The sequence below is a fragment of the Pistacia vera genome, unplaced genomic scaffold (genome assembly GCF_008641045.1).
Source record: "Pistacia vera cultivar Batoury unplaced genomic scaffold, PisVer_v2 Contig673, whole genome shotgun sequence".
NCBI lineage: Eukaryota > Viridiplantae > Streptophyta > Magnoliopsida > Sapindales > Anacardiaceae > Pistacia > Pistacia vera.
Window position 1 is genome coordinate 1,141,985 of NW_022196527.1, and position 56,972 is coordinate 1,198,956.

General features: G+C 34.7%; 2 protein-coding genes across 5 annotated transcripts; both read left to right on the forward strand.

Annotated features, from left to right (window-relative positions):
- The first annotated feature begins 3,450 nt into the window (after positions 1-3,450).
- On the forward strand, positions 3,451-6,379 carry LOC116113041. Of its 2 annotated transcripts, none has more exons than XM_031399182.1 (5): positions 3,451-3,846; positions 4,205-4,921; positions 5,514-5,720; positions 5,837-6,148; positions 6,313-6,379. In XM_031399182.1, the coding sequence occupies exons 1-5, from the start codon at positions 3,679-3,681 to the stop codon at positions 6,334-6,336; spliced, it is 1,428 nt and encodes a 475-aa protein (XP_031255042.1). In that variant the 5' UTR covers positions 3,451-3,678; the 3' UTR covers positions 6,337-6,379. The 2 variants fall into 2 exon arrangements, with proteins under 2 accessions (XP_031255042.1, XP_031255040.1); XM_031399180.1 differs by having other exon boundaries at positions 6,273-6,361.
- Positions 6,380-10,937: 4,558 nt separating this feature from the next.
- On the forward strand, positions 10,938-25,239 carry LOC116113040. 3 transcript variants are annotated; one of them, XM_031399179.1, is made up of 16 exons: positions 11,223-11,333; positions 11,692-11,708; positions 11,795-12,408; positions 13,010-13,216; positions 13,333-13,644; positions 16,150-16,274; positions 16,569-17,744; positions 18,394-18,535; positions 18,632-18,791; positions 18,985-19,148; positions 19,626-19,711; positions 21,365-21,464; positions 21,929-21,990; positions 23,329-23,488; positions 23,990-24,212; positions 24,344-24,594. In XM_031399179.1, the coding sequence occupies exons 3-15, from the start codon at positions 11,947-11,949 to the stop codon at positions 24,161-24,163; spliced, it is 3,330 nt and encodes a 1,109-aa protein (XP_031255039.1). In that variant the 5' UTR covers positions 11,223-11,333; positions 11,692-11,708; positions 11,795-11,946; the 3' UTR covers positions 24,164-24,212; positions 24,344-24,594. The 3 variants fall into 3 exon arrangements, with proteins under 3 accessions (XP_031255038.1, XP_031255037.1, XP_031255039.1); XM_031399178.1 differs by lacking the exon at positions 24,344-24,594 and adding an exon at positions 24,763-25,239 and having other exon boundaries at positions 10,938-11,333; positions 11,692-12,408; XM_031399177.1 differs by having other exon boundaries at positions 10,938-11,333; positions 11,692-12,408.
- The last annotated feature ends 31,733 nt before the right edge of the window (positions 25,240-56,972 follow it).

A 56,972-nucleotide genomic window follows, 5' to 3' on the forward strand; every position in this document is an offset into this window, starting at 1 on the left:
CAAATATTGAAGCTTGTTCTAAATCAAAGCTCTTCAACTGAGCACACTAGATCTTTTAGATTGCTTAGATCGTGCACTTAAATCATGATCTTCAGCTTCAGATTGCACATCCAGATCGCTCAAATCGCACGCATCAGATCTCTCAAATTGTGCAAATTAGACCTCTCGAATCATGCGCATCAAATCTCTCAGATCGTGCGTATCAAAGCTCTCAGACCACACACATCAATCCCTCAAATCGCGCACATCAGAGTTCTTAGATCGCGTGGCCACATCACTTAGATCGTGCGCATAAGATCTCTCAAATAGTGCACATTAGAGTTCTCAGATCGTGTGCATCGGACCACTCAGTTCGTACACGTCAAAGCTCTCAGATCGTACACGTTAGAGCTCTCAGATCGCACGTATCAGACCTCTCAAATCGTGTGGCCCGATTTCCTAGATCGTGCATATCAGATTTCTTAGATCACTTAGATTGTGTGCTCAGATCATTTTGATCTTCAGCTTTAGATTGCGCGTCCAGATCGCTAAAATCATGTGCATCAGAGCTTTCAAATCTCATGCATCAAAACTCTCGAATCACGCACATAAGAGCTTTCAGATCGTGCGGTCAGATTTCTTAGATCGTGCATATCATACATCTTTGGTCGCGCGTATCAAATCTCGCTCATCAGAGCTTTCAGATTGCACGTTAGATCAAGCCTCACACATTTTGATCAAACTGCTTATGTTCTCATATCAAGCTTTGTGCATTCTGATCGAATCCTTATGCTCTTAGATCAAGCCTCGTGCTTTCTGATCGAGCTCTTTGTGCTTTATGTTTTCTGATCGAACTCTTTATGCTCCCAGATTGCAAAGAGTTCTCAAGCTCTCAGATCACAAAGAGCTCTCGAGTTCTCAAATCAAAGCTCTTTGTGCTCTCAATTTGAGCTCATAAGCTCGCTCATTCTCTTGGATCACACGCCTTAGATTGTTCAGATCGCACCATCTAGATCAAACTCCTTATCTCAAGATCGTGTGCTTTGATTGTTCAGATCGCACGCCTCAAGCTCTTAGATCGAGCCCTTATTAGATCGTGATTAGCTTCTAGCTCTCAAATCGTGATCAAGTCTCAGCTCTGAGATTGCAAACAGCTTTAGATCGTGATCAATTCTTATATCTTAGATTGCGATCAACTACAATTCTAAGAAAAAACACATAGAAAACTTAAAATAGCCTCGAAACATGCCAAAACAGTGGATTCTGGCCCTGAAACGACCCTAACTGGGTATCACGTTATGACGACGTAGAGCTTGAAACAAGTTTTCCGTCGATATCTTACGAGCTCCAAAACTCTTCCTAGATCAAAAGTTATGGTTGTTTTAAATTGACATGTTCGTTTAAGGCCTTTGAACCATGCGTTTGGGCTTCTGATGCTCAACTCTCTCCAAGGAATTATCATTTGGATGTATCACTACAGTTATTAGGTCGCGATTAGCTCCCAGTTCTCAAATCGCGATCAACTCTCAGCTATCAGATCGCAATCCTAGTTTTCTACACCTGATCACACCAAGCATAGTTCGAGCTCTTCAGTTTGAGATTACAACCTATAGTGCGATAGCCATTCAGATCAACAGTTGAGTTTCTGAAGCGCAATTATGCACTCCAAAAACTGGGGGGCTTCTATTACGGATAAAAATACACTGACATTAGTCCCACTCATCAAAATGAGCTACTAGTCCCATCAATCAAAGTTTGGCAAGCACTTAAAGACAAAATAACATTAGTAATAATACTACACTTACAAACTCTTCTCACTAACTTTCTCTCATAAACGCAATGTGTCAGCTCGTAATTGGTCAGCTCACAATGGGTCATGCTTAACCAAATGCGAACTGACCAATTGTGAGCTGCCTCTTCAACATTTGTGAGAGAAAGTTGTGAGAAGTGTTTGTTAACTTATCTTTATTCTAACATTAGTTATCAAAACAAATCGACCTAAGCTGTTATTCAGAGCTTTTATATTAATTCTATCCCATTTTAAGATAAGGATTAGGGAAGGGTCCCAACAACTTGCAAAAATACTTATTATATTGAGCTCAAAGGAGCATATGAATCTCTTATATCATATGAGAGTTGGGCATACATATATCATCTCAATACCATAATCAACACTCATAATCATTTCACATATAATTTCTAAGAATCTCTTAGCACTTTGCACGTGCGAAGTCGTTGGTGTCAAAATCAAGCATCAACAAGATTGAAGTTTGATTGAGTGTATCAAATTATCTGCCAAAATTCTTTATTCTAATAGGATTTAAAAATAAAAAAATAGATTGCAACATATTTTCAAAATTATAAATGCTTAATAATTTGATAAGATATCTTCCAATGTATAAAGGGTGGAAACGGAAAATTAATTAGAGAATTAATCTTGAATATTATATAAGAAATTATAAATTTATATTCAATTTTAAAATCTAAAAATATGTAAATTTCATCTCGTTTTTATCTTTCAAAAGTTCACTAGATTTATACAAGTTTGCACACGAATAAATTCTGTTTATTCTTGCTGATATGAAATTCGCACCAACCTGAGAAAACTGATTGACCTTGATAGAATTGGAACTGATGTGTGCATGACTTAATGATAAACCAACAATGGATGTAAATATGCGTGATAATGCAAATGACACAAAGTATTTTTAATGTGATCCGACAAGTTAAAACTTGAGCCTACGTCCACTATTATCTTATTGCTTTTGAGTGATTACAAGAACAATATAATATGCCTTGAATAATTTGCTAATCCCTATCTAATCGTTGGAGGGTTTTATATACAAGTTTGAGATAAAGGAAAGAGAGAGAATATCGAGATAGCAATCGAATTTAAATTGCAACTTAGATATTTCAGTGATTGAACGCTAAGATCATGCTGTCATAGGTGTTAATCTTATCTCTTACTAAAAATCAGATATTTGAGCTTATCTCTAGTTTGTAGAACAACTGACAAAGCTGGTTGCGACTAGCTTGTGCTAGGTCAAGCTATCCCTCTCGACAAGCTTATGTTGGGTTGGACCAATGCTGAGTCGAATTGATTTTGGGTTGAATTATATCCTTGTGGGCTTCTGACTTCTACGAACTTAATGGAAAAATCAAACACAACAATTCTGATTGAATGTAAATATAATTATTTTACGTCTCATTTAATAAATTTTGAAAAGGTTATAAATTTACTAATTGGGAATTTGGGATTTTAATAGATAAAAGATAGGGCAATAACATCACTCGCAAGTCCAACCCATATATATACGCACCTGACGAAAATACCCCTCAAATAAACATTGATTTTAATTATAGATATTTGCGACAAAGTTTGAAAACTCGATTTTGATTTTGGCGGAAATGATCTCTAATTAAATTTAAATGAGAAAATAAAATAAAAAAGCACTCACTGAAATAAAATAACTACTCAAATTTAGAGCACACGTCATTGCCGTCAGTCCCTCCTCTCGCCGGCAGGTCACCATTTCTTCGAACCGCGTCGTAATCGTTCCTCGACTTCCGGAATTCAACAAATCCGGCGTGTATGTGTAATTTGGTTACGTTGTTTAGGGCATGGGTGATTTCAACAGTTGAATTTTTTTGTTTCGTGTTTTAAAGTAGTTGAATTGAGTTTGCAAATCAAAGGAAAGAATGGCTGTAGATACAAATTTTACAGGGTTTTTATTAGAGAAAGTTAAAGTGGAGGATCCATGGCTTCCTCCTAGAACTTGGGAATCCATCCCTTCCCAAAGTGGAACCTTTCTCTCTTCTTCTTCTTCTCAGAACCATCAGCTTCTCGCAGATACTTCCACAGTCTCCGTGAGTACTACTTTCTACTTTCTAAATTTTCAATTTTCCATTTAATAGACTTCGTTTTAAGAATTGGTTCAAATAGGTGCTGATTCAGTGGTTTAATTACCTATTCTAGCAACTTCAGAAGAGGTTTCTGACAAATTTTAGAGAAATTTATGATGATTTAAAGGGTGTCTTAATTAGAGATTCTTGAAATTTACCATAATTCTTTTTTATAATTATCACGACTGTAAATGCATTGTAATGGTAATATGATTGGCGTGGAGTTTAGACACCTGTAGGACAAGAATTACTACTGTCTTGTTGTGTTGTAACTGTATTTCTTTTCTGTATTATAATCATAAACATGAACTTTATGCTCCAGGAGGCAAGTTTGGTGAGGTTAGCTCTCAATGCACTGCAAGGTGTACAATCTTCTCTTGTTAGCATTGAGAAGCTCACTGCTGCATTCTCTTCTGATCCTGCAGATAGGAGCTTCCATCGAATTCCTAGTTTATGGAATCGGTCTTCTAGTACTCATGCTTTAAGTAAAATTCTCAAGTCCATTGGTTGCTCAGGTTTCTTGGTTTTTCTTCTTTGTGAGTTTGTAGATTATTTCAGAAATTCGGATGAAAGTTTGATGAGAAAGAAACCAGAAAAATCTGAATTATATGAAAAGAAAAATGATTGTGACAAGGAGGTGAAAGAGAAAGAGCAGCCTCGTTATAGTCTTGTCAATCAGGCATTTGCTGTTGCGGTGGAAAAGGTTTTAGAAGGGTACATATGTGCACTGGACACTTTGTATGCATCTGTAGGTTTAAGGCACGCATCAAAGAGTGTTGATTTGCCTTTGCATACATCTTCTGAAGAAGGATGCCTCACAAGTGTTGTGCATTCCAAAATCACGCTATTGGAGGTGTACCTGCACACAAAAGAATTAAGGACTCAAATTGAAGCTCTTGGAAATATATGCAACCTACTTGAGATAGCCATTTGCTTCTCTGAATCTTCTTTTGAGGATCTAAACGCTAAAGCAATCTTGGAATTTCACAGTTTTTGCAGAGGTGGAGATCTGCTTACTTATCTGTATACACAGCTACAGGTCAGCTTAAAAATATATAATTGTTCCTTTTCTTCTTTTTCATCTTCTAATCCTTTATATTCAGATGCTAAACTTAGTGTTGTAAGCTCAGATTTCATTTCAATATAATTCCCCTCTTATACTTACTGACCCTGTTTTAGAGTAGTGCTAAGAACACTCTTTTTCTCGCTCCTCATTTTCATTATGGCATGTGTATAAAAGACAAAAAATTGAAAAATAAATGATTACAATCCTTTTCCTTTTATTTTTCTTTTGTACGTCTGTCAAATGGAGAGAGAGAGTAAAAAAGAGAATGCTTTTAGCATTTCTCCTTTGCTTTGAATATCCCTTGACATGGTAATGCACTATCACATAGTAATTACTATGGTTGAGTTATGCTACTGTCTGAAGTGAAAGGACACAGACAGGACTATAAATTGGTGCATTTGTTTCTTGTTTGGACCTTCAGAGCCATTTCAATTTATGCTGGTCTTATTAAACATTTCAAGTTATCTGGCAATTCTCTTGATTGCTTGTAATTCAGATGTACTATTAATAATTGAATAAAATCTCTTCTGGTTCTGCAATCAAATTTCTAGCAATCCTCTTGCAGGTTGCTGATCCAGCACATCGTTCTCTACTGAAGTTTCTCTTGCTTCGGTCATTTGAACCGTATTTTGGTTTTATAAGATCGTGGATATTCAAAGCTGAGATCAATGATCCTTTTAAGGAGTTCATGGTAGAATATGTTGACAATTTACCGCATGATACACATGTTAAAGCAGACTTTGCTATCGACTTCCACTTGGCAACTTTTAGGGTAATGTATTTTGTGGTATTTTTAGGCAATAGATTCAGAGATTGATCTCGATTATTTCATACTTATAATATTCTTTTTTGATATTGATCCTTATTGTCGGCGACCCTTCACTTCAGGAGCAAGACGGAGTTTCCGTTCCTTGTTTTTTGAAGCAATTTCTTATTCCACTTGTCAGGGCTGGCCAGCAGCTTCAAGTATTAATGAAATTGCTTGAATTGTGTAATAGTGTTTTTCCTGGGGACCATACTTATATGGATTTTCTTCCCTGTTGGAGTGGTTTCTCCAGCGATCATCCATTTTATGCTTCTTCAATAACTTTCAACAAAGGACATATAGAAACCATGGTAATTGCAAGAAATGATTACTACAAAAAGATGCTGGAAAAGCTTGAAAATCTTTGGACAAGATTAGAATTTAGCTATCAACAGGTAACACATTGTTGTATTATTATTTTTTCTTCTTTTCAAATAAATTAGTGTGTATAAATATATAGATTATATATTTTTTGATTAATTTGTCTTATAATATTTGCAACTTGCCATGAGTGATCAGCCAATATTTGGTACCCCTGCCCCTTTCCCTTGCCCTGTAGCCACCTTCCTGCTCATGCTCATAGATTGATTAGAGGTCAAGAGTGTGATCCAGTGCAAATTACGGACGTCCATATCAATTGAGATGGCAATTGTGCAGTGTTGCTGTCTTGCTGACTGTTCAAGTTCTCCTTCTGCCTCTGGCTTTATTGTGTAGGCTAAATAGTGGAGGGATATACATCTTTAGACATAGGGGCAAACAGCCCTTCATAGAGGATTGCAGTCCTTTCGTACTAATATAAGGGGCAAGCAAAATCTACTGCTATCAAGTTTCTAGATTCTCAGTTGTTGCATGCAGTGTAACCATAAAAACAATAATGAGTATTGCCTTTTATTCGAGTTCTAGTTATGATAAAGCTGTAATCCTCCTGCTTTTGACCATGTGAATAAGTAAACTTGGTGCTCTAGCTGATTTTTTTTCTTTGTTTTATACAACAAATTATGATCTAGACCTCAGTTGTTGTTACTCACCATACAATGATGCATGGAATTGGAATGCTAATTTCAAAAGGAATTCGAATGATAGGGAAATTCAAGATTTTTCAAGCTTGTTAGGTTTGCTTGAAAATGTGATCATTAATGAGTTGAGGGAGGATAAACAAGTTTGCAAGTTTGATTCATTGGGTTGTTACACAGTCATGTCCTATTTTGTGAGATTATGTAAATAGAGTCCAGATGAGGATTTCAAACAATTCAAAATAATATGGCTGGCAAAAGTTCCCCCCAAAGTTCAAGCTTTTGCTTGGACCTTGGCTCATGGGGAACTAAACAGAGTAGATATTGTTCAAGTTAAATATCCTTAAATGAATGTCTACCCTTCTTGGAGTGTTATGTGTCAGAAAAATGAAGAAACATCTGATCACTTTCCTCCATTGCTCAGAGACATCTTTTTTTTTGGCTAAACTTTGCATTGAAATGAAACTTGTGTGGGTTACTCTGATAGATTGCCCTTCTTTTCTTATGGACGATGTTTCAGCTTATGGTAAAGTAAAGAAAGGAAAGGCTCTTTGAAATGTGCAGCTCTTGCTCTTTAGTCGATGATTTGGTGTGAAAGAGAACAACCAAATCTTTGAAGGGGAAAGGAGAAGATGATAGTTTTCTGTTGTTGAAAACCAGGTTTTTTGCTGCCCATTGGGTGTCTATTGCAAAAGATGTACACGATAGCTCATTTTTCTTCATTCATCATAACTGGCTAGGGGTTTTGAGTTGATGTGTTCTAGCGGCTTTATGGGCTGGTGTTATCTTTCTCTCTTTTGGTAACCATCAGCTTCTCGCAGATACTTCCACAGTCTCCGTGAGTACTACTTTCTACTTTCTAAATTTTCAATTTTCCATTTAATAGACTCGTTTAAGAATTGGTTCAAATGGTGCTGATTCAGTGGTTTAATTACCTATTCTAGCCTTCAGAGAGGTTTCTGACAAATTTAGAGAAATTTATGATATTTAAGGGTGTCTTAATTAGAGATTCTTGAAATTTACCATATTCTTTTTTATAATTATCACGACTGTAAATGCATTGTAATGGTAATATGATTGGCGTGGAGTTTAGACACCTGTAGGACGAATTACTACTGTCTTGTTGTGTGTAACTGTATTTCTTTTCTGTATTATAATCATAACATGAACTTTTAGCTCCAGGAGGCAAGTTTGGTGGGTTCCTCTCAATGCACTGCAAGGTGTACAATCTTCTCTTGTTAGCATTGAGAAGCTCACTGCTGCATTCTCTTCTGATCCTGCGGATAGGAGCTTCCATCGAATTCCTAGTTTATGGAATCGGTCTTCTAGTACTCATGCTTTAAGTAAAATTCTCAAGTCCATTGGTTCTCAGGTTTTCTGGTTTTTCTTCTTTGTGAGTTTGTAGATTATTTCAGAAATTCGGATGAAAGTTTGTGAGAAAGAAACCAGAAAAATCTGAATTATATGAAAAGAAAAATGATTGTGCAAGGAGGTGAAGAGAAAGAGCAGCCTCGTATAAGTCTTGTCAATCAGCATTTGCTGTTGCGTGGAAAAGGTTTTAGAAGGGTACATATGTGCACTGGACACTTTGTATGCATCTGTAGGTTTAGGCACGCATCAAAGAGTGTTGATTTGCCTTTGCATACATCTTCTGAAGATGCCTCCCAAGTGTTGTGCATTCCAAAATCACGCTATTGGAGGTGTACCTGCACACAAAAGAATTAAGGACTCAAATTGAAGCTCTTGGAAATTATGCAACCTACTTGAGATAGCCATTTGCTTCTCTGAATCTTCTTTTGAGGATCTAAACGCTAAAGCAATCTTGGAATTTCACAGTTTTTGCAGAGGTGGAGATCTCTTCCTTATCTGTATACACAGCTACAGGTCACTTAAAAATATATAATTGTTCCTTGTGTCTTTTCTTCTTTTCATCTTCTAATCCTTTATATTCAGATGCTAAACTTAGTTTTGTAAGCTCAGATTTCATTTCAATATAATTCCCCTCTTATACTTACTGCCCTGTTTTAGAGTAGTGCTAATACCTAGTTTTCTACACCTGATCACACCAAGCATAGTTCGAGCTCTTCAGTTTGAGATTACAACCTATAGTGCGATAGCCATTCAGATCAACAGTTGAGTTTCTGAAGCGTAATTATGCACTCCAAAAACTGGGGGGCTTCTATTACGGATAAAATACACTGACATTAGTCCCACTAATCAAAATGAGCTACCAGTCCCATCAATCAAAGTTTGGCAAGCACTTAAAGACAAAATAACATTAGCAATAATACTATACTTACAAACTCTTCTCACTAACTTTCTCTCACAAACGTAATGTGTCAGCTCGTAATTGGTCAGCTCACAATGGGTCATGCCTAACCAAATGCGAACTGACCAATTGCGAGCTGCCTCATCAACATTTGTGAGAGAAAGTTGTGAGAAGTGTTTGTCAACTTATCTTTATTCTAACATTAGTTGTCAAAACAAACCGACCTAAGCTGTTATTCAGAGCTTTTATATCAATTCTATCCCATTTTAAGATAAGGATTAGGGAGGGGTCCCAACAACTTGCAAAAACACTTATTACATTGAACTCAAAGGTATAAATAGACACCCCTCTTCATGGAAAAGGAGGTTGAGCATATGAGAGTTGGGCATAAATTTGAGCTTCAACCATTATTTTTCTCTATAAACAAAGCATTACCCAATCTTTATACGCCTTTCAATCGATATCAAAAAAATAATTAGAGAATAATAAAATAACAGTAGATATAGGATTTGCTTCAAACGTCCGAACTACTATAAAAAATCTCTTTTGTCAATATTTTATTTATGTTTCTTCAAATATATATCATCTCAATACCATAATCAACACTCATAATTATTTCACATGTAATTTTTAAGAATCTCTTGGTACTTTGTATGTGCGAAGTCGTTGGTGTCAAAATCAAGCATCAATAATATTGAAGTTTGATTGATTGTATCAAATTATCTGCCAAAATTCTTTATTCTAATAGGATTTAAAAATAAAAAAATAGATTGCAACATATTTTCAAAATTATAAATGCTTAATAATTTGATAAGATATCTTCCAATGTATAAAGGGCGGAAACGGAAAATTAATTGGAGAATTAATCTTGAATATTATATAAGAAATTATAAATTTATATTCAATTTTAAAATCTAAAAATATGTAAATTTCATCTCATTTTTATCTTTCAAAAGTTCACTAGATTTATACAAGTTTGCACACGAATAAATTCTGTTTATTCTTGTTGATATGAAATTCGCACCAACCTGAGAGAACTGATTGACCTTGATGGAATTGGAACTGATGTGTGCATGACTTAATGATAAACCAACAATGGATGTAAATATGCGTGATAATGCAAATGACACAAAGTATTTTTAATGTGATCCGACAAGTTAAAACTTGAGCCTACGTCCACTATTATCTTATTGCTTTTGAGTGATTACAAGAACAATATAATATGCCTTGAATAATTTGCTAATCCCTATCTAATCGTTGGAGGGTTTTATATACAAGTTTGAGATAAAGGAAAGAGAGAGAATATCGAGATAGCAATCGAATTTAAATTGCAACTTAGATATTTCAGTGATTGAACGCTAAGATCATGCTGTCATAGGTGTTAATCTTATCTCTTACTAAAAATCAGATATTTGAGCTTATCTCTAGTTTGTAGAACAACTGACAAAGCTGGTTGCGACTAGCTTGTGCTAGGTCAAGCTATCCCTCTCGACAAGCTTATGTTGGGTTGGACCAATGCTGAGTCGAATTGATTTTGGGTTGAATTATATCCTTGTGGGCTTCTGACTTCTACGAACTTAATGGAAAAATCAAACACAACAATTCTGATTGAATGTAAATATAATTATTTTACGTCTCATTTAATAAATTTTGAAAAGGTTATAAATTTACTAATTGGGAATTTGGGATTTTAATAGATAAAAGATAGGGCAATAACATCACTCGCAAGTCCAACCCATATATATACGCACCTGACGAAAATACCCCTCAAATAAACATTGATTTTAATTATAGATATTTGCGACAAAGTTTGAAAACTCGATTTTGATTTTGGCGGAAATGATCTCTAATTAAATTTAAATGAGAAAATAAAATAAAAAAGCACTCACTGAAATAAAATAACTACTCAAATTTAGAGCACACGTCATTGCCGTCAGTCCCTCCTCTCGCCGGCAGGTCACCATTTCTTCGAACCGCGTCGTAATCGTTCCTCGACTTCCGGAATTCAACAAATCCGGCGTGTATGTGTAATTTGGTTACGTTGTTTAGGGCATGGGTGATTTCAACAGTTGAATTTTTTTGTTTCGTGTTTTAAAGTAGTTGAATTGAGTTTGCAAATCAAAGGAAAGAATGGCTGTAGATACAAATTTTACAGGGTTTTTATTAGAGAAAGTTAAAGTGGAGGATCCATGGCTTCCTCCTAGAACTTGGGAATCCATCCCTTCCCAAAGTGGAACCTTTCTCTCTTCTTCTTCTTCTCAGAACCATCAGCTTCTCGCAGATACTTCCACAGTCTCCGTGAGTACTACTTTCTACTTTCTAAATTTTCAATTTTCCATTTAATAGACTTCGTTTTAAGAATTGGTTCAAATAGGTGCTGATTCAGTGGTTTAATTACCTATTCTAGCAACTTCAGAAGAGGTTTCTGACAAATTTTAGAGAAATTTATGATGATTTAAAGGGTGTCTTAATTAGAGATTCTTGAAATTTACCATATTTCTTTTTTATAATTATCACGACTGTAAATGCATTGTAATGGTAATATGATTGGCGTGGAGTTTAGACACCTGTAGGACAAGAATTACTACTGTCTTGTTGTGTTGTAACTGTATTTCTTTTCTGTATTATAATCATAAACATGAACTTTATGCTCCAGGAGGCAAGTTTGGTGAGGTTAGCTCTCAATGCACTGCAAGGTGTACAATCTTCTCTTGTTAGCATTGAGAAGCTCACTGCTGCATTCTCTTCTGATCCTGCAGATAGGAGCTTCCATCGAATTCCTAGTTTATGGAATCGGTCTTCTAGTACTCATGCTTTAAGTAAAATTCTCAAGTCCATTGGTTGCTCAGGTTTCTTGGTTTTTCTTCTTTGTGAGTTTGTAGATTATTTCAGAAATTCGGATGAAAGTTTGATGAGAAAGAAACCAGAAAAATCTGAATTATATGAAAAGAAAAATGATTGTGACAAGGAGGTGAAAGAGAAAGAGCAGCCTCGTTATAGTCTTGTCAATCAGGCATTTGCTGTTGCGGTGGAAAAGGTTTTAGAAGGGTACATATGTGCACTGGACACTTTGTATGCATCTGTAGGTTTAAGGCACGCATCAAAGAGTGTTGATTTGCCTTTGCATACATCTTCTGAAGAAGGATGCCTCACAAGTGTTGTGCATTCCAAAATCACGCTATTGGAGGTGTACCTGCACACAAAAGAATTAAGGACTCAAATTGAAGCTCTTGGAAATATATGCAACCTACTTGAGATAGCCATTTGCTTCTCTGAATCTTCTTTTGAGGATCTAAACGCTAAAGCAATCTTGGAATTTCACAGTTTTTGCAGAGGTGGAGATCTGCTTACTTATCTGTATACACAGCTACAGGTCAGCTTAAAAATATATAATTGTTCCTTGTGTTCCTTTTCTTCTTTTTCATCTTCTAATCCTTTATATTCAGATGCTAAACTTAGTTTTGTAAGCTCAGATTTCATTTCAATATAATTCCCCTCTTATACTTACTGACCCTGTTTTAGAGTAGTGCTAAGAACACTCTTTTTCTCGCTCCTCATTTTCATTATGGCATGTGTATAAAAGACAAAAAATTGAAAAATAAATGATTACAATCCTTTTCCTTTTATTTTTCTTTTGTACGTCTGTCAAATGGAGAGAGAGAGTAAAAAAGAGAATGCTTTTAGCATTTCTCCTTTGCTTTGAATATCCCTTGACATGGTAATGCACTATCACATAGTAATTACTATGGTTGAGTTATGCTACTGTCTGAAGTGAAAGGACACAGACAGGACTATAAATTGGTGCATTTGTTTCTTGTTTGGACCTTCAGAGCCATTTCAATTTATGCTGGTCTTATTAAACATTTCAAGTTATCTGGCAATTCTCTTGATTGCTTGTAATTCAGATGTACTATTAATAATTGAATAAAATCTCTTCTGGTTCTGCAATCAAATTTCTAGCAATCCTCTTGCAGGTTGCTGATCCAGCACATCGTTCTCTACTGAAGTTTCTCTTGCTTCGGTCATTTGAACCGTATTTTGGTTTTATAAGATCGTGGATATTCAAAGCTGAGATCAATGATCCTTTTAAGGAGTTCATGGTAGAATATGTTGACAATTTACCGCATGATACACATGTTAAAGCAGACTTTGCTATCGACTTCCACTTGGCAACTTTTAGGGTAATGTATTTTGTGGTATTTTTAGGCAATAGATTCAGAGATTGATCTCGATTATTTCATACTTATAATATTCTTTTTTGATATTGATCCTTATTGTCGGCGACCCTTCACTTCAGGAGCAAGACGGAGTTTCCGTTCCTTGTTTTTTGAAGCAATTTCTTATTCCACTTGTCAGGGCTGGCCAGCAGCTTCAAGTATTAATGAAATTGCTTGAATTGTGTAATAGTGTTTTTCCTGGGGACCATACTTATATGGATTTTCTTCCCTGTTGGAGTGGTTTCTCCAGCGATCATCCATTTTATGCTTCTTCAATAACTTTCAACAAAGGACATATAGAAACCATGGTAATTGCAAGAAATGATTACTACAAAAAGATGCTGGAAAAGCTTGAAAATCTTTGGACAAGATTAGAATTTAGCTATCAACAGGTAACACATTGTTGTATTATTATTTTTTCTTCTTTTCAAATAAATTAGTGTGTATAAATATATAGATTATATATTTTTTGATTAATTTGTCTTATAATATTTGCAACTTGCCATGAGTGATCAGCCAATATTTGGTACCCCTGCCCCTTTCCCTTGCCCTGTAGCCACCTTCCTGCTCATGCTCATAGATTGATTAGAGGTCAAGAGTGTGATCCAGTGCAAATTACGGACGTCCATATCAATTGAGATGGCAATTGTGCAGTGTTGCTGTCTTGCTGACTGTTCAAGTTCTCCTTCTGCCTCTGGCTTTATTGTGTAGGCTAAATAGTGGAGGGATATACATCTTTAGACATAGGGGCAAACAGCCCTTCATAGAGGATTGCAGTCCTTTCGTACTAATATAAGGGGCAAGCAAAATCTACTGCTATCAAGTTTCTAGATTCTCAGTTGTTGCATGCAGTGTAACCATAAAAACAATAATGAGTATTGCCTTTTATTCGAGTTCTAGTTATGATAAAGCTGTAATCCTCCTGCTTTTGACCATGTGAATAAGTAAACTTGGTGCTCTAGCTGATTTTTTTTCTTTGTTTTATACAACAAATTATGATCTAGACCTCAGTTGTTGTTACTCACCATACAATGATGCATGGAATTGGAATGCTAATTTCAAAAGGAATTCGAATGATAGGGAAATTCAAGATTTTTCAAGCTTGTTAGGTTTGCTTGAAAATGTGATCATTAATGAGTTGAGGGAGGATAAACAAGTTTGCAAGTTTGATTCATTGGGTTGTTACACAGTCATGTCCTATTTTGTGAGATTATGTAAATAGAGTCCAGATGAGGATTTCAAACAATTCAAAATAATATGGCTGGCAAAAGTTCCCCCCAAAGTTCAAGCTTTTGCTTGGACCTTGGCTCATGGGGAACTAAACAGAGTAGATATTGTTCAAGTTAAATATCCTTAAATGAATGTCTACCCTTCTTGGAGTGTTATGTGTCAGAAAAATGAAGAAACATCTGATCACTTTCCTCCATTGCTCAGAGACATCTTTTTTTTTGGCTAAACTTTGCATTGAAATGAAACTTGTGTGGGTTACTCTGATAGATTGCCCTTCTTTTCTTATGGAGGATGTTTCAGCTTATGGTAAAGTAAAGAAGGGAAAGGCTCTTTGAAATGTGCAGCTCTTGTTCTTTAGTGGATGATTTGGTGTGAAAGAGAACAACCAAATCTTTGAAGGGGAAAGGAGAAGATGATAGTTTTCTGTTGTTGAAAACCAGGTTTTTTGCTGCCCATTGGGTGTCTATTGCAAAAGATGTACACGATACCTCATTTTTCTTCATTCATCATAACTGGCTAGGGGTTTTGAGTTGATGTGTTCTAGCGGCTTTATGGGCTGGTGTTATCTTTCTCTCTTTTGGATGTTCATATTGCATCCATAACACAGTGTTTTTTTCTTTATTTTTTTTTTTTTTTGATTGAGCACTCTTGTAGTGTACACCTGGTCCACCAACTTTTTTTCCGAGTTTCAATATACTTGGTGTTTCCTTAAAAAAGAAAAAAACAATTATATAAGGATGTGTGTGATCTTCATTATTTGGAAATCCAGGCTGGCATGAATATAGGATTATTTTGCCTTCTGTTAAGTTTTCTGTTGAATATGATGTTGGTTAGGGTATTATAACGCATAAAATATCAAATAGCTCAGTAGGAATAAGTCACCATGCCATTTATTCCTTATGAATTGAGATAAAATTTATTGCTCAACGTCCGTGACATTGTTTGACTACTCAAAACATTGAAGAAACTTTAATTGCAATTTTATAACTTGCCAATTTATTCTCCATTTTTTCAAAACCTTCTGCTTTCCCTTTCACATCTTGACAACACTAAAATTGTATAGTGTTTGCCTGGAGCAGCCTGTAAGCCGTTTGTTCATGACTTATGGACAAAATACTAGAATTTTAGTTTTCAACAAAAGTAACTAATATTTTTAAATACTTTTTAACTATGAGTTTGTTATCATATTTTCTATTGCTTAAGTTACAACATATGTACGCCTTTATACCTGTCCCAACAGACTTTTGTGAGGGGAAACAAGCTACTGATTGGGTGCTTGTTACTCCTTTCCCCATTTCTTATGGCCTACAGAGAAAATGCTTATTTGTTATAGTGGTTCCCTTAGTTTCTTTTCATTAGATGTCATTTTTCAAAGGCCATTTACATGTAGAATTAAGTCACATGTGGGGTATATGGAGAATTAGAAGGAAATAGGTGCTTTTGCATCTTGTCTTCAGATTTTGGATAGTCAAACCTTTTGAAAGGTGTCGTGGTTCTAAAGAGCTAACTCTTTGTGGTTTATTCTCTGTAATAAGGGTTCAAGAAAGATTGGTTGCGTAAATATAGTCATGACACTGTCAGCAAGTAACCAGACATGCTAGTTCATTTACAGTGCTGCTTTATTATTTCTGTTTTCCTTGTTTTACACAAAGATTTTCACTTTTCAGGTTGCTCCATGCAGCAATACACCTATTTTAGTCGGTAGTGGAAGGAGCCTAGAAACTTCTGTTTCATTTGAGATGAATGACAGGATGAGTGTCCCTTTTGTGGCTGATGAAAGTGGCTCAAATGTGTAATCACTCTCTCTCTTTCTCTTCATGGGTGCCTGAGTGACTGATAATGTGTGGATTTCTCAATAGTGCACTTGGGTGCATTGCACGTGCATGTAAACAGCATTTAACTATGTGAAATTTTTTTGTTATATTCTACTATTCAACATCACAAGGGGCGGACAAGAATTTAAGACGTTATTTTGTAAATATGTGGTTGCATCATGTCCTTCTCTTTTTTTTTTTTTTTTTTTTTTTTTTTTTTTTTTTTTTTTTTTTTTTTTTTTAATGATTTGTTAGGTTTCTCTACATCTCAGGACTCTCGCTGATAAAGATTTTGATGACACCCATACGAAAGATGAGTTCTTTTATGCTGGAGATACATCTGGGTCATCTGAATGTTCATCTTTAAGTGATTCCGAAGGGCTGATTGAGTCTGAGCAGCTAACTGGACGTCCTAATAGTTTATTTGGGTTTGAACAAAAATACTTTTCTGCTTTAAGCTTCTCCATGAGTACCCCTATGGGTAATCCATTGCGAAAGCCTCTTCAAAGTGAAAAATCTTGCAATGTGAAAAGGGTTTCTTCTGAAATTTCCAAAATAAATGGTGCCCTTGGTCATTTTGTGCTCTCTCAGAACAAGGGAATGATTACAAGTGGCACATCTGAGCCACCGGAGTCTGGGGAGCTAAACTTGTCATTTAGAGATGTTCATTATACTGATAGCCAACCTAATAACTGTTGGCCACTTGGTAGCCTTATGAAAAATCCTTTTTGTGTTGAGGGAGGGTACAGACACCCTGAGTTGCACCCATTGGACTCTGGCCTGAAGGTTTATAATGCAAATATGGGTGTTCCTAAGGAAGGTCTGTCATGTTATAATAAACTAACTGGCATGAACAATGCTTCAATAGAAGAGACCTTAGGTGAAGATCAACTTGGAAAAGGTTGTGCAACTTCAAATTTTGCTTTGGAGGAGTGGAAGCTTAATTACAATTGCAATATTTTCAGTATCAATCCTATGTTGACCAGAAATGCTTTCTTTCACTTACCAAGCAAGACTGCAGAGAGATTTACCACAGACCCTGTACATTCATTACCCTTTTTTGACTTTTCTTCTGTTGAAGATCCTTGTAAGGTATGTTTGGAAAAGTTGGCTGCTGGTTCCTCACCTGAAATATTTGAGAATTCAAGTGTGTCTGCAGTTAGTGTTGAGAGGGATCAGCATAGTCAGCAACAGTATGCTGTAGATGAAATCCCTACTGATAAGACCAAAATGTCTTGTGCTCATCCACATTTGGACTCGGAGAATCACAGCAAAGATGTTTCTGGAAAAAATGTTTCTGGTAGAAATAGTTGGGAGACTTTGCTTTTCAGTTCTTGCAAGATTGACAATAATATTGTTGGAGATCACTTGCAGAGTTTCTTGGCCATCTTTGAGATACCACTTGACTTTATTATTGACAAATGCTTACTGCAGGAAATCCAGCTTCAGTATCCTTTTCTCTATGCAAGGTTTATTCTGACTGTCTTCCTTTTTTTCACTTCTTATTTTAGTTGTTAATATTAGTGGCCCAATGAGTTGTAAGGTTTTCTCAGGGTCTTGCCCAAGATATATTCTTGTCCCCAACAAATTTTTATTTCTGCCAGTATAAATTTCGATTAATGCTATAGTCACCGGGAGTAGTGCACTGAATGACGTGGCGCAATCCTGACCGTCGATTAATATTCAGTTATAATTAATAGAAGGTCAGGATTTTGCCACGTCATTCGGTGCACTACTACCGGTGTCTCTATTATTTTCCATAAATTTCACTAGAGTAATATGTCATCAGAAATTCAGTTATGTAAGTAGTATTTGAAACATAAAAACCTGTTTGAACATAAGCTGTTGGGACTTGAGGTTTATATACATTAGTACTTTGTATAAACTTTCATAAGTTTTGGTTGACTCTACTCCTCCCCAAACAAAAAAGAAGAGGACAAAATTTGCGGATTTTTAATATTGTATTGTAAGCCGGTTTTTCTTTGAGAAGTTCTTTCGATTGTTTGAATAGTGGTTGCAAATATCATACCCGGTCATGGTGACTTTATTGAAGAGCAATCAATGTACCATTTGTACTTCTCCTCAATGAAATGTCAGATATAATTATATTAGCAAGTTGACAATCAAGTTGCTGGAAGAAGGGTTTGATTTGCATGAACATTTGTTGGCATTGCGCCGGTACCATTTCATGGAATTAGCAGACTGGGCTGATCTGTTTATCATGTCCCTTTGGAATCATGTATTTCTATCTAGCAATCACTCAATTCATTTAAATTATTTAAATATCTGACAGTAGTTCCTTCTGATTCCTTGCTTTCTTTTACTTGAAATACAGAAGTGGTCTGTGGGAGAGTCTGATCATAGAGTATCAGAAATTCAAGGATTCCTTGAATCGTCAGTTCAGAGGTCTTCTTGTGAACGAGACCATAATAAGAACAGGTTATTTGTATACATTAAAGGAGATGGAACCCTGCCTCTTTCAAAATATGCATCTGGTACATTTTTTATTTTAAATGTTTGGCACTTATCTGTCTTCCTGTTCATTTTTGTTAAGCTAGAATTTGGCATTCTTGTTTCTTTTTTCTTTTTCACTTTCTTTTTCTTCTTCTTCTTCTTCATTTTTATTTTTATTTTTTAAATATGGCTTATATCCTTTTTTTCTAACGTTGCCTTTGTTAATCATTGCAGGAGTTCATTCATTTGATTTTTTAGGTTTGGGTTACCAAGTGGATTGGCCAGTCAGTATCGTTTTGACTCCTCGTGCGCTGAAAATATATGCTGATATATTTAGTTTTCTTATACAATTAAAACTTGCTGTTTTCTCATTGAATGATGTATGGAGCTCATTGAAGGTATGATCTGCTGGTACCGACATTCTTCATATTTAGCATAGCACCTGATGTTAATATTTCTTACTTAGGAATAGAAAATCAAAGGGGTTGGCACCACTTGTGCAGGTTCTTACTAGATGGCACTACAAGATGGATTTTTTTTTTTAATTTTTAAACTGCTTTTAATTACTCTTCCAAGTGTTATAATGTATGTGTCACATGTGATTTCTCTATTTAAATAAACATTTCTTAAGGATTGCTTATGTATCTTTATGGTCCAACTATAATAGAATTTTGTCATTGTACATTCATATATCTCCATTTAAAACTCATTATGAATTTTTTCCCCATATTTTTGGTTGCCTTCTACATTGTGGATTTGTTTAGTTTCTGTTGCTTGATACTTGGGCTATTAAAATACTGTTTTGAAGCTTATTTTGTTCAACCTAATCGAAAATGTAAGTTTGACCATTCTAAGTTAATTAATGTTCTGTGCAGGATTTAGTGCATTTAATTAATCAGAATTGTTCCTCCACGCAACACAAAAGGGAAGTGGGTCATTTTAATATACTGGTTAAGTTGAGGTAAACGAACCAATTATTCCTCTTATCTGCATCTTTCACATTAATTTTATTTTTGTTTTAATAAGATACTAAAAATTTATTAAAAAAAAAATTTGAATACTAAGAACAGAACTAAAAATCCACAAACTATTATTTTTTTTTCTCTGCTGGCATTAAGTGCTTCTCATTTAAGTTTTCTGGTCTTTCAATATGATATGCTAAAGTTTCCCCCCAAAATCTCTTTATATGCACTCTGAATCAAGGAAAAAATAATATAGGAGAAGTAATACAAAGAAAGTACCAAAAATTGTGTCTTGCCCTTATGGTGTGTGGTGTGTTCAATCATATCTTCCTTTCTACATCTTTGCTTCTCATGGCTAGATTGTGCAAAGAAGCCAAAACAGCTTGGGTCAGTCCATGTACATGTGATGCAGTTCTGGTCGAACATATTCTTGCTTTTGGCAGTGGAAAAATTGCCTAGATTCAGTTGAAGTGTGTAACATTAGCTCTCTTTTGATAATATGGTAATAAAGAGAAACCATAATGTTGGAGTGGAAAACAAAGGAAAATAGTGGCAGTTTCTGGGATAAGATCCGGTTGTATGTGTCATATATTGGCTTCAGTTTGAATGAATGTTCACAATTCTTCTTTCTATATTTATCTTAATCAGGAACTTGGATAATTTTGTATTTGTGGTTTTCTTTTTGATTATAGAGGGATCCGTATATATTGTGAACCATGGATAAATCATTTTGAGCTTTGTATAGGATGGATAATCCATTGTAGAATTTGTCTTCAACATGGTCTGGTGGTCCATATATTACGTTTGCTTTAATTTTCATTGTTATGATCTCTCTCTCCACTGGGTTCTATGTCTGGAGGAAAGTCTCAAAGGCCATTGGCATTTGGGAACTGGAAATGCTGACATCGGATTTGACTAACTTGATTTTCCAAAGCTTTTGGATTGCTGTCTGCATCTGATTCTTTGTACTGTTATGTGGTCCTACTTTAACAGGTGCATTTTTGGAAAATAATAACAGTTAAAGGAAATCTTGTTGAGAATGCAGCCGCCAATTAGAGTATTAAGCAAAATATGAAAAAGAATAATTCAAGGCACAAGATTTTATGTGGTTCGGCTTATAACCTACCTTCATGGGAAAAGACAGCAGAGAAATTCCACTAATAACAAAAGAGATTACAGAATAAATCCTAATCCCTTAGGAAACCCAAACCCCCCAGTACACCCAAAGCCTTGTATAAAACAATAGAAGAAAATAGAGACAATCTTCTAGCTTTGGGTCCCTATGCTAATTGGCTATTTTGTGTGTGTATTCTCAATGAACTCTACACACCTATTTATAGATGTGAAAAACTGAATCCTAAAAGGAAAGGTAAACTAAACCTAGTAGGGTAAGCAAACCAAATTTAGGAATATTAAATCACAAACCTAATTGAATACAATAGAGTTCTTTTTCCAATAGAGAAAAGTTAAATTCCTTAAACTAGAAGGAATAGGTGACTTGCAATTTAAGTCACACTACAACAAATATGTTGTCATTATTTCAAGAATTCCTACTTTACCCGGGGTTTCATTTGAGTTAAACTTATATGATTTATGAAATTTCCATTTCCAATCACGTAATTCCAACATTTATTATTTCTTTGATTGAGCAGGCACCAGATCAATCATTTTGTATCTACATTACAACAATATGTGCACTCGCAGTTATCACATGTTTCATGGTGCAAGTTTCTTCATTCCCTTAACCATAAGGTTTGAATCACCTTTATTATATTTTAGTTTATTTTTATATATAATTTATTTATCTGTTTTGCATGTAAATTTAAAAAGTAGCCTGTCTTTTTTTTTTTTTTAAAAAATTGTTTCATATACCTCTTTTCTTCTCTGTAGTTGTATTGTCATATCCTAGCACGGTCGTGTTCATTGTGAAACTTAATTATTTAACATTTGAATTGCTTTGCCTTTTGACGTGACGAGTTTTTCCATTGTTGTAAACTTTATAATTTTTGTTTATGTCGATGGGAATGAACATCTATAGAAGGATGACATGCCACTGGTAAACGAATTTTGTATTTTATCTTGTCATTCAGTGCATCTTGATTAATTTGTCTTTAATCTTTTTCTTTTCTCTTTTCCATCTTTGATTAATGTTCTTTTGAAAGATAAAACTGTTTCTTCAGTTTAGTTGATCTTAAAATTGCCTGTGGTTATTGTAGGTAAAAGACATGATGGATCTTGAGTCAGTGCATATGGCATATCTATCTGAGTCGTTAGACATGTAAGTTTATGTTTTATTTTTGTTCAAAGTCTGAGACATCTTATATTTATGTATATATTACAGATTTAGGATATACTTGTGTTGAGAACTAAAGATTCCTGTCTGGATCTTGACACCCCTCAGACCCAAGTTTTTAATTTACAAGTTACCTGTTTGAAATGTTTTCAGGTTTTGAATGATTATTGGATTATTATTTGGATCATTTTAATGATCCATATAGAGATATGATGTTGAAGCTTCTTTTATATGCTTTATAGTTAGTAAAATATGATAGTCGCTACTCCTACATTCTTCATAATGAGGCCCCAGTGAGGTTACAAATATCAAACATCATTATAAGATCCCAGTGAGGTTGAGAATATCGAAAATCGTTGCCTTTGCTCTTAGATTTCTTTTAAGAAATTTCACTCTATGCTTTTATTTTGTTAGTGCCTTTAATAAATTGAAGCTTATGAAAGAGCCAATCTAGTGGCATGCATTTGGTGAGGGGTATTTATGTAATCAGCTCTATATTTTTCAATCTTTGATATAAACATTGACCTCTTCATGCAACAGTTAGGAAACTGGTACCATTTGAGTGGAAGATGATGACCACAACAAAGTTCATCCAAGTTTATCTGATATGGAACCTTCTCAAACGTGATAAATGGATTGATAATATGATTTAATAGTTGCTGTTTGTTGTCGATTCAGTTTTTTTTTCACTGTTTATAGTATTCAGATTGTAATTACTCAAGTCAAGGCTTGTAATCAGAGTGATGGTAACATATTGATGAAGAGGAACATAAATAAGTGATATTATGAATACAATAAGTCCACTCTTTTGTACTTCCTCACGAACCATAGTATCTTGCTAGAAATATTCATTAAGATGTATCTAATCCTGCCACACCAGAAATTTTTTGTTGAACATGCTTGAGTAGGACATTAATGTCACTGAAAATGATTATATTGGAATTTTGAACTGCAAAACTTCGTGTTTTCAGTGTTTGTATATGTGCACACTGAGGCAAAAAGAAGAAAAACAAAAGAAGCAGTTACAGATATATCCTCTTGTTGGTCTCCTTTTTGAGTATGTAAGACATGTTTTAGATGCACATTGGTATTTCTGGTGTAAGGGTGACTACGTAACTATATAAAATTTCAGGTGAACTTGGAAACGGAGGTGATACAGTATGTATTCTTAAGGACATTAATTCCTGATAACCCCCTCCGTTCTTGTGTTTCGTGTTTCAGTGACTTCACCTTGGTTTTTTCTTTTATTACTTTGCTTAGATAGGCCAATTTCTTCTTTTATTATTTCATCTTGATTCTTACAAGGAAATGTAACTTTTGCAGATGTTTTCTCTCTGATGAAGCACAGTTTATTGCCAGTATCATAGAAGGCATTTTACAGTGTGCACTAGACTTTCGGTCTTGTCTTACCAGAGGAGTATGGGATATCACCCACGATCAAGGGGATTTACTGGGAAATATATCTAGAATCAATATATCCCAGGTGATTCTTGCATCTTTTTATCTATTTTGCTTAAACAACTTACTTTGCATTCCATTCGAGTGGGCACTAAGATCAAGATTACTTTGCATTCCATTTGAGTGGGCACTAATAGCAAGAGAGGACTTATAGTTCATAGATATGGACATGGGGACTGTGCTTTTGGTGGTTTAAGATCTCAGGCTTGACACCTCTGAATATCAAAGTTAGATGCACCTTCTATGATTTTTGTTTTTTTTTTTTTTTTTTGGAAGTGACATTATATCAGGTATTTGATTGTCTTTGAGTATTCAAAAAGTTACAGATAGAATTATCGGTGCACATTCTGTAGAAGTATTTCCCATTATTTAGTGTAAAGAAATGGTAGACAGGTAGAGCTGCTTTCTGTTATATTGTTTCGTATCTGGTTTATTGCTGGAACGTTAAATGATTCTTATTTGTCAGGATTTTCTATACCAGATTATATTTAGCCAACTGAACTGCATTTTGTTTTTCCTTTTACAGGTTCATGCCATAAAGCAAAAGTTCAATAAAAACCTAAAAGAATTGCATCTGTGTTATCTCAAATCTCCTAAACATGTGGAGTTTGGCCTTTCCCCTTTTTGGGGATATCTCAACTACAATGAGTATTACACGGATGTTGGCAATGAAATTGGTCGCCATGCCTTCTCGGTCTAAGACTCTATTTGAGGCTAATTGTAACAGCGTGAGGATTGGAATCCTATTGGTAAGAATTGGTTTGGGAAAGATCAATCGTAAAATAACTAAATTCGTAAAATCGTCATTCTTTTCTGCCATACTTGACAGACTTCTCTATTGAATTGATTCTATTGCTAATTATAATGAGATGTCACGTAGGATTGAGCACGGGTAGTGGGTAGGACCGGAACCTGCAGGTAGAACCAGAATCGGAATCGGAACCTACCCGAAACCGACACTGTGCTGTTCCTGTTCCAGTTTCGGTTCCGGTTCCTACAGGTTTCAGAATCGGAATCGGAACCTAGGAAAAAGAACCTGAAGCGAGTATCCAGCTTGGAACCTGTTTGTGTTTTGGTTTTAATTGATAAATTTTATGTGAATTGTGATGAATTGTTTGAATTCAAGTGTTGCCTAGAGATTAGAGGATTTATGAGTCACATTTGACATAAATGAATGAGTAATCAAAAGTTCAAAACTACTAAATATAGGTTTTCTTAATTTGTTAGGGGTGTATTTATAAACTTTTAAGGTGTTTTTATCATTTTTTAAACTAATGGGGGGTACTTGATTTTTTACAGGGTACCTGGGTAAGGAATCGAAACCTGCATTTCAGGTCTCGGTTTTGGTTCCTTTTTTTGGGAGCCTGCACTGTACGCTTTCGGTTTTGATTCCCCTAAAAAATGCAGGGTATTCGAAACTGTTCACCCTTAGAGATGTGGACGTTGAGTTTTAACCATACTCTGGTGGGAAATGAGAGAGGATCTTTTTTTAGGGATTTGGTGTGCCTAGTTATTTGACATGGAATTATTAGAGTTGTGTTTTAGTAGCCAAAGATAATAGGGTTATTTTGTGCAGAACAGAAAATAGAGGGTTTTATTTGATATTATGATTTGGATATAGGCTAAAATTACATGAGCTGTACATGGTTGCATTGTTGCAACCGTGTATTTTTTATTTTATCTACTTGGTTAAAGGTGTTGATACTTTTCTGTATTCGTAAGGATAAATTGGAGAAAGCAGATTCTAAATTTGATATGTTGAGTTGAGGTTTTTCTTTGTTGGGATTAAAATATGAACCTTCAAAATGGATGATAATTCCAATTTAACTCAAATGAAACAATGCCAAAGAGTACTTGATATAATAACAAAAATCCTTTTGAGGTTTTGGAATAATAGAAGTCTTTTTTTTTTTAATTAATGAATTATTAGTGAGCCATTAAAATTAAAATTGATATGAGTTAATAAATATTATCAAATTGTCTCCCTAGCATTTATTTTAACATCTAAAATGACAAAAAATTTCTGTTATGTCTAAAACTTAAGGGGGATTTTGTTATTATATCATACCTCAGGGGGATTAGTGTTATTAACTTGATGTTTGGTAATTAGAAACATGGTTTTATAGATCTAGATGACTTTTAAGTACAATTAGATTTATTAAAAATTCACCTTATATATGAAATTTATATAACATGTTGGGGGTCAATTTGTGATTAAGAAAATATTATAAATTAATTAACTAAAACTGAAAATTCAAAATTACAACAAAAAACCAAGATAAGGATCAGACTGTATAAGTCTTTAGAGTAACTTTGTTGAAGACAGAAAACTCCCCTTTTCTTTGATCCACTTGATGGAGTTTAATCAGCAACTCTTCCTTTGAGTGTATTGTAGGAGTTTCACCGTCTAAAGATAGGATAATTTCGGAAAGAAAGGTTGTGAAAATAAACAATCTAATAAATTGTAAAGATTTTATTAAAAATATAAAAAAATCAACAAGGTAAACAATGGAAAATTAGTTTTTCAAAGAAAGAAAATACAAAAAAAATAGCCTCCAAAAAAGAGAGTTTCCGATATGTGCACCATTTTGTGAAAAGTACAAAAAATAATAATAATAAAAAGATGAAAGAAAACATGATTTTCTCTCTTTCGATTGCTCAAAATAAGAATAATTTCTCTCTAAAAAAAAATTCTCTTTTATTTATTTTCAAGAACAAGAGGCCAATTATTTTGGTGAAAATTTAATAGAATTGAATTATGTTCAATGAGTGTATTGTGAATGATAATGGAAAGCTTATGAGAAATTCTCTTGTATAATCATAACACTAATTTTAATTTTCAAAGTTTTAAGGTGTTGTCAAAAGTCTCAAATAACTATAAAATATTGTGAGTTAATCTAATTGGCTTCAATGAAAATAACAAAGGCAACAATAGTAAAAATGTACTAGACTATAAGTAGATTTGTTTTCACCTCTGAAGACTTAGAAAATATGATTGTTTTATAGCAAGATATTTATTAATTGTTTGGTTTTACCTCTTAAAACTGAAAATAAGTTATATTCCTCTTAATGAAAAAGAAAAAAAAAAATCACCTATTTATTTGCCTTAGATGAGTTTTCCTAAAATATCTTGGATAAAGTTCACTATTTTTTATATATAATAATGTATTGAGTAGGTATTGTTATTCTCTAAATATTACTTTAATAATTTTCGCAATTTTTTATATATAATTCTCATAATTTATTTATTAAGAATGAATTTTGTAAGCTAAAGATAACCGAGAATTTAATTATTTGCAAAATTAAAACATTTTCATTGTATTTTATAAAATTTAATGATTAGTAATACAAGTTATAAATTTATATCATACTTGATATTGATAAAGACATTTACGTAAAAATACCAATTTTCAAATATTTAAAATTTAGAAATTCAAACACTTAATACTTATAATTAGAAATTCAAACATTAAAAGCAAACATACCTTAAATATTCCATTTCAATAATGTTACTCTTTACAAAACTTATCCCAAATTTCATATCCTAAATGATGTGTCATCATATGTGGCATTGACATGTAGCTAAGTGATGATGCATTGACACATTATTTGGGATATGAAATTTGGGATTAGTAGTTGGGATGAGTAGTATTACTCATTTGATTTAGTCTTATTCAGTCAAAGTTAATCAAGAGTTAGCACTATATAGTTACCAGACAAATTATCAACCGATAACTAAGTCTAGTATAGTCAAGCATGATCTAACATATTTTAATCAACTTGAATGCTAAACTATCCAGTCTAATATGGTTTAATCCTATTCTAGCGTTATATATTACAAAATTTATTCTTTGTTGTTTTATTAAAGATATAACTAATAAAATGTTTGATTTACGAGCTAATCAATGATGAGATATCATGTAAAGAGTTATAAGATTGGGTTATGAATCTAACATTATTGCATACAAATATCTAAATCCAAATAAGCATTGTTGATTTTTTTATTTTACTTTTTGTCCACGCTACAACTCACCAAAATTTCTAAAACATTTACTTTCATAATACATGTGTAAATGAACTCGTATTGTCCAGTATCAGTTGAGGTTGATGGATAATAGACTTCTTGGACTTAATTAAATCTCCTTTTATATTTCCTCATTTGACCTCGCTTAGTAGAAGTTGTACGGAACTTTTAGGTCTTATTGCACTTCCCTGACAAAAACAAACGTCGACCTAAGGAATTTGCTTTTGCGGTGAAAAACCCTAAACCAAAAAAAATCCTATAAATACACTAATTTTCTGCAATCTAATGGGCTATTAGTGCTATTGCGCAAAGAATTTTTTTCTTTGAAGGTGAACGTAAAGATCACATCTTAAAAAGAGAGTCTTATGAGTTGTTTATATATAGAAGAGAAAATCACCTTCTCGACTCCATAATATAATATATGATCTAGACGTATATAATTAATATTATCTCTTTCAATCGAGGTTTTCTTTTAGCTATTAGAAAGTTAGCAATATCAAGGGTATTGTTTTGGCTTTATTTGTTTAATAGGCTGTTGTCCTGATGCATGTTGGGTGAACAGCCAGTAGATGCTAGGGCCCGTTAACATCAAACTGCTCATAAAAATAATATAGATGTTTTTTTCTATCTAATAATTCGGCTAAGCATATTAAGAGTGCTTTATGACACCACTGTCGTAAGAAGCCAAATCACAAAGGTCTAATTAATCACTTTTGAAATTGACATAGTTAAATCATAGTATTTTATTATTAATGCTAAGTATATAAAGATGAATTCAAAGTAACTGACATGACGATTAATATATTAGAGAAGTAAATCTTTTACCAGTTCAATCTATTTAATATAGTATTAACAAACCATTGAGAACATCAAATCCACAATTTTGGTACTAGCTCAGATTGCAAAACCACCTAATACCACAAGTCACTTGGGGGTGTTTGTCTAAGCTTATAAGCTGATCAAACTTGCTTATAAGCTCTAAAATTAAGCTGACCTATTTGTTTATAATTTTTTTGAGCTTATAAGTTGAGCTTATAAACTAAAAAAAATAAGTTGGGGGGAGGTACCTTTTTTTTTTTAGCTTTGCTTATAAGCTAATTTGACCAAGTATATCATTATCCTTATTTAATTTTAAAATTCCATATTATGTCATTGTTTAATGTAGTAGCTTTTTTAGTAATTTTATAATAAAATGTACTTATAAGCCACATTTTACCAAACATGTCAATTACTTATCAGTCACTTATAAGTACTTTAACCAAACACGTAATTGCTTAAAATTTCAAATGCTTATAAGTTAATTTTAGCTTATAAGCAATTGTTGCTTATAAGCTAATTTTCATAAGCTCAGACAAACACCCACTTATCCCTCAAAGAAAAGTTAGAATAAAAAAATATATCCATATTAAAGGAAACCAAAAGTTTGACAATGTTTTTCTCTTGATTTTTTAGCAAAAGAACCAGCCAATATTGCAGTTGGAAAAGTAGATCAAAAACTGGAAAACAAAGGCGGAGGTGTAAGTAATTTCTTAAAGATTGTAAACATAAACAATCAAACAAACATAGATCTTATAACTTCATGATTTTCACAAACAAAATAATTAAACAATTATTGTAAGAAAACATACCTGATCTTAAAGCCATGATAATAAACTTTTGAGATAAAAACTGATTTCTCCTCTCTTAACTCTTTTACATATAACGCTAAAATTTATGGGGAAAAACGTTAACTCTTATGGGTAGAGGGAGGACCGATTTATATATAGAATAACAATTAATCTGATACATCCATCAAGTATCCATCAAATGGCTAGGATTCATTATTCAATAACCACATGTAACAGTAAAATTTATTTGCACATGTAAGTGATAAAAAATTATTGCACATGTAACCTACAAATTTAAAACAACTAATAACTGCCAACATTTGAATTAAATTCAAATTAGTGGACAACTAATGAGCCACTTCCAACAGTCTCCCACTTGGCTCATCTGATAAACCAACATAAGTGGTTAATGATATAACATCAATCATGCAATAACAATAAAACCTTGCTTTATGCCCATCATAATCGATCACCTTAGCATAATAAACTACTAACTGTGAGTCATGACGGTCATATGTTGTTTATGTAACATATTTCCTTCCATACACTACTACAAATAGTAACTCATCATACTCGGTCTATAAGTTATATAAACATAATGGTCCACGATTATGTCTTAAAAGACTATCCTATTTTCTATGTCAATTATGTATATATATCAGAAACACAAATTATTGAGCTCAGAGTGTCAAATGCATCAATTATTACTATCTACATGTTCTTTAAATGTCTTTGGTTGCAATCCTTTAGTTAAGGGATCTGCAATCATGATATCTATCCTAATATGTTCAATAGACACTTGTTGTTTCTGAACTTCCTCCTTAACGGCAAAATACTTTAATTCCATATGTTTAGCACCTCTTGAGTATTTGTCGTTCTTGGAGAAGAAAACTGCTGTAGAATTATCACAGCAAATTTTGAGCGGCTTGATAATGGTGTTGACAACCTTAAGTCCTGAAATAAAGTTACGCAGCCATAATGCATGAATTTTAGCCTCAAAACATGCCACAAACTCTGCTTCCATAGTTGATGAAGCGATAACAGTTTGCTTAGCACTTTTCCATGAGACTACTCCTCCAGCTAATAGGAACAAATAACAAAAGTAGATTTTCTGCAATCAAGGCATCCAGCAAAATCTGAATTTGAATATCTGATTATTTCTAAACGATCAAATTTTCCCTATGTGAGCATATAATCCTTCGTTCCGTGCAGATATCTTAAAACTTTCTTCGCAGCTTTCCAATGATCAATTCTCGGATTACTTTGATACTTGCCTAACATACCGATAGCAAATTGATGTATGGTCTAGTACAGGTTTGTGCATACATCAAATTGCCAAAAACCGAAGCATATTGAATTGATTCCATTTTCTTTCGTTCTATATTGTTCTTTGGGCATTGCATGAGACTTAATTTATCCCTTTTTTTGTATAGGGACAATGCTTGCTAAACATGATTCCATGTGAAACCTCTCTAAAATTCTCTCAATATATCCTTTTTGAGACAATCCCAACAATCCTTGTGATCTATCTCGGAACATTTCAATTCTTATCACATAGGATCCTCTCCCATGTCTTTCATTTCAAAATTCTTTGAGAGAAAATTCTTGGTTTCATATAATATGCCCAAATCATTCACAAAATATCATCAACATATAAGACTAAAAATACAAACTTACTCCTACTGATCTTTTGGTATATACACCGATCAACAATGTTTTCCTTAAATCCAAAAGATGTTATGGTATCATTAAACTTAAGATACCATTGTCGAGAAGCCTGTTTAAGTCCATATATTGACTTCTTAAGCTTACACACCATATGACATTTTCCTTCAACTGAGAAGCCTTCAGGTTGGTCCATATAAACTTATTCCTCCCAAGATTTCCATTAAGAAAGGCTGTTTTCACATCCATTTGGTGTAACTCTAAATCATAATGAGCCACCAACGCCATAATAATTCTTGAAGAGTAATTTTCAGAAACTAGGGAAAACGTCTTCTTATTGTCAATGCCTTCATTTTAAGTATAACCCTTGGCAACAAGTTTGACTTTATATCGTTCTATGTTGCCATTTGAGTCGCGTTTGATCTTAAAATCCCATTTACAACCAACTCTTTTTGAACCTTTAGGCAACTCATCGAGATTCCAAACTTTATTTTGTTCCATGGATTTCAACTCTTCCTTCATAGCATCAATCCACTTATCAGACTCATTACAATTTATGGCTTGTGAAAATGAAACCGGATCCTTATTAATTCCAATGTCAAAATCTGACTCTTGCAAGTAAATCACACAATCATCTGAAAGTGTAGGTCTTCTTTGTCTTTGAGACCTTCTCAATGATGATTCTTGTGATACTTCTTCATTAGACCTTAATGGATTAGGTTCTTCATGGAATGATTCTTGATTTAATTGTTGTTCATTATTGTTGAAAGGTTCTACAATAAGAATAACATCCGAAGTAAATTTAGGTAAGGAAGTGTCCACCCTTATCTCTCTGATATCTATATTCTGTTGTTCATCAGTCCCACTAATCTTATCATTTTCAAGAAATTTTGCATTACTGGTTTCCACAATTATGCAACTATGATTATGACAGTAAAACTTATACCCTTTGGATTTCTTTGGATAACCAATAAAGTAACCACTGATTGTTCGAGAATCCAATTTCTTTTCATGTGGGTTATAGATTCTTACTTTCGCCGGGCAACTCCAAACATGCAAGTGCCTTAAATTAGATTTCCTTCCAGTCTGTNGTCTCGTGTCGAACCAAAACCGTAACGACAACATTTTTATTATAAAGTCTTTATTTGTTTTAATTTCACTATTTCATTATTTGCATTTTGTCTATTTAGTTTCATTAATCCATTGCCAATTTCATTTCCGCTACTTAAAATACATTAGGTTGTTAGTCTTACTCCCTGTGGATTCGATCCTACTTACCGCTACTACGGTATTTAGGTTTAATTTTTAGACTGTGACGATCGGTCTAACAGTTGGTCCATATAAACTTCCTCCTCAAGATTTCCATTAAGAAATGTTGTTTTCACATCCATTTGGTGTAACTCTAAATCATAATGAGCCACCAATGCCATAATAATTCTTAAGGAGTCCTTTTTAGAAACCGGGGAAAAAGTCTTTTTATAATCAATGCCTTCTTTCTGAGCATAAACCTTGGCAACAAGTCTAACTTTATATCGTTCTATGTTGCCATTTGAATCGCGTTTGGTCTTAAAAACCCATTTACAACCAACTCTTTTCGAACCTTCAGGCAACTCAATGAGATCCCAAACTTTATTTTGTTCCATGGATTTCAACTCTTCATTCATAGCATCAATCCATTTATTAGACTCATTACAATTTACGGCTTGTGAAAATGAAACCGAATCCTTATTGATTCCAATGTCAAAATCTGATTCTTGTAAGTAAATCACATAATCATCTGAAATTGTAGGTTTTCTTTGTCTTTGAGACCTTCTTAATGATGATTCTTGTGATACTTCTTCATTAGACCTTAATGGATTAGGTTCTTCATGGAATGATTCTTAATTTAATTGGTGTTCATTATTGTTGAAACGTTATATAATAGGAACAACATCCGGAGTAGATTTAGGTAAGGGAGTGTCCACCCTTATCTCTTTGACATCTATCTTTTGTTGTTCATCACTCCCACTAATCTCATCATTTTCAAGAAATTTTGCATTATCGGTTTCCACAATTTTGCAACTATGGTTAGGACAATAAAACCTATACCCTTTAGATTTCTTTGGATAACTAATAAAGTATCCATTGATTGTTCAATAATCTAATTTCTTTTCATGTGGGTTATAGATTCTTACTTCCGCTGGGCAACCCTAAACATGCAAGTGCCTTAAACTAGGTTTCCTTCTAGTCCACAACTCAAAAGGAGTTTTGGGAACCGCTTTACTAGGAACCCTATTCAATAAGTACACGACGGTTTTTAGAGCATGCATCCACAATGATAAGGGTAATGAGGAGTTACTCATCATACTTCTAACCATATCCATTAGTGTTCTATTACACCTTTCTGTTACACCATTTTGTTGAGGTGTATTTGACATAGTGTATTGAGCACATATGCCCTGCTTTTCAAGAAATTTTGCAAATGGACCTAGACACTGTCCTAATTCATTATACTTCCCGTAGTATTCACCACCTCTATTAGAACGTATGATTTTCACCTTTATATCTTGTTGCCTTTCAACCTCATTAATATATATCTCAATGGCATTAACTACTTGAGACTTTTCATGCAACAAGTAAAGATAACCATAACGTGAAAAATCATCAATAAATGTGATGAAATACTTTGCTCCACTAAAGGTTGGAGCTTCAAAAGGTCCGCATATATCGGTGTGCATAATTTCAGGAAGTTGTGAACTTCTTGTGGCTCCTTTCTTATTGTGTCTGGTTTGCTTTCAATTAATGCAATCCACGCATGTTCCAAGATCAGTAAAATCTAGATTTGGAAGAATCTCATTCTTTACTAATCTTTCTATTCATTCTTTGGATATGTGACTCAAACATCTATGCCACAAGAAAGATGAATTTTCATTTAATCTACCACGCTTAATTCCAGAATTACGATGTACTGTGAATAGGGATTTAGCAAAAATACGATCAAAATTCATTTTATATAAACCATCACTAAGAATACTAGATCCAATGAAAATAGTATTCTTATACAAACTAAAACAACGTTCTCCAAACCTAACAATAAAACCATAAATGTCCAATTTTGAAAGAGAAACTAAATTACGAGAAATAAAAGGAACATTAAGGGTTTCTAATAGATCTAGGTGATGGTCGGTATCCAAGATCAAGCGATAAGTCCCTATTCCTTCGACCAAAGCCTTCATTCGATTCCCTATAAACACAAAGTTCTCATTTGGACTTGTGGTCTAGATCGTAAGGAATCCCTACATTGTATTACAAATATGAGTGGTAGCACCAAAATCAAGCCACCAAGTATTATAAGGAACTTCAGTCAAATTTGATTCGAAACATACTAAAACACTTGGCTTACCTTTCTTTTCAAACCAAGCCCTACGTTTGTGGCAGTCTTTCTAATAGTGCCCAAGTTTCTTGCAAAAATGGCATCTATCGGCCTTGTGTTCCTTCTTTTGATTTTTAGAATCATCCTTAAACTCATCCTTTTTCGATCCTTTCTTCTTGATTCTTTTTGTTTTCTTTTTACCAGCTTCATGCTTCACAAGGTTAAGTGAATTACCTCCTTGATTCTTCAACCTTAATTCCTCCTGTACTAATTTACTAGACAATTCATTTAAACTCCACTTATCTTTAATAGTGTTGTAGATTACTTGAAATGTCCTATACTCAGGAGGCAATGAGTGAAGAATAAAGTGAATTAAAAAATCATCATCAATGATCATACCTAACCTCCTTAATTTTGTCGCTATGTTTGTCATTTCAATAAGATGATCATGCATACTTTGAGAGCCGTCATACTTCATGGCTGTCAAGACATCAGCGTTGCAAACAAAGATTTATTTGCAGAACGAAATCTATCTTCCACAAAACTAAGATATTCTTTAGCATTGTCAGTTTGTGGAAGATTGTCTTTAATGTTGCCAGCTATTGTCATCTGCATAAACATTAGACAAAGTTTATTTGCCTTATACCATGATTTGTGATAGAATTTCTCTTCATCAGTGCCGGTATCAGTAATATCAGCAGGTTTATGTTCATCAAGAGCCATGTCCAAATCTAAAACTCCCAAATTGAAATGAACTTGCTCCTTCCATTCTGAGAAATTTAATCCGTTAAACATGACAACGAATGATGCTTGAGAATGTAAAGAAAGAGGAACTGAAACTGCAATTAAATACTCACCATTAGCTTAAATAAAAACATATCCAGAAAATATAATAGTAAGATATATCAAAGTTCACGTTTGGGTAGATACAAGGACATATCATCATTCAACATGCCTATTTTTCTTTATAGGTGATTACATATATTTTTAATTAATTATATTTACTATCTTTGGATATGTAAATAAAATCAATGAAAAATATCAACTCACCTCTTTATATTCCTTATGCATAGAAACTGACTTACATTTGGGTGTGTCTAAATTTCTTATGGATAAGGAATCTTAAAAATTTTAGGCATCAAAAGAACAACTTGAAAATTTTCATATTTCAAATTTAACAACATGCTAGTTCGGCCACTTTGATGACTTACAAACTATCATAATATCAAACATAAGTCAACTCTCATAATTAAAATATTTACTTGAATAATTTATTAAACATTAGAATAAATTATCTGCAATATTCTATGGAGTTAAATATTTTAATAAATCATCATTGTTCTTTCACTCATGGTGGTGATAAAATATTAATAAGTATTTTTAACGCCCAAGAAACAAAGACAGAGAAAATTAAATTCGTCCTTTATTGCAATATGAAATTGCACTATTATGCTTCAAATACATATAGGATTCTTTAGTAAAATTCTCTAGACCAAAGAGCATTTGAATTTAACAAAATACATAAATTCACTTAAAGATGTAATAAACATGTAAAACCTAAATTAAACCATTAAAGGCTAAAACCTGAATTAAACCATCAAAGGTTAAAGGTGTCAGGGGATCCAAACTTCATGAATTCATTGCAAGTAAAATAATACAAGGAACATGCATTGATAAAAATAAACAAATAAATACCAAAGCAAGCCTAACATGATTAGAACAACAACTAATATGTGATATTACATCCCAATTACCCATGAATTCAAACGTAAGCCAATACAATAAAATACAAAATTTTATTTCACAATAAAAATCTGCAATCAATTTGTCACTTTCCAAGTGCAACAAAAATAACAAATGGCGGAAGCTAATTCTTTTAACAATAAGGCCACTAATAAAGCCAAAACATAATTCATAAATAAACAATGATAACTTCCAAAGCAAACAATTCAAAATACCTTACGTAATACCCATTAATGAAAGAAAATCTTTGATCCCGTAACTTATAATGTTCAATGTTAAGTGCAGCGAAATATCAAAATCTTCAATTTTAAATTCTAGGGTGCATAACAAATTCATAGAAACAATAATCTTAAAGGAAAATCATGAGTTCCAAAACCATGCTCTGATATCACATGTTAGTAATTACTTAAAGATTGTAAACATAAACAATAAAATAAACATAGATTTTAGAACTTCATGATTTTCACAAACAAAATAATTAAACAATTATTGTGAGAAAACGTACCTGATCCAGAAGCCATGATAATAAACTTTTGAGATAAAAACTGATTTCTCCTCTCTTAACCCTTTTACATATAACGTTAAAATTGATGAGAAAAATACGTTAACTCTCATGGGTAGAGGGAGGACCAGTTTATATATAAAGAATAACAATTAATCTGATACGTCCATCAAGTATCCATCCAATGGCTAGGATTCATTATTCAATAACCACATGCAACAGTCAAATTTATTTGCACATGTAACTGATAAAAAATTATTGCACATGTAACCGACTATTTAAAACAATTAGTAACTGCCAACATTTGAATTAAATTCAAATTAGTGGACAACTGATGAGCCACTTCCAACATATAGTACTAAACATAAAGGATACGTATGTCTTGATTCATCATCCGGTAGAATTTATGTATTCCACATGTTGTCTTTGATGAACATGATTTTGTTTTTCCAGATTCCATCCTGGTCCAATACCTTCTGAATCTCATCTGTTCCATTTTCAAGGAATGGGTTCACTTCTCAAAAGTCAATAGTCTCCATTTCATTAGACTTTAAGAGGGCGATTGGTTGGGGGTTATATAAAATTACTGAGGTTATGTCATCTTATATTACTTGATTATCACGTTTGGTTGTCAAGTAATATAAGATTCCGGTAATCTTCCAATACCAATAAAGGCCATTTGGATCGGGGGTATATAAGATAACAAGGGTAATCTTCATTTATTTTGCAAGATTCCTATGTTTGGTTTGCAAGTAATAAAATATTACAGTAATCTTTTATTGCAAATAGTGTTTACTGTTGGTAAGGTGGGGAGTAATCTTATTACCTTGTTATGGAGTGTTATTAAAAATATTATCGGGGTAATATGATTTTTCTACCCATTTTGCCCTTAATTAGCAACTATTTTAGACACAATTGCCCTTAAATGTCTATCAAATAACAATTACCCAGCCCCTCTACATTTGAGAAATTAGCTAAAATACCATAGCCACAAAAAAGTTTAAAAGTTAACAAAATACTCCCAGCCACCCAAGACCACCGCTGGTAGTGACTTACCACCGTTGGTCATTAGCGTCAGTCACCGTAATAGTGCACAACCGGTGGGATCTGGCCGGTCATGTGCCAGTAAGGCCTTTTCCGGCCATGGATCACAGATCCATGGCTAGCATTTCTATGGGTGTTTCACGGCCAAAGATGTGGCCGTGAAATGGCCTCAGATTTGGCTGTTAGATCCATGGCTATTTTCGGCTTTGGCTACACACGGTCGGCTAGTCGTGTGCCATTCCGTCAACTTCCAATGACGGCTAGTAGTGCTGGTTGGCTACTGGCAGTGGCTTGGGATGAGTGGGGGTGATTTTGCTAAAAATTAAAGTTTTATATGGCTGGGGTGTTTTAGCAAAATTTCAAATGTAGGGGGTTAAAAGAAATGATTCAAAAAATAATAATAAAAAATACTATTACATTAATATTTAAAAAGGAGGGCAATTTAGTCACCTTAATAACATACCCACCCATTTATCCTCCCAACTAAACATATTATTCACCAATTTATTCGAACAAACCAAACATATTTTCTAAACATTCCAAGTAATCTTCAAGGTGATCTTTCTTTTCATTAATATAATATACCCCTATAATGAAATATTATATAATCCAGACGCCCTCTATAGTAGTTACTATTGGTAATATTGAAGGTAATATGATAACCTCAATTTTCTTAAGTATTGTAAGATTACTTGGTTATTTTATTTTTGTTATAATTTTATCCTTTAGGGCCCATTTGGATTGGGTTGAAATTTTTTAACAAGGGTAATATTTGTTTAATTGAGCAGATTACCGTGTTTGGCATTTTTGTACAAAAATATTACTGGAAAATAAGATGACAAACAGTGCTCAAAAGGGGGTAAATTGCCGGTAATAATATTACCTAATGGGGGGCTAGTATTAAAACATTACCCGGGTAATCATAATTTCTGTCCAATCTTGCCCCTAAACAATATATTATGCGGACGAAAATATCCTTTGGTTTATTAATAATTACAAAGTAGCCAATTTGCACAAACAGACGTATTTGTCCTCAGTTTTTTTATTTCCGGACGAAACTGCCCATATTTTTATCATTTATTTCAGAAATGCCATGATGATTTGTGTACCCATATTATCCTCAGATTTTTGCATATTGTGACCAATATGCCCTTTAACTTCAATAAAACTACAAGATAAGAGAAATTTTTTTTCCTAAATCGCACAACAGGCACGATTTCGTTCTCAAATCTCTGCGCTAAACTCGTTCGCCGCTGGTGGAGAAAAATATCTCGACGATCTCGTTTGTCAGTCCGATCGCTATTTTCGGTATGTGGTTTGCCCTATTTTCTTTGAATGTAGAGTTATTTGTTTCGATTGCAACCGTAAACCCTAACTTTGAAATTTTCTGTCTGTCGTTGGTCCACCATCTCTGCCATTTGCTTCTTTGTTTTGGCACCATCTACTAATAGGAACCCATTGGAATTGATCAGTTATTTTATAGAATTAATTAGTTAATATGTACATGGTGAGACAGAGTTCAGTATGACTTACTCATTTGCTGAGGTCCTTACTGTCTTATCATCAGTTGTTTGATTTATTGTTTTCTTGAATGTATACTTGGTTCGACAACATAAGTGCCTCGCTGATTTTGTTTTGAATTTTTTAACAACAAGTTCGCTGTCGTCTGCCTGTTCTGTTGCTGAGTTTTTAAGGATGTTTTTGTTGTTCTGTTGCTAAGATTTTAAGGCTGTTTTTGTTGTTCTGTTGCTGAGATTTAAAGGCTATTTTTTGCTGAGGGTCTAAGTTACTGTCTTTTATGCTCTATTGCTGCTCGTTGTTGAGATTCTAAGTTGTTGCTTTTGCTATTATGTTGTTAAGACTCTAAGTGGCTATCCTTTACTGTTGTGGTATTAAGATTGGAATGACAAAGTACAAATAATGAAGATAATATGCTGGTGTTTTGAATTTTATAAATCTGGTATATAGTTTAGTTTACGGGAGCATATTAATATAAGTGGATTGATATGCTTCAGTATTATCTAGTTTAAGGGAGCATATTAGTATACTGTACTGATCTAGTTAGTGTAGTCTAGTTTAAGGGAGCTTATTAGTATAGTGGGGTGCGTTTTGCAATTCTTTAGAGTTTATATGTTTGGTACAGGATGTCATTTGTAAAGTCTAAAAACTTAGAGATTAAACTCTGTGTTTCAGTCCAACGGCTATATATAAATTAGCCACCTCTTGTAACCAATTTAGTTAATAAAATTTTCTAGAAAGTTTCAGCTTGAATCTGTGTTTTCCTCTCTTGCTCTTAAAGTCATTCAATTGGAAATGACTGAGGAATTTAGTCCTGTAACTCCTAGAGCAAATCATCTTGTTCTATTCCTACTTATCGCCTTCACAAATATTGACATGGCCTGTGTAATTTCTGAAATAGTCTTCAATCATGCACATAAGAACTTGCATTCTATTGAATCTATACTTGGTTCGATTTTATTCTCCAATTATGTATTGATTTATGCAGTTGCACATTGTTGTCTTATGAAAACAGATGGGAATATTGTGTCACTTTTTGTTTTACATTTTGAGGGAATTTGAGTATATGGCATTTTGTACAGATTATTCCTTTATTAAGAAAAATTATGAATTAATCTCCTCTACCCTTTTGGTATAGCATTAGTTGCTCATTTTGGCATATGACTCCAAATATGTTTTCATTTAGGAAGGCACATAATTACCTATATTTCTGGTAAAGATTCTTGGCGGGGGCAGTTTTGAAAAGATAGCTAAGATTATACCTGTGATTGGTTTAGGCAATCAGGTGAATATAAAATTGATCTTGGTCTTCTTTTTATTTGATAGGTCTAGAAATGTCATTTAGTTATAATCCTCTGATATCATAATGACAAGTAATACACAAACTGTAGATTTGCTTAAGAATATTAAAACTGCAATTGCTAAAATCGGGCAAAGCGGTAACAAATTTAGGAATTTTCAACGTCGAATTATAAGTCAGTTAAATTAAATATGTACAGTTAAAATTAACCCTACAATTATGTTATCAATTGAATTGCTAAAGAAGACAGTTTTCAGGGATTGATGTGATATTTTTGTGATGTTTATGTTGGTTTGTGTGATGGATGAGAAATTTTGATGTGTGGGACGTTGAAAATTGTATGAGTGTTTGAGGTGAATTTTCTTTTACTGGTGATATTATAAAATTCTGGTGTTTATGTTATTTAGGGTTTCATATTCAGTTTGATTTCTTCCATATACAATTGCCTGTGTTGGGTTCAAGGACTTGTACATGCTTGATTGACTTCATTATGCTTTGACCCATAAATTATGTGAAACAGCTATGGCCCGTTTAACAGTCAGGCAGAAGATGCACTTGGTTGCCCTTCTAGTCTTCCATTTGGACATGTTGGAAACCATGTACACCATGCTCGTCCTTATTGGGTTGGCTAATGCACTTAATATACGGGCTAGATGTAGGGCTACTATATCATATGCCAGTGAGTCTGCATCTAGGTTTAAGGTTAGGTCGATCAATTTACACACCATGCTTTTCCAAAGTGATGAGTTATGTTTTGAGAGCTGTAGGATGAATAGGGCTGTATTTCACAAATTATGTAATTTAGTTACTATACATGGCAACTTAAAATCAACCTGTCATTCATCCATAGAAGAATTAGTTGGGACCTTTCTTCACATCCTTGCCCATAACCAAAAGACCAGAGTAATGAAACGTCAAATGCGTAAATCCACTGAGACGGTAAGCCGCAATTTTCACTTAGTCATGAATTCCGTGTTAAGGTTGCACACCCTACTGTTTAAAAAACCAGAGGCCATTCTTGAAACTCAACAGATGAGCGGTGGAAATGGTTCAAGGTACAGTCTAATCACTAGGTTTATGATGCACATGTAGTTCAGTACCTTATTAAAATCAGAGTTAGTGTTTTCTCTAAAATATTTTTGTTGTTGTTCTGTGTTAGAACTGTTTAGGAGCCTTAGATGGAACATACATAAAGGTTCATGTGCCGGCTGACGATATACCTAGGTATCGGTCAAGGAAAAGTGAAATCACAACTAATATCCTTGGTGTATGCACACCTAACATGCAGTTTATATATGTCCTCGCTGGGTGGGAAGGTTCCGCTGCAGATGGTAGAGTTCTTAGGGATGTCATTACTAGGAGAAATGGATTAAAGGTCCCCCAAGGTAATATAACAAAAAAAAATATATTTTTAATGTTAGGGTCTGCCATAATAGTGCACTTAGTAATTGTTATTGACTTGAAATTGTTTATTTTAGGCTATTACTATTTGTGCGATGCTAGATACACTAACGGGGAAAGGTTTTTGGCCCTTTATCGAGGACAACGATATCATTTGAGTGAATGGCGACAAGTTCACCAACTGGCATCACCACAAGAATTTTTCAACATGAAACACTCTCAAGCAAGAAATTGTATTGAGCGATGTTTCAGCATCCTGAAAGCTCAATAGGGAATATTGAAGGACATATCTTACTACCCTGTCAAAACTCAATGTAGAATCATTATTGCATGTTGTCTTTTGCACAATTTCATAAGGTCTGAGTTGCCCATTAACCCGGTTGAAGCGAAGCTTTAGGAAGAGGTGAACGATGAAGGGCAAGAGGATGACGAAAGGGAATTGATCAAGCACGTTGAGCCTAGTGCCGTGTGGACTGCATTTAGAGACAATTTGGCGGCTGAAATGTTCAATAGTTGGATGGATGCGCGGAATGAATGATTGTGCTTGTGTTTAGTTTATGTGTATTATTGTGACTTTTTAAATTTCTGTCTTTTCTGATTTGCCATGTATGAATGAACCCAAACACTAATCTGCCTTTGTTAGTGGACTTGTACATTGACTTACATTTGTCAATATGGATGGTTGAATGTTAACTGATCCCGTTCATGTATTATTCTTCCTGATTGATTTAAAATTATTCAACTCGCGCATATCAGTAGGTCGGACACTATGTATAAATGAAGTTGTAACCTGCTTTTTTTGTACAATATCACTAATCTGCCTTTTTTTGTTTTGTTTCAGTAATATAGACAGGTCAGCATCGCAGTCCCATGAGTCCGACAGGAGCATTAGCATGCTTGACAAACTTGTGCCTATGAAAAGGGGCAGAAAGGGCAAGGCAAAGGCTAAGGGAAGTAAGCGGCAGTGGATAAAAAAAGAGGATGCTATGTTGGTGGAGTGTTTGCTAGAGCTGAAAGAGCGGCCACTTTGGAGAACTGAGCAGGGGTTCAAGTGCGGTTACCTAGCTGAGGTCAAAAAAATGATGTGGGAAAAGCTTCCTCATTGCGGTCTGAAAGCACAACCACATATCGACTCAAGGGTGAAGATGTTGAGGAGGCAATATAATGCAATCAACGAGATGCTTGAGAAAGGTAGCGGCTTTTGGTGGAATGATGAGGAGAAATGCATTACATATACCAAGGATGTCTTTGATGACTAGGTCCGGGTAAGTATGCTTCTGTTGGTTTATTTGTGTAAATTTTAAATTCTAAACTGCACATTTATATGTACTCATACAGATGTCGCATATCTTATGATGATTAACATTTTTATAGAGTCATCCTTTTGCAAGAGCATGCGACACAAACTGTGGGTGCACTATGATTCCTTTATCGCAATCTACAGCAAAAACAGGGCCAATGGAGATGGTGTAGAGACAGCAGCTGATGCTGTTAAGGATTTGGATAATGACAGTGTTGAGAACAATGATGAACATATGGACATCGATGCCGATGTAGAGGTCGATGTCGAAGTGCACACTAGTGCCCCGCCAAATGATGATGTAGTTGATTCTACTTGTCAGGCGGCCGCTGCCAGTCAAAGCAGAGTTGCGGTCAGTAGTAAGAGAAGGAAAAAAGATTCTAGAAAAGCAACAGATTGGCATGCCACATTGGGCAGGTTTGAGACTGCCTTGACTAGGACTCGAGCAGAGTTGAAGGGTATTGCTGACTACTTCAAAAATGAGACCCAAGAGAAAGACCGTAAAGGGCAGGTGTATTCCATCATTTCTCAATTGGATGGATTCACAATCACTGAGATGCTGACAGCAACCGTGGAGATTTGCAAGGAACCTCACAAGAAAGATATCTTGTTTGGGTTACCAATGCACGTGCATAGAGAATTTGTGAAGATGCAGCTTGGAGCAAGTAATGAGTACCGACCAACATTTGATTTCTAGTGAAGTCTTGTAATGGGATTTATTTTTTGTGCACAAGGTTATTAGATATCTGACACAGTGATTGTATTCCCGTAGTTGTATTTTGCCTATATTCTAACAGCATATAGGATGATGTCTTTTGTTATTTTTTTGTGAAACCAGGTCTGTCTAGTAATTAGATGGTAATGGTCTATGATTGCAGTTAGTACGGGAAGATATGAATCACTAATATGGAATGTAAAAAACTCTATAACTTTGGTAGTGAAGTATAGAATGATGTGTACATGTATGTGCGTTTAATGTTTGTTGTCTTAGTATGTTGAATGTGCATTTTGATTTACTTATGGAAACTAACATTTAGGTCACCAGGAAAGTACGGTGAAGGTATTCTAGCATTTATAAACTGTCATTTCAAGAATTTTTATTTTCTTTCCCTCTTTGATATGCTTTGTTTTATGGGTTGGTTTGCAAGAACGATGGGAGGACCACCACGTTGCCTAGTTGTGACGATAGAGAGCACAAAAGTTCTTGAACAATGTCAAGAGAGCCACATAGTTTGTACAGATAGATAACAATGTGAAAGGTATTACGATTGGATAGTTATGGAGTCAATTTGTTGTATGGTTGGGAATAATGCTTATTAACATAGCTCATAATTGATTGATGTGCAGGTGTAGGCGGGACCAGTCATTCGGTATATGAAGAAAATGTGGAGATGCCTTCAGCCTTAAAGGGCAACAAATGCAAAGGTACCCAACCTTACAACTCTTAAACCGGCTAATGCTTTCAGTTATGAAAGATGTATGGAAGGGTTTGCTAATGTAAATTAATGATGAACATATGTAGGTGCGACAAATCAACGAAGGTCAAGTAGGCGATTGGCAAACAGAAAGGGGGGAAGGGGGGGCATGTTAAGCAACAGTATGTTTGACCTCCACATGGGGTACAAAACTGTTTTACAATTAACATGTTTCACGTCATATTTACATAATATGTTTACCTCATATGATGGGACTGCATATGTATTGATCTACAGGAACTTGTGGAGGAGTTTTAAAGGAGACAACTTGCACAATTTCATCACCTTGGACTGCATGTGGTTTTTTATGTACACAGAAGAAGTGTACAAAAGGAACGTGCTAAAGTGGATTCACAAATTGAACATATTCTCAAGGAAATATGTGTTCATTCCTGTAGTCCTCTGGTGAGTTTTTTGATATTGTGGCTGTATGCATTTGTTTTATACTTACCAAACGCAGACATGAGTTAATTTTGGTTGCTTAAGAGTTGACATTGATAATATGCAAAAATTATGCTAACAGGGGTCATTGGAGTTTACTGATTTTGTGCAACTTTGGTGGAGATGTAAACTTGGAAATTAAAACTCGATGCATAGTGCTGCTTGATTCGCTTGGATTAGAAAACGGAAAGATGCTGCAACCTCTGATTCGACGGTAAACTTTGATTATTTCACAATTATTTGCAAGCACATTTCAGCACATGATGAAATTGTATTGTTGGAGATGTGGTACTGGAATGGGTTTCAAATTGTCCAAGCTTAATTATGCAGGTTTGTGAGGGATATTTATGAATCAGGAACAATGCCCCAACATCCAGCATTGGTTGAGAAACTGCCTTTGCTAGTGCCTAAGGTGATAAAACATCATATTGTGTTGGTTGATGGTAATTAGTGGTTGATATGTTCAATATTTCATGGATTTGTTGTGACCGATAAATGCACTCACCAAGTCCCTCAACAACGGAACCAGATGGATTGCGGATATTTCGTACTGTATTATATAACGAAGTTTGTGGAAGCTGCCCCATAAGATTTTTCAATCAATGACAAGTGTCCTTACTTTGTAAGTACTGCAGTCTTTTAATTGATCAGGTTGATTCGTTTATTCTCTCTTCAATTATAATATGTGGGTTTTTGTTGTTGATTTTTATTCTCCATAGATGACGCATGATTGGTTTACACAAACTGAATTTATAGCCTTCCGTGACAAACTGTTGTGTGAAGTTCAGTAGCATAGCCTGCATTTTATTCATTTATGTATAATTATTGTGTATTGAGTATTGTGTAATTAGTTGTTGCGGATGTAAAATTGATTTCATTTAAAAAATGGTGTTGATTATGTTCACTGTTGCCAAGTGCAAAATTATGTAATATTATTGGTGCACAAGCTTAAAGAGCATCATTATTCAGCTTCTAGTTAATTTATTGGAACATTGCTTGGATTCAACATAATGTAAATGCACAGGAACTCCGAAATATGTGATATGACAAATGCACCAATAATTCTCACAATTTTCACAGATAGTTTCGGCCCAGGATAAGTGGAAAAAGTTAACAAATTTTCTCAAATTTGGAAACTTGTTTCTAAATTCCAGCCATGTTGTAAACAAAAAAAAAAAAAAAAAAAATTAATTTTTCTTTTGCTTTAAAAAAAAAAAAAAAAAAAAATTGGTTTCAATTGAATTAAAGTAGAAATAAACATGTATGAATTATAATTTGTGGTAATACAAAAATCAGAGTTTTAAATTCGGAGATGCCAGCTATATTTGTTGCAATACCAGAGTCAAGTGTTGAATGTATATCCAACAGAAAATACAATTGGTTTTTTTAGGAGTTTCAATAGTCTGTGTAAATTTGTCAATAAATAACTTAACAATAAAATACTTGGCTAAAATACAAGAAAAAATATTTTGTTAATTGATAATTTCTTTTATTAACCAAACACGTTAATTATTTACACCCAATAATCATCTAAAGGGTATTTTAGTAAAATGTAATCAAGACATCTGCTGTTACAGCAAACCAAACAGATTAATTAGTAATACAAGTAATCATTGCAAGGGCATTCTAGTAAAAGGGTATTTAAGGACATCTGTTATTACTGTCAACCAAACACATTAATTATTAATACATCCCAATTGAACCAAGCACAATAATAATTTAAACCCGGTAATCTACAATGTAATCTTTCTTTCTGGTAATCTTATTACTAAGATAAAAAAACATTATATGATGCAAACCCCCCCTTATTAATAAAAGTTTTGGACAATAATGCATTTATTTTAAAATCAATTTATATTCATCTAGCTTTTACAATTTTACCCTTGTTTAATTAATTTTTTGGATAAAATTATCCTTGAAATTCAAAACAAATTGCAGACCACCACCACCACCCAGCGACCACCGTCGGTCGCGCACCGAAAGTCGCCGAGAGGCTCTGATATGATCGTTTCTAGCAAAAAATGGCCATATTGAAGTAGATCTGGCCGGAAATGGCAAGATCTATTCTGGCCATTTCCAGTCAAATCTACTTCCATGGCCATTAACGGCTATATCTCACCCAAATATGGCCGTTAAAGGCCATGGCTCTGGCCCGAAATGGCCATAATAGTTTGACCATTTCTGGCTAGATTTACTTCGATATGGCCATTTTCGGCCACAGTATGGTTGGAAACGGCCATATCGGAGCCTCCCGACAATTTTTAGTGACATTTAATGACTTCCAATGGCAGACAGCGGTGGTAGGTAGTGGCTTGGGGTGGTGGGGATGATTTTGTTATAAATTAAAACTTTATATAAACTAGGGTGTTTTAGCTAAATCTGAAACGTTGGGTGTTAAAAAATCATTCAAAAATTAATAATAAAAATAATTTTATATTATTATTTTAAAAAAGGGCAATTTAGTAATTTAAATAACATACCCGCCAATTTATTCCTCCCAACCAAACATATTAATATAACATACCCACCAATTTATTCCAACTAAGTAAACACATTTTCCTAAAGATTTCCAGTAATCTTCAAGGTAATGTGACTTTCCATTAATATAACATTCCCAGTAATTCAACATTCCCTGAACCAAACGCACTTTAAAAGTAATACTAATATGCCATCAACCATGGTGCTAGAAAACTCAGATAGTGATATTATTCCCACACTTAAAGACCCACACTATTCACCTAGCTCATTAGATTCTCAATTTTTATCTAATCCTGATAACTCATTACCATAGTCCACTAAACAAAACCTTTTGTCATATGATACTTGGGGTGCGTTTGGTTCAGGGAATGTTAGATTACTGGAATCTTATATTACCTTAAAGATTACTGGAAATCTTTAGGAAAATGTGTTTGGTTAGTAGGTGGGTATGTTATATTAATATGTTTGGTTAGGGGGAATAAATTGGTGGGTATATTATTTAAATTACTAAATTGCCCTCTTTTTAAATATCAATATAATATTATTTTTATTATTAATTTTTGAACAATTTTTTTAACCCCCAATGTTTTAGATTTAGCTAAAACACCCCCGCTTATATAAAACTTTAATTTATGACAAAATCACCCCCACCCTCTGCCGGGACTGTAAACCACCGCCAAAAGTCTCTGAAAGTCGTTGTGAGTACTTCACCGTGACCACGAGGCTCCGATATGGCCGTTTCTAGCCATATTGATGGTCAAAAAGGGCCATATCATGCGGCCGATAACGGTTAGATCCTTGGCCATTATCAGCTAGATATGGGCGAGATCTGGCATGATATGGCCATTTTCGACCATCAATATGGCCAAAAATGACCATATCGAAGCCTTCGGGAGCCTCCCAGTGAATCTCGATCATTTTTAGGGACTCCGACTACTTTCCGACAGCGGTCTGTGGTGGTTGGCCCGTTGTCGGCGGTGGTGGCTGGGTTGCAGTGGTAGTCTGTAATTTGTTTTAAATATAAAAGCATTATTGTCCAAAAACTTAATTAAACAAGGGTAAAATTGAAATGGTATATTAATGTAAATTTATTTTAAAACAAGGGTATTATTGTCTAAATTTTTTATTAATAAGGGATAGAATTGTAACAAAAATAAGATTACCTTGGTAATCTTACAATACCTAAGAAAATTGAGGTAATCAGATTATCTCTAATATTACCAACAGTAACAACTATTAGTAATGCAAGATTACCGGAATCTTATATTACTTGACAACCAAACATGGTAATCAAGTAATATAAGATGATGTAACCCCAGTAATCTTCCATTACCTTCAACCAAATGCCTCCTTGATGTAATATAGAAAGCAAATATTACGAATGTACAATATGGCAAGCTGGGATTAAGGCTTGATTTCTTGAATTATTCTTCATTAATAGGCTGATTACATGTAATCTCAACATTAAGGTGTAATAGTGTATTTCCTAGTTTATACTCTACTTACTATATAAATAGGACTCTATACAATCATACAATACAATGAAATATATAGATTACAATTGTAATTCTTCTCCTTCTCTTCTCGACATTCTCTTAGCAAATTAATTGTTGCTCTTGTCTCTATTTGATCAGCTTCTGACATGGTATCAGAGCTTTCAGCTTAGCTTTGCTTTCACTAAAAAACAAACCTCTCTAGTCTTTGTTTTGTCAATCTACAAAACAAGGCACTCAAAGTTAGTTTTAATCCCATAAAACAGAACACCTTTTATCTTCATCCACTATGGATACAACCAAACTACCAATAGCCTCAAATCATAACCAAACTAGTAATCAAATCGAGTCCACTACTAATTCAGCTGGCCTCACCCAAACCAACCCTCAAAACCCAGACCTGTTGGGTCTGAATACCAACCCAATGGATCCAAATTCCTACCCGCTTTTCCAACTTGTATCACCCACGGTCAAACGCCCAAAACCAAGAGATCCTCTCTATTCTCCGACATCTGACGACTCTGAGCTTGTGCTCGTGAAGCAACCTCTCACTGGATCCAACAACTATGCAACCTAGGCTCGCAATTTCGAGCAAGCCCTAATCACAAAAGACAAGGAAGGGTTCATAGATGGAATCCTCTTGCCCTTGGAAGATCCACAAATGCACAAACATGGGGTAAAATGCAACACCCTCGTCCAAGCTTGGCTGAGCAATTCCCTGACCTAGGATATCGCCGCTAGACTCCCACAAACCAAAGATGCTCATGAAATGTTGGTGAATATTCAAGAAATGTATGGCTAGCTTGATCTCGCCAAATCTTCACCGTCCGGCAAAAACTTACCGAAATCAAGCAAGGTACCCTCACTGTCATAGCTTATTTTAACCGTGTTTATGCCCTTTGGAATGAATAAGATGTAATGGCGGAGCCCTTTGAAACCGCCAATGACTCTCCAGCAGATTCAGAGAGCCAAGGACTAAGATCGACTCATCCACTTTCTCATGGGTCTGAACGAAGCATTCCTCCCATTTTTCACCCAGATGTTGGCAACCATGCCAATCTTGTTGTTGTGCTGCACTTACCAGTTGGCGGTGCAAGACGAGAGTCAATGCTAGACCACCCAAGAGCCGTCGCGGTTTACTGATCCTGCTGTGTTTGTCGTCGCCCATAGAGACTCTGATAATGTAAAGAAAAATAGAAGGGGAGAAGTTCATGGGACAGTGAGAACAGACGGTGCTTTGTGAAACAGAAATGGCGGTGGAGGTTTTGTGCGGCTAAGGCTTCAAAAGGAAAAGAGTTCTAATTTATATGGGGGCTTTAATGTAACCAATGGCCCAAATATGATCTCATCATCCAACAGTCCAAATCCCATATCTCACATTAATGCATCCAATGACTTTAATGGATCCTATCAAAACAACAATTCTGGATCATCAAAAAGGGGTAAATTGTACCGTGACCATTGTAAGAGGAGGAATCACAACCGGGAAAACTGTTGGAGGCTACATGGCCGACCATCCAAATAGAAATTTGGTAATTTAGCTGTCAATCAGACTACCACTAATCCAGGAAACACTGTCACTGCACCCATGATCAGTTCAGAACAATACCAACAGCTCATCCAGATGATGAATAATATTCCCTAAGCAAACACAGCATCCTATGCAGGTACCATTTTTTGTTTTAATTTAATTAAAGATGATATCTGGATTATTGATTTAGGGGCTAGTGACCACATTATTTGCAACCCGAAGTATTTTTCCCACATATCCACACAGTCTTCCACTTCCATACGCTTGCCTAACGGAAATATCACACCAGCCACACACAGAGGAATCATCCAACTCACACAACATTTAATTCTTAGAAACGATTTGTTTGTCTTGACTTTTCGGTTTAACCTTATCTCTGTCTCCAAAAGCTGTCATGATAATAATTGCCTCTTAAAATTTCTTCCTAACATGTGTGAATTTCAAGACCCTTTAACTGGGAAACTAATGGGCTTGGGTAAGGTTCAGAACAATCTTTACTACCGGATGGGTGATTTTGTCACAACTTTTCTAAAATTATCTTGTATTACCGAAAATAAACTTTCTGATTGTAAAACAAGTATTAATAAAAATTTCCTTATTCTCCATCAAAGATTGGGTCATAGTGCATCGATTCCACAACCTAAGTGTCCAATTTTTCCTCTTGCTAAATAGTCTCTCATAACCTTTCCAAATAGTACCCCACACACTACACACCTGTTTGCCCTCGTTCATCTCGATATATGGGGACCATACCATACACCCAACCATGACGGTTCTAGATTTTTCTAACAATAGTTGATGACTTTTCACAGGGAACCTAGGTATACCTCATGACCTTTAAAACCCAAACACTTACACATATTCAGAACTTCCTATCCATTGTCACAACCCAGTTGAACCTGTCTGTCCAACGCATTAGAATAGACAATGCATGAGATTTCTTCAATTCACATTGCTCGTCACGGTTTCTATCCTTAGGTATATCCTCTATGAAAGTTCTTATGTCTACATCCCTCAACAGAATGGTGTCATTGAGCGAAAACATAGGCATTTATTAGAAGTCGCCCGTGCCCTCAAACACCAAGCCAACATACCTGTCTCATTCTAGGGAGAATGTATGGTCATGGCTACATACCTGATCAATTAGATTCCATCTCGAATTCTAAAAGGTAAAACTCCATATGAGTTGCTCTTTGGAAAACCACCAGACATTGGTCATCTTTAGGTCTTTAGGTGTTTATGTTATTCAACTATCCCTGATTCCCATGACAAGTTTGGACCTCGAGCTATTCGGTGCATATTTATAGATTATCTGATGCACCAGAAAAGATACCATTTATATGATCCAGTTGATCAAAGGTTTTTGGTTTCTAGAGATGTCACATTTCATGAGGACAGTTTCTCATTCTCTGAGATGGCCACTACTTCAGACACTAGCCCTCTCTAGTACCGACAAGCCCTCTCTTTACCATGCAGCCTATCACTGACATTCAATTACCTCCAGACCCTTCAGACAATACATCAAGCTCTCTCCCAAATGCTCTAGAGTCTCCTCCATCTGTCACTGACTCATCACCTACATCTTCTATTGTGGCACCTGAACCTACCCAATAGCGGTCTACACGCTCCACTCGGCCTCCCATTTGTAGTGCTGATTATGTATGTTCTACCATACAGGCCACTTAAAGTACCCCTTATCCAACTTCTAATTATGTCGGTTATGATCGTCTTTCTCCTACCCACAGGATTTGTGTTAGTCAGATCTCCACCAGCCATGAGCCCTCTTGTTACACTTACGTTGTCCAACGTTAACACGGGCAACAGGCCATGGCTGCTGAACTTATAGCATTGGCCCAAAACCATACATGGGACCTTGTTTCTCGTCCTTCACATAGAGAACCCATTGGCTTTAAATGGGTTTACAAGATCAAGCATCGAGCTGATGGTTCCATTGAATGTTACAAAGCCCGTCTTGTGGCCAAGGACTTTACTCAATGGAAAGGCTTTGACTATCATGACACCTTTTCTCCTGTTGCCAAACATGTCACCATTCGGGCCTTCCTTTCTATTGCTGCTATTTGAGATTGATCTCTTCACCAAATGAATGTCCACAATGTCTTTCTTCATGGTGACTTACATGACGAAATTTATATGGATCTACCTCCAGGACTTTGTCGACAGGGGGAGAATACTGTATGTCGTCTGTGAAAGTCCTTCTATGGTCTGAAACAATCATCTCGACAATGGAACACCAAATTCATAGAAGCTCTTGTTGGTCTAGAGTTCACTCAATCCAAACATAACTATGCACTATTCTCCTGGAAAAGAGGTAACTCATTTATCGTCCCTATTATCTATATGGATGACATCCTAATCACATGAAATGACGACGTGGCGATCAAGGCTCTTAAAGAGCGTTTACATAGACATTTCCACATAAAAGATTTGGGGGAGTCAAAGTATTTCTTGGGAATTGAGATTGCGAGATTTACAACAAGGATATCCCTTAGTCAACGAAAATACATACTTGAGCTTGTATCAGACTTAAGACTATCTGTATGCAAACCAAGTGCCATACCCGTTGAACAAAATACCAAGCTCACCACACAACAATATGACAATGCAACTTCAGTCTTAGACATTAATCCACCACTAATAGGTCCCTCAAATTATTAAAGACTTATGGGGCGATTAATCTATCTCACCATGACACATCCAGACATCAGTTATGTTATCCACATCCTCAGTCAATTCATGCATGGGCCAAAGCAATCCCACATGCATGTTGCAACAAAGGTACTTAAGTATTTAAAAGGGTATCCTGGCCTGGGACTTCTTTTACCTCAGAATGGAGATCTGAATATGGCAGCATATTGTGACTCTGATTGGGCTACATGTCCAATGACGAGAAAATCTCTTACTGGTTTTTATATAAACTTGGTGGATTTCTGATCTCCTGGAAAACAAAAAAACAGTCAACAGTATCCCTTTCCTCCGCAAAAGCAAAATATAGAGCTATGGCAAAAACCACGTGTGAAATCACCTGGATCCTTGGGTTACTAAAGGATTTAGGAGCTGAAGTAGGAAAACCGGTCATCTTGTACTGTGGCAATAAAGCCGCAAACGACATAGCAGCAAATCCTGTTTTCCATGAAAGGACAAAGCACATTGAAATTGACTGTCACTTCGTCATAGATAAAATTCAGGAAAGGGTAATCAAGACCATGCATATCTGCACCTTAGAACAACCAGCAAACATCTTTATGAAACCATTATGTAGTCGGCAGCATTCGTATTTGCTTGGTAAGCTTGGTGTTTTTGACATCTACAAACCACCAACTTGAAGGGGAGTGATGTAATATGGAAAGCAAATATTACGAATGTACAATATGGCAAGCTGGGATTAAGGCTTGATTTCCTGAATTATTCTTCATTAATAGGCTGATTACATGTAATTTCACCATTAAGGTGCAATAGTGTAGTTTCTAGTTTATACTCTACTTACTATATAAATAGGACTTTGTACAATCATACAATACAATGAAATATACAGATTACAATTGTAATTCTTCTTTTTCTCTTCTCGGCATTCTATTAGCAAATTAATTGCTGCTCTTGTCTCTCTCTGATCAGCTTTTGACAATACTCACATTTCAAATCCTCCAACATCATATATTCATAGACTCCTTTCATCCTTCAATATACATCCATGCCGACTCGATCAAAGACAAGAATACATAAACCCAAAGTTCTTCATATTGCTACTAAATCCATGTTACCAAGAGATCTTAAATAACCCACTACATTTCATCAAATGGTACAACACACTTCTTGGTAATAGGTAATGCAAACAGAGTTTGATGCATTGCAGCGAAATAAAACATAAAGTCTTGTTCTTCTGCCATCTACAATATAACTAGTTGCAAATGGGTGTACAGCCATAAGTTCAAACCAAATGGAACTATTGAGAGGCATAAAGCACATGTTGTAGTGAAAGGTTTTCACCAAACTCATGTGTTGATTATTTTGAGATTTTTAGTCCAATGATAAAACCTACAATAATTAGGAATGTCCTCTCATTAGCATTGTCCAAAGGTTGGTTGATGAAACAATTAGATGTTCATAATGCATTTGTTAATGGGACCCTGGAGGAGGAAGTGTATATGGCACAACCATAGGGGTTTGTTGATCTTGTATATCCCCATCATGTTTGCAAACTTCACAAGGCTTTGTATGGTTAAAATAGGCCCCTAGACCTTGGTTCATTAAGCTAAGCTTTTATCTATAATAGTAAGGACTCTTTTGGAGCAAATTTGATACACCTATGTTTATACTTAAGACTGCTAAAATTATGATTATTGTGCTTATAATTTATGTCCATGACATTATTGCCATTGGGAGTCATAGTGTATTAGTAAATGAGTTTATTAGTAGTTTGGACAAAGTATTTGTTCTTAAGTACTTAGGTGAACTCAATTATTTTTTGGGAATCAAATTGTGCAAAGTAAATACATTAAGGATCTTCTTGCTAAGGCAGAGATGATAGATTCCAAACCTATTGCTACTCTTATGCCTCTTTGTCCTACTCTTTCCAAACAACATGGTTTACCACTTATACTGATCGTTTGCATATCGTAGCATGGTAGGAGCTCTTCAATATTGCACAATTACTAGACCTGAACTCACTTTTGCTGAGAATAAAGCCTGCCAATTCATGCATGCTCTTACAATAGCTCACTAGCAAGTAGTGAAAAGAATTTTGAGATATTTGAAAGGCATGCCATTGTTTGGTATAACACTTTAGCTTGCCAATTCATGCTTGTTGATTGGGCAAGTTACCTGATGATTGTCAGAGTACAACTGAATATTGTGTGTTTCTTGGTTCAAACTTGATATCTTGGTCTTCAACTAAGCAAAATGTGGTTTCAAGATCAAGTGCTAAGTTGGAATATCGGGGTTTAGCAAATGCAACCGCAAAGATAACATGGGCACAATGAGCTTTACATTCCATTATCCAAACCACCTCTTATACTTTGTGATAATGTGAGTGCAACATACTTGGCAGCAAATCCTATTCTTCATGCTCGTACTAAGCATGTGGAAATTGATTACTATTTTGTAAGAGAACCGGTTATGCAACCTACTCTCGATGGTCAGTTTAGTACTCCCTCAGAAACACAACTAGCAGATATTATGACAAAGTCTTTTTTTTCCCAAAGGTTTGCAAGTCTACAATGCAAGCTCACTGTTCTCAATCATCCATTGAGCTTGAAGGGGAATGATAAATGATGAAATGGCGTTGATAAGTATATAAAATTTAAATTATTAGGGAACTGATATGGCTTTAGGAGTTGATAGGGTTTGTATCATGATAATGTTGTTATCTTTACTTTTGTCTTATCAGATAAAGTTTGTATTTGCATACTTATCAAATATTGTATACTTGATTTATAAATTGAAATAGCATTTTGCGCTGCATTATTGAGCAAAACACTTTACACCAGAAACTAAATCACTTAATTCTCTTTTCATAGCGTATTTTGGATATTAAATGGGGTTTAAAGAGACGTTTTAAATATAAAATGGGTTTATTTAGTAATTGGGGCTAATGATCAAATATGTAGGGGAAAAAAATTACTTCTCTATAGAAATCTACATATCATACCATTTTATTACTCAAAGACACCATTGCTAGTTATGTCATAGTAAATTTATGTTATGATAAGGGAGAAAAAAAAATTCAAAATATTACTCAATAGGTCTTGAGTTCGAATCCCCACGACTATTAATAAGGGATAACTATTAGAGGCTTATCTTACCGTTAATTTCAGGGATTTAGGGAACTAGTTGAGGTGCGTGCAAGCTAGTCCAGACACCCTTGAATGCCAAAACAAAAACAAAAAAATTTAAAGTAACTTCAATTCATTAGAATGTGGTATGATTGACATGATAGTAATGTGATATTCCAGATTTTCACTCTATTAAAATACTCGGTCGTTGTTCCTTTCAATTGCATCCAAGGCCATTCAATCGACATCTTATGTAAGTATCTTTTCTATATAAATATCTCTTTTCAAATAACAAGAATCACTTCCTTATGGAAATCTACATATCATACCATTTTATGTTATAACATAAGATTTAAACATTGATTAGTTTAATTAAACTAATTGTTAATTAAGATTAAATTTTGTCTAAGATCCAACTATAATGCCCCTAGGGGCGAGAGCTCTAATTAGTCCACCATTATATCAAACTTATGTCTCTAATTTTTCGTTCAATTTCAATTGAGACAAATAAATTCGGTGATGATCAACGAGATGATTCACCACATGGTTTGGTTGCACAAATTATGAAGTTCAAATCATCTTATAAGCATCTAAATGATTAAAAGTCATTGTTTCTCGCTTCTTAATGATTGTAGAATTTTGTGTAATTTCAACCCAATAGTCATTAATTCTTGCTTCCAAAAAATCATATTTGTCGAAATTATGATTCCATTCTATTGTTATGAATAAGAATCTTCATCCTTCAAGTAAACAACTTATTGTTGGTACTGTTGGATAACGAACACACCAAGCAACATGGTGGCTAACCAAAGACACCGTTGTTAGTTATGTCATAGTAAATTTATA

Coding starts and splice junctions, on each gene's coding strand:
- LOC116113040 (XM_031399178.1), top strand. CDS start 11,166: ATGGCTGTAGATACAAATTTTACAGGGTTTTTATTAGAGAAAGTTAAA. Junction 12,409..13,009: donor ATCTGTATACACAGCTACAG/GTCAGCTTAAAA, acceptor ATCCTCTTGCAG/GTTGCTGATCCAGCACATCG. Junction 17,745..18,393: donor CTGCAGGAAATCCAGCTTCA/GTATCCTTTTCT, acceptor ATGAAATGTCAG/ATATAATTATATTAGCAAGT.
- LOC116113041 (XM_031399180.1), top strand. CDS start 3,679: ATGGCTGTAGATACAAATTTTACAGGGTTTTTATTAGAGAAAGTTAAA. Junction 4,922..5,513: donor ATCTGTATACACAGCTACAG/GTCAGCTTAAAA, acceptor ATCCTCTTGCAG/GTTGCTGATCCAGCACATCG. Junction 6,149..6,272: donor TAGAATTTAGCTATCAACAG/GTAACACATTGT, acceptor ATGAGTGATCAG/CCAATATTTGGTACCCCTGC.